Below are 64,907 nucleotides of genomic sequence, written 5' to 3'. Positions count from 1 at the left end.
GCTCTAAATGGGCCAGGACAGCCTGGCCTCCACTGCCTGTGTTCCTGAAAGGCAGCAGCCAGGGAATTAATTGCTCACCAAAGTGTCTTGACAGCTGGGGTTGAAACAGCTGCTTTATTCCTACATGCCTATACAATGACATTGAGCCCACCCCATGCTCTTTAAGGGTGGGTGATGGCTGGTCCTGAGCTTGTTGATGTTGCATCTACCCACCACAGCTGACTGGTGCACCCAGAAACTAAAAAACAACTGCTACAGCATGGTGCAGGGCCCTGCTAACCAGCTCAGCCTCATCCTGTCACACAGCACCATCACCCTACCCCTAACACATCTGCTTCCAGAAATCTGCTGGTTTCCATTTTTAGAGACCCATGTCCCACAGTGTGGCCCTACTCCAAGTCAACCTGCCTTACCTACCCACTGAGGACAGATTCCAGGAGCCAAGACACGCACCCATGTTGGACCTTAGCCAGTCTGTCCTGGCTGCAGCTTCCTCGAAGTCCAATGCCATTTGTGGCAGGAGCTCCAGTTACAGGAGCCTGAAACCTTTACAGCTTAACCACTGCAAACCACTTGCACCCTAGAAAGAGAGATGACCTCAAGAAAGACTTCTCTTCAGGAAGAAACTGACTGAAGTGCAGGTTGGAATGACAGCCAGTATCATTAGGTTTTTCACACTGTTTATTTCTTGAAGAAGAAAACTTAGTTCCTCAAAAATCAAATACCCAAAACCATGTGCTGCTATGGCACAGATACTTTAAGGTTTGACACTGTGCATCCAAAGCAATTTACAGTAAAGACTACCACCAGAAAGCTCAGCATCTTAAGGGCCCCTATAATTAATGTAAAAGCTTGTGATGCCAGGAAAGCACTTCCCCTCCCCCCCCCCCCCCATAAGGAAGGATTTTTCTGGAGGCAAACATTCATCTGCTCCCCCTTCCCAAGCCTGTCTGCACTTCTGAACACAGTACATAACTTGCAGTGGCTTGGGCACTGCCCTCAGCATGGCAGTGTTCCTCCTCCATGGCTCAGCTTTGCTTTGTTCCCTCCATACATTCACAGTGTTATTTACAGAATTCAGGCTTCACCATGCAGTGACTTCACCCAGAAACAAAGCCATAAAAATAACATTCAGCATCTCCTGCACTTGTGTCCCTCGCCGGATCCAGCTTTACACAGAGAGAAACAACTGGTTTCCCAGAGGCAAACAAATTGTTTTTGGCTAGGTGAGTAAAGTCTTGGAGGTCAGTTGCTCTGCAGTGTTGTTTCTTTGGTGTAAAATGCAGAGTTTTCTGAGGCATGTAATCCCTTTTCAACTTCTTATGAAAAACTTGAGATAACCCAAAAATCAGTAACCTCTAAAACTAAGTGCCATGGATCTACCTGACATGGTAACTGCTGCAGTCTCCACGAAGAATGGAGATGTCAACAATACAGCAGAAATGAGTAGCTGTTCTTATGTCTACCTCAGATGAGAATTGTTGCACCAATCACTCACACCTATTGCTTCACATAGTGATTTAGGAACACGGGGCATATCTCTGAGTTTCTCAGTGACTTTTGCATAAACAGTTGTGTTTTTCTTACAAATCAGCATTTGATTGCCCCTCCCTCTCCAGGAGGGGACTCCTCCAAGGATGAAGCCTATTAATTTACTTCCTTCAGAGTGTCAGGAAACCTGATGGTTTGTGGATCTATAAGGAAGTAGTTAGTATTGTTTAAAAGTTCCTTATTCCTTGGGCTACTAAGGAATAAAAAAAAAATCAGAGGCAATAAAAACTGCAACAGAAAGAAAAATTAAGGGAAAGACTTTATGAGCAACTGAAGAAAAATCTAGAAAAAAGAATAAGTACAGACTCTTCTGTGTGGCTTAACTTGTTTCAGTTTCTCCTTGGTCTTTAACAGGACCATTACCATATCCCTCTTACTACTTAATTAGGAATAGGGTGCTTTATCATTGAACACATGCTAACAGTGTGCAATGTCTCCACGGGAAAACAATAAGGATTGCATTTTTAGTTTGCTCTGGTTGTAGAGCTATGGGCAATCAGCTTTTGTTAGCTGTGTAGCTCTAAGGTGCTCTGTGTCTCCATTAGCCTCAGTAGGGCCTGCAAACAAGTTGGTTGTTAGCTGTCTCAAACTTGCTTTCTGTTTGCCTTCTCAGCTCTACAATCACAGACTAACATTCACTGGTGCTTCTCCGAGCTAAGGGATCATCTGCACACGCACCTGTACCAGATGATGTAACTGTGTTGGCTTCTGTGTGGACCTCTTGTTTTAAGTGTATCTTGGAATCTGGTGTAAATTAAACTCCCTTCTAATTGTTTAAAGTAAACTGAGAGAAAGCTACTCAAACCTGCTTAGGAAAAACAATTAAAAGGCCTGAAGTCTGTCAGCCTGAAGGATCCTGGCAGCATGGGCCTCTTCTGGTTGCCTCTCGGGGCTCCTCAGAAGCCTGGCTTGCATAAAGGCAGATGTATGGTATTGAACAAAAGGTGTAGCTAGCCTAATATCCCTGCTTCTGAGATGAGGAATTAAGCAATGATTTAGGCAACATGTGCCTAAAAAGAAAAAGAAAAAAGTAAGAATGGGGTAAGCTTCAATGATACCTCCATTTGCAGCTCAGGTTTTCTGGCTCCAAAGAGGCCATAAAACCACATGGAATGGTTGGATGGAATAGTAACTAGTAATTCTCACTGGATTTCTCTTCCACAAACCTGTCTAGTTTCCCCTGGAGCCCATATAAACACTTAAGTTCTTGCAGCAGGAGATTTCCACTGGATGGTACCTCTTTGCTGGAAAAAAACCTTTGTTCTGAACTTGTTTCCTGCTAGCTTCCACTATTCTACACCCTTTCCTTGCTGGTTAAACTTTCATAATCTCAGCCATATCTCTATGGTAATTTTTTTGAGAATGAGGAGTCCTAATTCATGTAGTTGTTCATTGCTAGACTTTCTCTAAGGATTTTTTTCTCCTCTGAACCTTCAACATCAATGTCTGCATCTGAGGGGGAGAGCAGACAGTGACATCAGGCTTTTGTCAGAAGTGAACATAAGCTTATCTATTTTGATATGCACTGCAGCCACCTGCTCTCTTCTTTTGCTGGTCACATATGTTATATAAACAATTGTGACTATATGTGTGGAGAGAGAAACAGAGTTTGCTATCAAACGGTTCTTGCAGTAAACTTAAGTAGTGATGTGTGGCGTTTCGGGGTTTTTTCCCCCAGGTGGCACCAGTAAAACATATGACTGATATGAATGCAGCCACGTGGGTGCATACAAAGCAGAAACAGTTAAACTGCAAGTGGCACAAAACGCAGGCGCTGCTTAGCCCCACTGGAGAACCAGCTCATTTGTACTGGGCGTGTGCGCACTCAGCGGTGCCCGGAGAGCACTAGGAAGAAAGTTCCAGGATAATTCAGAGGGGTTGCTCTCACAGGCCTGAAGGCTTGCCTTGCCTGGTGCTCTGAGCTTCGGCAGATGCTGAGTGAAGCAAGGCACGGTTGTACGAGCGAGGGATGGGGCGCGTGAGGGTGACAAACGCCGGTGGTGGAGGCTGTCGCTGCAGAAGCCCAGGACATTAATGCAGGGGAGTTTGCGCAGCGCTGTCTGTCTCTGCTTTGTCTCACAAAGCAAGTGATTCATTGCTTTTTTTTTTCCCCCCTCAGGGCGGGGCAGTAATTACATTCCTGGGTTGCTAAAAATAAAGCCAAGCCATGACTAAAATATTAATCTTTAAAAAAAAAAAAAGGAGAAAGCTGATGTCTCATGCAAGTAACTGAACTTTCATTCAGAAAGGATTTATACTATGGGTATGAATAATAGATGCCTATCCTTAAGTAATGCACAACTTATGCCACAATCTATTTTTAATCAGACCTCTATTTATTCCTAATGTATGTTCCTGTGCACAATAAGATACACCTTTCCTTTTCCTGCTGCTACTTATTCTCTCAGCCTGTGGTTTTCCTTCTTGATTCATCAGTACGTATCCCTCTGTGGAATGCCAAGCTGTCCTATTTAAAAATACCAAAGTGAAACATATTAACCTTTTGGGTATGCTCATGTGAAAGTATCGGACTTTTTTTAATTAGTTGCCTATCTTTTGCTATAACTAGCAGGTGCTGACTGGCATTATGCTGGGCCTTGCTGCCAATCTGCTCTCTTCTTAATAACCTGGAAAATTACTGCTGAACAATGTTTTCTGGTAAATTGGTAGTGTTGGATGGCATTTTTCATACTATGCAAATATAATTTGTATTTGTAAATAATTTTTACTTTCTTGAGGAATCTTGATCGTGTCATAATCCAAGTAAGCAGGCGAGAACTATGAATCCCAGGAATGCCTGTCCTGCAGTTCCTTGACCTAGCAATTGTCTGTGTTGGTAATTTGGGGATTCCTGCTCCAGCCATGCAGGGACTGATTAACAGCCACCTGCTTTCTCCAAGAGGTCTTATTTATGGTCTGGACAGCACTACCTAAGGCAGCTTTCTGAGGGTTACTGCCGCTCTTGGCCAGAGGCACATGGTGCTCTGTTAAGAGGCCTTCTGGTGGAAGGGTAAAAATGGAGCTGGGGCAGTTGGACAGATGGTGGCACTTGTCCGAGAGGTACGAAACCTTGCTAGATGGAGTTCAAGCTGTTAGATCAGCTATGGGACACACATGTTATTGGGTATTGCTGCACATTTTTGGGTTATGGGGTAGCAACAGGAGCATGTATATCGGGTGTAATGTGTCTGGAGTTAAAGAGCTGCAGGAGACCGTGGGTAAGTATCCCTGGGGAGGTGACGGTGGGCAGCGTGCTGACGGTAACACCAGCACACTGCAAGGGCAGGCCGCTGTGGAGAAGGGGCCTCGGGGGCTGGGAGGCGCAGGGACAGCCTCCAACACATGCGGGCAGACTTCGCTAGAACCACCTTGGCCGGCTGCACGGTTGGTCTCGGTGAAGGCCTCGGTGCTCCGAGGCCGGGGCCAGCTGGGTCCCGAAGGGCAGACCAGCAGTGTGCTGGGAACGGCAGTGCCCAGAGCCGCGCTCGGCCTCCCGCCCCAGGGCGGGGAAAGCGGCTGCTCTCCCCTCTCCTCTCCTCAGGCGAGCTGAGTAATGCTCCTTGGGTGCGGCCGCCGCAGGCCCGCGGGGACCCAGTGCCTGCTGCGCCCTCCGCTCCCCTGTCCCTCTCTGCAGCTCCCCAGCTCCGCTGCGCTGCCGCAGACCAGCCCCACCAGCCACTCCCTCTGCTGCGCCCCGAGAGCCACCACCCTCCTTTCTCTCGGGCGCCCGCCACCGCCAACCCCCTCCGGGCGGCACCGCCCGCCGCCGTAGGCCCCGCCCTCCCGCAGGACCCTTCTCCGTCGCCGGGGCTGTCCACCGAGCGCCTGACAACCTGCGCTGCTCCCACCCGGTTTCTCGATCGGCGGCGCGGCGTCCCTCGCCTGCTCCCAGCTCTTGACCCCGGGCGGCAACGCCTCCCGCCGGCCGAGAGACGGCGCGGTGCGGCGGGCGGAACAGGCGGCGAGAAGGGCGGCCCCGGCTCATTGGGGTCCTGCGCGGCGGCGGCGGGCGGGCGGATCGGTGTCTCCTTCACTTCGCCCTCCAGTGCCAGCGGCTGCAGCACCGCGGCCTGCTCACGGGGAGTCCCGCCTGTTCCCTCTTTGCCTGGCTCAGCCGTTCTCCCGCGTTAGCCAGGTGCCGGCCTGGGCCGTGACCGGCCACGCGGGAGCAGGGGAAGCTGGCGGGGTTCGCGTGTCTGCTAGCGGGCGGAGGGGTGGTGAACGGGGCTGGCGGCCGCGCGGGGTCGGGGGTGGCAGCGCCGGGGGGCGTCTTCCCCAGTGCCCGGGTTAACGGCGGAGGCGGGCGGGGCGGGAGCGGCCGGGAGACGGAGGGCGAGGCGGGGTGCTTTCTCTACACGTGTTGCCCTCTGCAGCCGCCGCGCCCTCCGGGCGTGCGGGCCGGGCCGGGTTACATAAGGGGCGGCGGGCAGGGCGCGGCGGGAGGGGGTCAGGCCGGGATGCCCAAGATGGCCGCGTGGAGGAGTTCACCTTGCGGCGGCAGCGGGCGCCACTCGGCCTGGCGGCGGGCCTGGGCGCGGGAAACGTCCTGGCGCTGGGCGCCGCGGCCGGGCCGGGCCCTGTCCTGTCCCGGCAGGGTGTGCCGCCTCCCCATGCGCCCCGGCCTGGCTTTTCGCATCCCCGTTTTCGCTTTCGGTGTCCTCCTCATCTGGGGCTGAAGCCTGGCTCCCGCTTTCAGTTGCTGAGCGCGCAGTCCGCTCTCAGGTGTTCAGCTTTCCTTCAGAATCTGTAAGTTGGCCTAGCTGCGGCTGCTAGCCTGGCCTGGCCGCTCAGAGATGCGAGTGGCAGAGCTGCAGCCAGGGTCTTGAGGCCCTAGGGGCTTTTCCTTTTTTTAAAAGCTCCTGTAGCTGTGCAAGTCCGAAGGTCAGTGGTGTTTCCAGTGTATTGCGGCAAAAGTATTTTTTGAATGATACAGACTTACCTGCTGTCATTTTTACCACAGGAATACCCTTTCAGTGTAGTTATTGCCCCCTTTTATTGCAGCAGCATTTATGGTTTGGCTTTTTTGGTGTGGTTCTTTCTTGTCTTTAAATTTTAGCCTGATCTATCCTCCAGCCTGGTCTTCCAGTATCCTGAGATCTTAAAATTGTTAGAGATCTTTATAGGAGTCCTTGGCGTTCCTTTAATTATAGGGTGTGAAAAAGTTTTGAAATACTACTTCGAAGAAAAGGGGTGATGTAAAAATTCTGATAACATTGTTATGTTTTTTTATTATTGGGAAGATCTTTTTACAGAAGAAGAAAGCATGTTTGTGGTTTTTGAGTAACAGATTAATTAGAGTTTGGGTTTTTTTTTTTTATTAGGGTGGTATGAAACAAAGATCAGGGTGGAGCGCCCACATGATTCAATAAGGAATTTTTAAATGAGGAATGAGATTATCTGGTAGCTGCTTTCACAGCAAACTTCTTGTTACTAATGGTACTTGTATTTTAAACACTTTAATCTATGAATTATAAGTGAAAGGCACTTCAACATAAAGTTGAAGAAAATTACTTCTAAGAAGTTGCAAATATTGTGAACTTGCCAACATTGGAGAACACAGGAATGGTTTTTTTTTTTTGGCCCTGTTTTCATTTAATGAGCATTCTGATGATGTCACTGGCTTATCAGGTGTTTAGTGTACCCTCTTGGTTTCCACTTTGGTCCTCGTCCATCCCTGTTAGTACAGGATTGGACCAGCAGTGTCACAGTTACACACTGTTTTAACTTTTTATCACAAAGCTTCCAGAAATGTCTGACAGTTACTGGTTGGTTTTCTTGCAGTGGGAAAGATGCTTAATTAGGGTAGATAAAATCACAACATCCTTTTATTCTAGCAATCCTTTGAATTCAGATACAAATACTAGTTTGTTAACTTCTCACACCATTACTGCTTAGCATCAATCTCTTGTCTAGTCAGTTTGGAAGCATTTAAAACAAAAGTGGAAACCTGGTTTATTAACACTGTAAAAGCATGTCTGTGCTAAAAGCTAGTATAGAATTTTAAAACTAGACAGAACTAATCTTCTGAAGATGCTAGTTAGAAGTGAGACCTATTCATTAGAGGAAAAATACATAGCTAACCTTCTCTAAATTATTTTAAACTACTAATGAATTGTACAGTTGCTGTACAGCAGGAACTTACATGGGAAAGAGCAGTGTTCCCACACTTCTAACTTGGCCTAACACCTCCTTATTAAATAAATAATAGGAACCATTTATGTCTTGTCACCAGGATTATTATCTGTTCTGTTATAGAATTTTCTTAAGACTTACATTGTTTATTATGAACTTGAACTTGGGCTAGGCCTTTTTAAGCTTCAAATTATCATTTCATGTTCTTTCTTTGCTTTTTGGTGAAAGACTTTATGGAAAATCGGCTTTGATTTATGTTCTTGAGCAAGTAATGTATGTCTTGCTGTAGTGACCTAGTTGTAGAGTTTAGATTTCTACTAAATAACTGTGGAGGTTTTGCCTCTTTAGTTATAGTTGGGCTTGGGTATTGATTTGGTTTTTATTTAAACTGTGGATGTAAATACTGTTCTGAAGCTTAGGGAGGTGGACTAAAGTACTCTTGGAGACTGCATTAGAAATTGTAGAAAGATAAGTAGCAGGCTTGTGGCTTAGCATTGCTTACTGAAATAGGGTTTTTTTTAAATAGTAGCAGTTCATACAATTAGGCTGTGTATGGCAGGTGTAATAACTTTGGTTTTCATGTGGATGCCATTGTGAAACAACAGGCTATTTAGTGGAATGGTGCCCTAAAGGAAATTACTCTGAATCAGGTGTCTCAGGAGCGTTTTCTTTCCCCTTATGTTAAGGCCATGAAAATATGGAAAGAAACTTTTCTTGGGGTGGGGGAAGCTTGTCTTGATCCTGTGTTATTGAGTACATTTAAGATCTTGCAGAGGTCTGCAGAAGCTAAACAATTCTATAATGAGGTGTTGAAAATTTAAATATTGATTAAAAGTACTGTCTAAAAATGAAGTGATTCTTTTCTGCTTTCAGTTGAAAGTTAACATGTGAGAGTATTGCCCTCGTTATTTTTGAGGTCAGAAGATATTTTTTCGTTTACTTAATAAAATGCAACACAGGAGTCAGACTAACAGTCTGTTATGTTAATCTGACTTTCTCTGTAAAAACAATCAGTTTGAAAAGATAAGAAAAGATTTCTCTTTGCTTGTGTTTAGCCTTTGTGTGGTGCTTATCCAGTTAGTTTTATTTTTTGTTTCCCCCTTTCAGAGCATGGAGAGAATTGCTAACTCTTTGAAATATGCCCTGTTCTCTGCTTTTTAAAACTTTCAAGTTTGGTGCTTCTGTAACAGTGGCCTTTTGCTATTGAAATCATGGGAAAACAGTCATCGAAGAAAGTTACAGATAGTGTTATCTTCCTTTGCAGGGAGAGCACCATGCAGGCCTCACAGAGACCTTAGGCTGGTGTCTACCCATAGGGCTGGGTCACAGCTAGTCTGGAATGGCAGGTTCTTTAACAGTGCGATTGCCAGGGGCTCTGCCTCAGAAAGGGACTTTCAGAGAGCTCTTCTCACTGACCCAGCATTCCTACTACTGCTTGATTGTTTTAAGCGAAGAAGGCAATTCCCCCAGACTTACACTTGTCTCTTACAGCAGTGAAAAAATGTCATCAGACTGACTGCTGGTTAATGGCTTTAGACGTTCCTTTTTAAATTGTCTATCTGCCATTTATAATGGGGGGCAAATGATCTCACAAAGCATATGCACTCTTTGTAACTTTAAAATAAAACCTTGTAGGTCCTTTCTGGTTATTTTCGTAAGCATCTATCAAATTTGACTTTGTGGAATTTCATGAAATAAACATCTGTTGGGTTTTTTTTTTCCTTCAATTTCCGGTTTCCTGGTTTTTGGTGATAACTGCCAACTCTGGAAATGTGAGCTATTAGTTTATTTGTGCTAAAGTTGTATAGAGAAAGGTACTCGAAATAAATTACTTTTATCTGCAAGCAGATTACCTAGACCAAGAAAACATTCACTGTTCACAGTAGCCATCACTGAAAATCTAGGTTTTTCACAGAATACTGTAATTTTTTGAGCCATCTGTCTGTTAACTGCCTTTGTATAGGAATCTGCCTTAAAGAGTATCTTTAAAGAGTTGTAGCATTCTTCTGTGTGTGCAGTAGTAAAAGGTTTGCTATTAATTGGCTGTTACCTTTTAGCTCCAATGGCGATTCCTCCATCATACGTAGACCTGGGCAAATCTGCCAGAGATATCTTCAATAAAGGATATGGTAAGAATATTACCTGTTATAAAACATAGTTTTTTGTGGTGTGGCAATGAATTGTCTTTTTAACACTGTATGTAAAATTGAATGCTCTAATGCTTGTGTTTCTGCGGAAGGGGAAGGTGTGTTTTTGTATCATTACTGTCAACTGAAAGATCATTGGAGGCTTTTTGTGGGCTGTGCTGATGTGAAATCTGGTAAATATTACTCCTTTAGCCAGATAAATGTCATGGGTGTACAAATACACAGGAATGAAAGCATCATACAATTAAGAGTACACTTTGTTTACTATCTGTGCCATAACATTTGCTGATATATATACCACTGCAATGTAATAGGCTTTTAGAACAGAAAGAGGAATGGCTATAGGGATAAAGAATCCTTCAACATTTTTAAGTACTTTAATACCAGACAGTTGCATAGTTAAATTCCACTTTGTTACAGTGCTGTTTCTTTCTGGTCTTTGGGAATGTGTGTGGGGGGGCTTTTTCACCAAGGCTGTTACTCAGCTTGAATGGTAACAGTGTGAATTGACGCTCCTATAAAACCTACTTATATTACAGTTCCAATGGCTATGTGTTTCCCAGTGACTTCATTCTTCACTTTTTTTTTTTTTTACTTTGAGATATTTCTTGGTGCTGGGAGATGAATTTGATGCATTGGGATAAATGACTTTTCCAACCTTGTGATTCTGTGGCTACAAGGACAAAAAGAAAATGCATTTTGTTTTGAAAGTCATGGTTTGGTAGTTAAATATATAGTGTTCAACTGAGAAGCTACTCCCCACTTTCTGTGTGGTGATGATAGAACAGAATTCCTGGGTTTTTCTACCTGCTGTGGCCTCTAAAACTCAGTCGTGGTTGTTTTTATGTATCTATCTATGTGGTACTTTGCTGAGACTGCCTGAAAAAACAGCTTCTTGGGAAATGTGCATGGTCTTAAAGCCTACTGGTGTAACTTTGATGTCTGTTTCTTAAGGTTTTGGTTTGGTGAAACTGGATGTGAAAACAAAATCTGCAAGTGGAGTGGTGAGTTTAAAATACCTCTTACTTTATGAATATGTTCTCATTTTAACTGGAAAGGACCTCTTCCACGTGCTGTTAAGTAGTTTGTAAATTATAGGAATGATAAAGTTTTAGTGTAAAATAATTTCAAAGTCCCTAAAGATGTGACTTTATTCTGAATGTAGCGGGATATTGCTGTTTAGTAATAATTGTAAGATTAAAAAGTTTATTAAGTTGTATCGTGTCTAAAGGTCTCATAACTGGAAGCTGAAGGTATTTGGACTTCATGTAGTCCCTGTCACTTGCCAAGAAATAGACCTTACTAAAATTATGCAACTGTGTGGATGGCTTAGTGATTCACTAACATAATTCAAGTAAATTTCTTGGCCATGGTTGAATTTGAACAGCCACTGTAAAAAGAGCCATTTCATGCAGACTTACAATGTGCAGGCTTATGGACTGTGAGAATACATATGGTTAAGGACATGATTTCAAATCTGTTTCTTTCTGGGGAGGTGAGTGTGAGGAGTTGGTACAAGAATAATGCTGTGCATAGAGGAAGTTGGAGATCAATATTTTACATTTTCAAAAGTTAAAATAATAAACTTAGTGCCATATGGGCAATAGTATTTAAGTGAAAAGAGCTCCTTAACGTGTATTTGCAAACCAAACTTTTCACTTGTGCTAGATACTGCCTTCAGTTACTGAATAGCCATACACAGAAGTTACTCGTTCTGTTACTCATGAGAATCCAAATAGTGAGAGACTTTGGGGTTATTTAGTTTAATAAGGAGATGTGAGTGATACTGCTAACTTTTAAATACTTTCAAGAATCTACTGTAGAATTGGCCTGTTGGCCTGGTATCCCTGCCCATCGCAGGGTTGGAACTATATGGTCTTTAAGGTCCTTTCCAACCCAAACCAGCCTGTGATTAATTCTGAGGAAGACTCTACGAGAAGCATAAAGTCAAGATTGTTGCCTTAGCTCACAGTTCAAACATGTTCTTCCTGTGTGTCATTAAACCAAACTGTCAGGGCAATAGGAATTTTAGAGATGCCAGTAAAAACATGTATGTAATTTATCTTTGGAGGTGGTTGACTAGAATAATGATAATACACGTGTGATCCTTGAAGAATTTTACTGGAGTTGCGTTATGTGTGTGTTTATAAGTTTTCTTTGCTCTTGGTTTGATTTTTAGTTTGCTTAACTTTATATTTCAAGACATTGTTTTTGCTTTTGAGGAGAGAATTTCTGGTAACTAATGACTTACTCATGAGCTATGTTGCAAACCTACATGTTTTGTAATAGTGGCAGAAACACTGCAGTTGAGATGGGGGGTGGGGCCTCCATGTGGGCATAAAGCATCTAGGTCTTGTCTGTGTTCTCCCTTTTTCCCCTGGGAGTTGTGTGATGTTATTAAACCTGCTGCATAGGATAACAAAATCTTGCTGAAATAAGTCTCTTTTGGCACTCCAGTGCTTTCCTGGTTATGTGTATTTCCTGTGTAACACAGACTCTGTCTTTTCTAGGAATTCACAACATCTGGTTCATCGAACACAGACACTGGGAAAGTGAATGGGAGCTTGGAGACCAAATATAAGTGGGCTGAGTATGGGCTGACTTTCACAGAGAAATGGAACACAGATAACACTCTGGGAACAGAAATTGCAATTGAAGATCAGGTAATAGATTAGGAGAGTGTTTCTTTGTTTTACTTAACTAGCAGAATGGAATTTATAACTTCATCTTCTTTCCCCCTTTGATTAGATTGCCAAAGGCTTGAAGTTGACATTTGACACAACTTTCTCACCAAATACAGGGTAAGATTTGTTAACCTCATAACCTTATTTAAGGTAGTAACAACACCCACGGTCAGTGAAAGTTCATCTGGTCTGCTGTATTGACAGATGTTTGTATGGTTTGCTGTTGACCTGAATTAGCGAATCCCGGTGCTCAAGGCTTCTTCTCTTTAGCATCATCACATCTTACTCTATGGGGTTAGTGTTGGATGTTTCACAGCAGCCTGCTGCTTTTATGTTCTGGGATATAAATATTGGGAAGATGCAGGAGGCGTGAAAAAGCCTCTACGTTAATCAGAAAATGCCTGTCTGCAGTAGCCCTCTGCATTTTTAATGGGCTTTGGCCCAGTCCAGAGGATAAATGTGCATGGTATTTGGATACATTGTGCAGAGTCATGTAGCTCAAATTTGGCAGTTTGTTGGCGAAGATCAAGCCTTGTCTTAAGATAATTGTTTCTCTGTTTCAGAAAGAAAAGTGGTAAAATTAAGTCAGCTTATAAACGTGAATGCCTAAACCTAGGTTGTGATGTTGACTTCGATTTTGCTGGACCTGCAATCCATGGTTCAGCTGTTTTTGGTTATGAAGGCTGGCTTGCAGGTTATCAGATGACCTTTGATAGTGCCAAATCAAAGTTGACAAGAAATAACTTCTCCGTGGGTTACAAGACTGGAGACTTTCAACTGCACACTAATGTGTAAGTACTGAAAACTGTCCAGATTGACAGAAGCAGCTTTTTCTCTACCTTGCCTTCTAGTCAGAATAAAAATGCTTTAAATATCAAGAGATGCTTGTAAGGCCATTGAGTCCATTTTTCAGTATGAAATCAACTAAATGATAAATGTTACTTTGTATCACTCTTCAAAACAGTAAATACCCATGGCTTTTTAGCATTTAGAGTATAATTAATGCTACAGCTTATCAAATACTGAAGATTGGAAATGTAGCTGATTGTAATGTGTTTTCTAGCTTTCCCATTACACAGAATTATGTCTGATTAAACTAAGGACAAGATATTTGTTAGAGGCCAGAATTAGCAGGTTTTAAGTAGGCCAATAATAGTTTCCAGAGCTTTTCTTTCTGGTTTCTTGAGTAGGTTCATCTTATTGCTTGTCTGGGATGAAGACTATGTGAAAAGCTTTGCTATCTTACACTAGTTACATTATTGTTTCAGAATTGTCTCTAGACTTGTTGCCTTAGATAGAAAACCAGTAGGTATCTGTATAGGTTTATGAAAGTTGAGGGGTATGGGAGGAAGCTACAGAACAATTCATAGTCTGGTCTGTAAGAATGCCATTTCAGTGTAATAATGTCATTGTGACGGTTTTAAAAAGAGATCATCAGATCGTCTAATTCTTTAGCGATATTGTATGTATTTGTTAATCAGAATTCAGAATGCCAGTTTCCTAACTATTAATAGTTTTGTAAGGATGTGATCTGCAATTACGTTCAAGTACTTAGTTCAACATTAGCATGAGAAGTAGCTGTAACACTCTGAAATACCTTTTTCCCTCATAAATGATTGTGGTTTAATTTTTCCCTGAAGCCTTTATTCATTCTCCCCCCCCCTATTGAAAAATGTGAAACAAACTTTCAGGCTTCTTACTTGAATAAAAATTTGAAGTGGTTTTTAAAAATATGTAATACTGAGATTACGTAAATATAGAAAACTAACACTTTTTTCTTAATTTGTTTAGCAATGATGGCTCAGAATTTGGAGGGTCAATTTACCAGAAAGTGAGTGACAATCTTGAAACTGCTGTAAACCTGGCTTGGACAGCAGGTAGCAACAGCACTCGCTTTGGCATTGCAGCTAAATACAAGTTGGATTCCACTGCTTCTATCTCTGTGAGTATGGCTCTACACTTCAACAGGGTTATGCTCAGTGCAGTGTAGTTTCAGTTCTGTGATCTGTGTTGTTAGTACAAAAGATGTTGATGGTTTAGGAACCCTTGTAGAATTACTCTTACGCTCTAGGCAGCTATAGTTAAACCAGCCATATTTAAACTCTGTTATGTTGCATACAGCAAAGTCTCTATTAGAATCTATCAAATGTAGTGATAATCTAGAGTATTTCATGTATTTATTTTAAAAAAAAATTCATGTTGAGTTCTGTAAATATACAGGTTATTTTTAAAAACCTGGTTTTGGGAAACCTTGTCACGTTGTTGTCATAGCTCTGGTGATACTGGCTAACGAGGCAGCATGCAGAAAATTTTTCTATGTGTTTATAAAATTAGAATTGATCAGTTACAGCACTTCAATTGCTGTTGTTGTGTTTTGGGTTTTTTTTCAGGCAAAAGTGAACAATTCTAGTCTAGTTGGAGTGGGTTACACCCAGACCCTGAGGCCAGGTAAGGGTTATCATGTGAATTTCATCACATGCATGTTTTTTATGTATCACGCACATAAAATATGAGATTTATGCATTTACGTGCAACTGTTTCCTTTCAGAATATTTTTGTGTTGAAGGTGAAGTAGATGTTTTACAATAGTTTGTTGCACATCAAACCTTGATCTGAACAAGACAAATGTTATTATATCTAATGGTATTTCTGCATCATATTCCTCATTTGTGTAGGAGTGGAACGTGTTGTGTTTGATAGCTTAGCTTCAGGCTGTGCTAAGCAGTCTCTTAGCATTGCTTTCTTCAGCAGGTCTTCAAATAGTGATTAACTGTCAAAAACATGCTTCCTTAATATTTAGTAATAAAACCTGCAGAACTTAGTTTGTACCGCTTAAAGATGAGTTAATGTTGTATTGCCATTGGTTAGTTCCTTACTTGAAAACCAATTAATATTAGTTTCATTCCTTACCTTCCTTGGTAGAAGTGTCTGTCTATGCATAACTTTTTTTTTCCTTCTTTACACACCTTAATGTAGAAAAGGAGAGCTCTTGTGTAGTTGTCAGTTAGAGACCTTGTATAGCTGCTCTAACACAATATTTACAGAAAGCACCTATCTTGATTTACATGACTTACTTTCACTAGATTTCATGAGTAAACAGATTTCTTCTGTAGAAATCTTTTAGAGGAAAGTAGTGAAATAGAGACCCACAATGGGAACTTGTGATGACTGAGGTTGAGTTGCATGAAAGTTACTCTGCTTGTATGGTGAAAATATGCTATTTAAAAATCTTACAGGTGTGAAGCTTACACTGTCTGCCCTGATAGATGGAAAGAGCATCAATGCTGGTGGCCATAAACTTGGTCTTGGCCTGGAATTGGAGGCTTAAAAAGGTGAAGAAACTGCTGCAGAGAAGGGATATCAGAAGAATTTGGCCTTAAAATGTATTTCCAATGTGACCAGCAGGCTTTTTTTCCCAAGAAGGATGACCTAGAACAAGAGCTGTATTTGAAGCATTAGACAGTTACTTGTTAGCTGGTTTCTAGTTGAATTGGTTACCCATCTAGTTAAAATTCTGCATTAGTGCAGTCACTGAAACATTATTTAAATGTATTTAACTGTTTAATGCGCTACCCACAAACGATGGATTAGACATTTATGAAAACTGTACAATCGTGTGCATGTTTGTTTTTATGTTCCTTTTAACATTCAATATTGACATTGAATTAAAAATGGATCAGTGGATGTTTTGAAAAGAGGTCAACAATTTTGTTAAATCACCTGAAGTAGAAATACATTTGGTATCCCAAGACAAATTCTGAATAAAACAAGTATGTACACATATTTGTGCCTCATATTTTAAAGAGTTAAGATATGAGGGTAGTGCTCAGTTAAGTTTTAACTTAAAAGAGTCTGAGAAGTAGCACCCTATACCTTTGTGCAATTAAGGACCTCCACCCATGACAGCACTGAATATAGAAGGTTTTCACTGAACAGTTGGACTCCTAGAGCAACTTGAATGTGCTTTACTGTCAGGTAAGGATTGTCATGACACAACGGTTTAATTCCCCCCGTGTTCCATGGGCAAGACTTCCTGTGTTACTAGTTGGCCTCCTGATGCAAAGAGTGCAGAATGATATACTTGGCACACTGAGACACTTAAAAACTGCTCCTTGATGCTTTTTTGCCCAAGGGTGAAAAACCTCACCACAAACACACCTGTTGCTTATATTTGTATGAAGTGAGACGTATCTCTGCAACTGAATGTAACAGTGTAATGGTGTAACAGCCTGCTTATCCCAACTGCTGTGAGAGGTTTCTGCTTAAAATGACTGAAATAAAGGCTTAATTTCAAATGGAGACAGAAGAAAATGCATCCAATCTTGCTTTCCCTTTGACTAATAAATCTTTGCAGATAATCTATTTGAAGTCTGGAAACATGCAGAATAATTAAAAACTCTCATGTTTTTCCAGGATAGAATTGAGATGAGTATGAGGGATATTTGGTCTGTGAATATAACATCCCTTAAGGTCAAACATGACTAGCTGTGACTGCTTTCAATGTGGAATAAATTACATTGTGTAGTTACAGTGCTTGCATTTAAGAATGAGGATTTATTTTTGAGTTCTGGGAAGTGTCTTGTGCCTACTTCTTACAGTCTCATGGCTGAGAAGGGTATCTTGATACTTAATCTTGCCATCTATAGTTCGCAGCAGCTTCCTTACAGGGCAGGTGGCTAGCTTATGAATCAGGAAGCTTGATCTCTGGTTTGCAAGCTGTGTTTGGTTCATGCTGGGTTAGACTTCACCCCCACAAAAGTCCTAGTGATTTGCTCAAAGTCTTGTTCCTAAGAGAAGTAGTGTCAGCATTTCTGCTTTGGGGTACTTTACTGCTGTTGTCACCAAGTGCCCTCTGCTGAGGAGCACTCTCACCACTCGGTGATGGAAGAAGCATGTAATAGCTGCAGTTTGCTCTGCTCTTATTGCATGTTAGCATCCATTAACTGTATTTAGTTTGAAGTGTTTTTATGTGCTAGACTACTTAAAGCTAGAGACCGTGCGGCCAGAAGTTTGAATTTTAGTGTGGGTTCTCTATCTAGTACACCATCTCTGGGGCCTCACAGGGTGTGTCCAGGCTTTTTATGAGGAAAAAATAAAAAGTGTGTGCATTGTCCAGCTGTGGCACCAGGGCAAGTAAAGGACTTTTGCACGTGAACAATGACTTGTTTGCATTCTTAAACCAGCATAGTTGCTGTGATAGTTCTCAGGGGTGTTTTGGAAGCTTTTGATAGGGTTGTAGTCGTCTGGCACCTTTTTGGTGGTGATATTTGGGTTTTTTAGAAACAACTACTCAAACACTTCTCTTCACTATCTGCTCATCTCTAGATGTCCTTCCTGAAGTCACAACATAGGCAAGTGAAATAAGCAGATATTGCAGTTTCTCTTCAAGTCTTCATACAAATCAGTAATTGAGAACTTGAACCTTTTTTTACTCTGCTTTCATGTGCATTGCTTTACCTAGTCCTCAGCCTTGAAACCTTAAGTAGTTTCATTTGGTTTAATGCTGATAGGGACTGGAGAAATAAAAGGGCTCTGCAGTAGTTAATACAAGTGTGAAAATGTGACGTTTTCCTTAAATACTCATTTAATCCCTACTTTAAGCATGAAAAGGAAGTTTGGTGTCGTATCTCCTGACATTTCTCAAGTGAGGCTTATAAAAATGGCCTTCAAACTTTCAACTGTGCTATAGAAAATATGATGGTGTAATTGGAACGTTGTGGTAAAAGGGATATTGGTAGTTTAAATAGCTCCATTTTGTTAGAACAGTTTCAGTGCTAGCCAGGCTTTCCTCAGGTGTCATTCTGAATAAAATAAAGCCACTTGAGATAGCCAGTGACCTGAGCACAGCTGTGCATCTTGTTTGTGTGAACTGTAGCATTGCACTCCTGCCTGGTTGGGTTGGAGTAGGGGGTGTCTGCGTTCGTGCTGTGAGGAAACCTAATCACACTTTTATAAATAAAAACAGTCACATGAGACGGAGACCCTGGATTTTGCAAGTTACTGAAGCAGTGACTCAAATGTTCTTTCTGTGCTGTAGAAATTATCTGGGTTGTTTCAATAACCTTGCACTCCTCACGTGGTTCAGTGCGGTGTGGTACGTTCTTAAATCTGCCTCTGGCACAGGGCAGCTGTTCAAAATCAGGAAATTAGTTTGGAACTGTTTTGGCATGGAAACCTTTCGCCCGCAGGCATGGGGACACAGGTGTTTACCTTTGCCCGGGCTGTCGCTGGGACAAAGGCAGGTGCTGACAGTGTGCCTGCTGCCCTCTAATGTCCTTCTCGGCGGCAGGCTGGCCTCGGCCGGGCACAAAGGCGCATTTAAACGTGCTGTGACTGCCCCACTATGGGAAGTGGAGCCGAACAAACAGAATACAGCTCGCACAGGCGTGACTCAGCCCTGCTTATGTCAAAGGTCCACCCTTATCACCCCAGCTGGCAGAGGGGGAAGCAATTCCATGGAAGGTAAGTGACTAGTGATGACAAATACTGGGTCACGCCTCTGGCAGCAGTGTTCAGTGGCAGGTATGAATGCTTCCTGGGAAGGGGCAGAAAGGGGAACCTAACCTGGTTGGGTTATTAGGTGGCATGAAAGGGCTATGCTTGCTGCAAGTGGCTTTACTGTGTCAGCTTCCCCTTTGCTATGGATTATTTTTGTTGCTGATCTGGAATAGAAATAAAAGCACTGATATGAATTACAGTAGTGTGCACTGCATTATGGTGATGTTTCCCTTCTCATGATTGTTTCTGGGCTTGCCTTTTAGTTGCTCGTTGTGTCCATCTTTCCATATGCTGCTAGGTCAAGTGGAAGGAATAAACAACAGGTTTTGTGACCCCAATGTGCAGCGTCTTCTGCTTTAGCTGAGTTGGATACTGATGCTTATGTAGGAAGAGGCTTTTTTTCACAGCAATTTCTGAAAAATGATGCAATTAGAATGTAGGGTGTTAACACACTGAGATTTGGTTCCTATCCATTCATATTTATCAACTGGCCTTGCGAAGAGCACTGAAAGACCTTTCACAGGGGCAAGCAGTCAGGCTGTGTCAGCTCCAAACGCTTGACCTTTACTGCAGTGTGTTTTTAAATGAGAATTTTCTGCTGAAGCGGATGCTGTGGAAATACTTGGCGCACAATTACTGCTGGTTCATGCAGCACACACCAGAAAGCTTGCAAGGGTTTGTGTGTGTTTCCAGGGAATGATCTTCCCCCGGGACCCACGGGGGAAGATGTTCTTCATGCTAGCGTTAAGTCACGCCTGGGTTTGCCTTGTTAGCAACTCGGTACCTTTTCTGTTTGCTTTGCCTGTTCTCCTGTGAACACGGAAGCACGAAATGGGGGTACAGAGATCTCACCACCCTCGCGTGCTGTGTGTGCTTCACGGAGGCAGCTGGGCTGCGCTAAGCACGAGCCACGGCCCAAGCGCTCTGCCTGAAGCCCAGCCCGGCTCAGGTGCCTGAGCTGCGGTTGTAGCTCACAAGCAGCTATGCAGGGAGCTTTGTCCTTGGCTCTTTTATGGATCCTCGGTGGCGTTACTGAAAACGTAACCGCCTCTCCCTTAGGCGCACGTCCCTAATGCGCTCCGCTGCCAGCCGCTGCGGGGCAGGGGCCTCGGCGGGGCGTTCCTGCCGCAGAGAGGCGCCCGAGCCCTGTCCCCCCGCGGCTGCCGTAACTTGCTGCGCGCAGCCGCACGGGCTGTGCGCGCTTCCGCACGCCGGCCGTGCCGCGAGCGGGGCGGCGGCGCCATCTGGCGGCCGCTGGTGTCCCCGCCCCGGGAGCGGCCTGTAACGGGCCCGGCGGGGGCCGCGGCCGGGGTGTCCCTCGGGCGGCCGCCCCGCGCCCGGCGGCTGTAGCGCGCCTAAGCCGGATTGCGAGCTGGAGAACGGGGATTCGAGGAGCAGAGCCCCTGCGCGCGCTGGCACTCGGGTGTCAGAGAACCCGGCAGCACCTGCGGACTCTGCAGGGGCAGCGGGGTCCTGGGCGCATCCCCGCCCCTATCTGAGCAGCGTTTAACTGGGGCAGCCGGTTCTCTCTCGACTGCCGCGCTGCTCCTGACCCGACAGTGCTGTTCTCGAATCCTCTGAAAGGCTCCTCTGGCTTCCAGACCGTTGTTCTGAGGAGAAGCGCTTGCTGGCAGAAGGACAGGACGCCCCAGCTGCTACATGCCAGAAGATGAAGGCGAAGGATTGCGAACGTTCCCCTGTCTGGTGGCACCAGGTGGCACCAGGTGCCACGGCAGGGCTGGACCGGCCCTGCGGTGGCTGTGCCAGCAGTCCGGGCCTGCTGCTGCAGCTCAGGGCCCTCGCACAGCCGCAGTGTGGGTAGCGCACAAACTCTTCCCTCGTCCTGGCAATTAATTTGAGTTGGTATCAAGCAATTAGAGCACGGGGAGGGGGAAGAGAGCCCAGCCAGTGTGCTCAGGGTCTGTCCCATGGGAATGCCGTTTTTCTTGCTTCAGAGGCGGGTGCTGTGGGGCAGTGGCCCTCAAGAAACAGTTGCAGCGTGATCAGAGCTGCTGTGAGGGGTGACTGCTCCACCTTCCCTTTCACATGTTGTGCAGAGGGTGGGGCGTGAAGACAACTTTTGTCGAGGCTGTTTTGTTCAGCAGCTTGCAACATTTGGTTTTCCTGGACCAAACCAGAAGTTCAGCACACCCATGGGGCTGGACAGAGATCTGTGCAGATGGCACTGCTTCCCCAGGGCACCCCGCTGCATGTTCCTGGGGTGTGCCTCACATCACCCTGCCCCCCCTCTTTCAGGACCCTCACTGGTCTTTGAGGCCTTGTTTCTGTGCCCAAGCAGAGCATGCAAGCAGCACGCCAGGTGCCTTGAGCCTGGCTGCGGATGGGGACTGTGGGGAGGAGCACTCAGGAAGAGGGGGGGTTAGCCAGCACCCAGCCCAAATTTACAATTACAGTGCATTTCTTCCTCGTTACCTTGAGTGGATTGTGTGGGTTACAACTGATTATGAGGGTCATCTGGTATAATTTCCACTTCTTTAATTGTCAGCATGTGCTTTGGGGAGCAGGGCAGGGAGTACTTTGGCCTTTCCTGTTTGGTGGTGATGCTCCACATTTATCCTGTAGCCCAGACAAATATCTGCCTGTAGCAAAGGAGGGTGTAGTAATGTTTGCTATTTGGATGCGGGCTACTCACTGTTGTACCTGAGAGGTTCATTGGTTGGGTTGTACAGAAATAGCTCTGATGGACATCCCCATGGATGTGGCACCCAGAGGTGGTGGCCCTCCACCCTGCCAGCTGGATCTGGTAGAGTTGGCACTAGGTGAGCGCGAATGGGTGTCTCTGGTGTTGAATCAATCTTTTATGAAATATTTTTAAGTCAGCTACAACTCACAAATAGTTCTTTAGAGTACTATAATTCAGCATGGTTGCAGGCTTCTGTTGCAGCCTCTGTAACAGAATGGCTGATTTGCTTCCACTGTGTTTGAGGAGACATTTTATTTTTGTTTTACTTTTTTGAAGTTCCTTGGGCAATCTGGTACAGTGTTCAGTCTTGGTGCAAGGCTAGTAGGCTTTCAGGTGAGACTTAACGCTTTGTCCTCTCTGCATTTAGGGTACATCAGTATGCCTTTGAAATTGTTTACAGCCTGGTCATGTAGCTTGAAGCTCACCAGATTTATCTTTATTGTGCCCATCATAAGGCAAGTTTATGACTGCTGCACAAATAGTAGTCATGGTAGGTTTCCCTGTCAAGCCAGCACAGCCCAACTAACCCACCTTTTGCTTCAAAATATTTCCTTCTCATAAGCTGTCTAAAAGTCACATTTCTTACCACTTCATTTTCTTTATGGGAAGCTGTAGCAGATAAGCATACCACGCAGTCCCATGCAGTCATTTACAGCAGCCTCTCCCCAAGGCACAGCTCCTCCTAACTCACAGCACACCCCCATCCCAAGAGAAGTACCAGGGAGTTAAGTGGTTACTCTTGTTCCCCCAGTTTGGCAAAGCATCTCTCACTACCTAGCACACAGAGTCATTCTCTGCAGGAAGCAGGAGCCTGCTGTCTTGCAAGGCTTTTGTGTTTGACTAATCCAGTTTCTTCTTCCTGAAATGAGATTGCTCTCATATTTCTGCCTGGGACTTCTGAATTAAAAACATGGCCTGTCATTGTAAAGTGTGCTTAGTTTGGTGGGGCTAGGGCACGCCTTCCCCCTGTCTGTGCTGCAATGTGGCTGTGTTGGTGTTCTTTGCAAGTGGGTGCCTGTCTGGCTTGGGTGCATGAGCAGAGCTGCCTGCCCAGCAGCAAATGGGTACCTGAGAGGCAGTTTCAGGCACAAAGACCTCCGCCTGGTTAGCAGCAGGGGAGACAAGGAAAGTGGAGGACACATGCAGAATGTATACTATCCTGGAAAAGAAAGGCTTTAAGTTTAATATTTTCCTTCAGAGGATAACTTTCCTGTTGCAAAGGAAAAACCATTCTTACCCCTCTGTTTTTATTCCAGGGAGTTAGCTGAAATGATTTGGTGGAGTTGTTACAGTCCAATTTTCTTTTATGGAGATAAAGTAAGATAAACATAAAGCAGAAAGGAAAAAAATAATTAAACAGAGAAAAGGCAGTTATAATTTCTGCTGGTGATTCCCTAACTTACTCCACCTCTTCTGCTGGAGAAATGTGACCATGGCACAAGACTGCCTGGCCCTTCTGAGATCTGGAATCCTCTACTGGCACGGGCTGCCTAAAGCCAGCTATTTTCCTGCTTATAGGCTCTCAGTTTGTTAGCCTGGAGGCAAAACAAGTGAAATGAGACCTAATAAGGTCAGGAAGGAGAACATAAGAGGTAGAATGCAGAAATTCTTGATCATAAAATTAAAATCTGTACAATGATGCTTATATATACACCATAGAATATTCTGAGTTGGAAGGGATCCATAAGGATCAGCAATTCCAGCTCCTGGCTCCACACAGGGCCAGCCAAGTCAGAATGTAATTCCAAGTCATGTAATAGGGATGGCCAAAATTAAGATTGCTTGTACAAATTTAATTAGTCTTTTGTAACCTTCTGAGTGCTTAGATTTGCAGCCTTAATCCCATGCCTATAATGTAGTTTGTGGAGGTGACCATAAATGCTTTCTAAGGTCAACAGGTTTAGCAGCAGGTTTGAAGTTTTCATTAAGGATTTACTGTAGACTATGTCTGGAAGTTTAAACACACACTTGCAGTTAAGCTTGAGCTAATGGGTATCACTCACTATCTGATATGTGACTAAGTTGAAAATGGAGAAAGGAAAACTTGGCAGTACCCATTTAGGTAACTGGAGCTGCCTGAGAGAGGGATGCTTAATTGGCTTCATGGCACCTGAGACCCCTTCTGTAACACCAGAAGGAATTTTGGGGCCCCAAATCTCTGGGTGTTGATTATATGCATCTGTCCTTTTGCCTCTTTCAAGTTAGTTTTCAGTGCTAACTTAGATCTGTCTCAGATTGTGAGGATGGGTCTGATCTCATGCAGTAATCCTTGATGGGGGCCAAGGGCACTTGGTACTGTGTGGCCCAGGCCCTCAGCAGGACACCTGACTGGCTTCATCTTAATTGTCTGTCCAACCTGAGGAGAGGTAAGACTGCCTGTTTGTGGGAATAGTTCCCAGGAAATGACTGTGCCCAAAACTCACAATAACTGTGGGAAGACCCAGAGGTGATGTAGAAGCTGACTCTATGTATTTGTGAGGAAACTGCAGCTCTTCGTACAGGAACCGTTTTGTCAGGAGTTTGACCCAGTGGGTATTGTTCTGTAATTGCACTTTGATAGTGAATTAATGCTCCTCTGCACTGGGAATGTCTTGGAGGTTCACTGGAATATAATCTAGCACTGCTGTTCAAAGGAAACCAAGGAGGCCCCTGCAATTTCTTTCAGGTTGTATTAATCTCTTTGATATAATACATGACGGCACAGTAGTTGCACAATTAACTGTGGCTTTTTGCTTTGGAACAACCTCACTAATTACTCTACATTGAAATGATGGATTAAGTGTCTTGGGAGACCGTTTTATAGCAGCTGACATTTAGATGGCTGGAGGACATTGAAGGTGACGCTGCGGAAATGGCACACCAATACCCTGCTGATGCGCCCGGGAGGCTGGGTAGACATCAGTAGCTGGGTGGAAGCTTTGGGTGGAGGGACCCTTTCTCACCTCTGCCCATGGGGCTGGCCCTGGCCAGGTGCAGATGTGGGTCCCTCTACACAACACTGTGTAGAGGACTCGTGGCTCCCTCCCTGCCTGGATTCAAAGGTCTCCGTCGCTGTCTGATGAAACTTCCGCTGGTTGCAGCTGTTATTGCTCCTTCTGCCTTCCAGGTTTTGACCTGTGGCAGACCTCAGCAATGTTAACTTGCAGTAGGTAAATGCAAAAATATGTACCTTTTAAAGAAATGAAGTAAGCATTGAGCACTGTGAGCCATTGCTTGTGTCAGTTTAGCTGTTAGGGGCAAAGGGGTAGGACCTGCAGGGTAAAGTATAATGCCTAGAAATCAGCATTTTTGATCTTTATGTATATTGTCTACGTTCTGTAATTTTTCTTTTTTACAGGCTTCTTCACACATGTTTTAAAATGCATTGGGGTTTTTTTTTGGGGGGGATGGGGCGGGGAAGGGGGTGGTGGCATTGTGATTTGGTTGGTCTGTGTGTTTGTTTTTCTCATGCTGGTAGAAAACCCCCTTTCTGTTGTTGGGGTTGTGTTACAGGCCAGTAACATCAGGGCCAAAAGTATGCACTCCTATGGCCGGGCAACGTGACGACACATAGATTCTCCAGGTCCTGAAAACCAGTCCTTCCCTGAGAGAGGACTTCTTCTGTTGATGTTTTGCATTGGTGGATTTGATTCAAATCCTTGACGTTGTGAATCTACAGCCCTGCTTTATCCTGGGTAATGAACACTGTTGTCATGTATGTATTCAGTATTTAGGTATTGCATTTACTTGTGACAGCACTAATAACACTTTCTCATTAGCTATCTTCTGCAAATCTAATTTCACAATGTCAGAAAGTACTTTCAGCTCACTAACATAACCCAAGTCCCTGCCCCAGCATAACTCAAAAAGGTTGCTGTAAAAATGCATAGTCTCTTGTTTTTTCAGTAGGTGAACTGGAATAAAATTATGAGCCTTTAAACTAAATAATAATTTTTTCCTTGTAGCTTGAGATCTGTTCAATCAATAATCTTTCTGCTAACTCTGGGGAGAATTTTAGTTGCCTCCATAAAATGTTTTAATTATTTAAAATCATAAAATATAAGTAGGCACAATTTGCTTGGAACTCATTAGGGAAATATATGAATAAGAAGAAAAGATAATGTTTGCTTCTGCATTAATTTAAAGCAGTCTCTAAAATATGAAATCTAATCCTGGAAAGCAGTGACTTATCAGCAATGTTTACTTTTCCTATAATAGGAATAAATATTAAAGCAGCTAGTTATGTGCTTATCCCTACAATATTGCACTGAGCCAAAAAGGAAGATAAATAACTTGTCTGAAATCCCACATTAATTTCCCTCTTTTACAGGTTTTATGTTTGTTCATTTCCTTTTTCAAAACATTGCTTTTAAAATTATTATTATAAAACAGGTGACTTAGAAATCACAAGTAGCTGCAAATGCATGAGACCAATTTGTGTGTGATTAGAATTATGCAGAGCTAATGCTTTATACTAGCGCAGTCTTTCATCCCAGTGCAGATCAGAAGGCACAATGTGCAGCAGCAGTGAAACGCTGCTGCTCTGGGGCAGGGCTTGTCAGACAGACAGCGGAGCAACTGAAGGGTGAGGAAACAAAAAATCTTATTACTTTAAGTTTATCTGAAGAACCTTCAGTGCTCACTGTGGCAGGAAATGCTCATTTGCAGCTCTTTGGTGTGCAGAGAGCAAAGAATCAGTTTTGTGTTCCCTGCACAGAACGTCTTCTTTGGAACCTCATCAGAAATCCCTCCCCCCAAAAAAAGCCTTTTCATTTTATTTACAGCTTTCCACATTTTTATGCAGGGAAGGACTGTGTGATACTATTGCCACTCCTGTGGAAATGAAATGAACAGTAAAATCAAACATGCTGCAAACCACCCAGAGATGGGGCCAGATCGCTTGTGTGTGTGGAGCTTCTAGGTTATCCAAATGTGTTGGTGTACCTGTTGTTCAGAAGAACAGATGAAGCCACAGCATGGTCATGATCCTTGTGGCCGTGCAAGGGTAGTGGCAGGGAAGAGTTAGATAAAACCAAGCTCAACTAGTAGGGAATGGTCTCTTAAAACAGAACTTACTTCTTAGCTTATTTACCCATGTTGTGGCCATTTAGGATGGATTTCTTCAAAGGATAAAGAGAACACAAGTAAGGATGCAGCTAACTGCATCAAAAAGGAGCCAGCTGCAAGGTACGACGCTTGGTGCTGTTACCTGAGTAATGTCAAGACTGCAGTGCCTGAGACATGCAGTGCCTTAGATCTGAGCTCACGGGTTTTAGGGGGTGTGGGGGGAGCAGCTCATGCTTCAAAGGCAGGGGATTTGAATGAGGTTTATATTGTGTCCTAAGGGCTTTCTCACAAAAACCTTGTGCACTGTCTTTCATGAGTAGCAGTTCACAGAAAGCACTGTCCATGGGTAACGTGGCTAAATTCAAACAGGTTAAAAACACTTCATGAGCTCATTAAAAGAAGGAGGGATGGCAGTGCCAGAGGTTCAAATAAATGCCTCCAAGTTACACTACACCCAGCAGCTCAGTCTTCTAGGCCTGTAGCAATTGTAAGACACCAGTGATGCTCCCTGCTTCGTCCCCTGCATGTTCCATCTGGATCAAAAGCTGCAGTATTGAAAATGCAGAGGTGAGTCTTGGGCATTCAGGAATCCCTGTGTCTCTCCTTTGACAGTTGTTTCTTTTGGGGGGGCAGCCCTTTCTAGATTTCTGAGCACCGAGTCTGAGTCCTGAGTGTTTTCCACACTGTTGGTAACTCCAAGCTCTTACCTTCCCTCTGGGTATATCAGAAAAGGCCAACACTGCTAAGCCTGCTCATTTAACTGGATAACAGAGATGCAAAGTCTGATCTGAAAGAGTATTCTGATCCTTTCCCAGTCACCTATCCCAGTATGACACCTTAGCATTTCAAATGTGACATATTTGAAGCAGGGAGTGAGATACCCGACCAACAGCTAGAATTACCTGCTTTCATTCTCATGGTGGCTTCTGGGAGGTTGTTTTTTTTTTTTTTTTGTTTGGTGTGGGTTGTTTTTGTTGTTGGTTTTTTTTTTAATGCACTGTCCTTCAGCACAGTTTGCTTCTGTGCATGTCCCAACTCTATATTTCTCACCTGTGCTGGACTCTCTGGGGTCAACTCTTAGAACTAGAAGTTATGCCTGTGTTGCATGAATGGCTGGGTGGTAGGCTTTGGGCAATGGCTGTGTCCCCAGCTCAGCTCCTCTTTAGGGGTGGAAAATCCTGACCCTCTTCAGTGTGAGCTGATGTGTCAGCAGATGTGTCACCTGGAGGGGTGAGCAGACCTGGAAGGTCCCATACATGATCTTGTCATTAGAGAGAGACAAAGACTTGTGCTGCATTATCATGTGGTCCACTCTCACCACCCAATGAAAGCCTAAATTCCCATTGTCCCCACAAACTCCCTGAAGCTGATTCACTGCTTGAATTAAACCATAATTATATATTATCAGCAGTCACTTTATAGTAAAGTTGAAGGATTAAATGCAGTTAGTGGTGATGAATTCCAGACGTGCAGGACAGAAGCCTGAAGAGAAGACCAGCTTCTGAGTAACTGCAAGATAGAGTGTAATGTATTCTAAATATTTGATTCAATTAAGCTGCCTTCTGCTCTTTGTTTCAGTGTACAGATGGCTCATCAATCTATAGTTTAGGGACACATTGCTATTCTTTCTAATGGTAATTACGTGATCAGGATGGAGACAATTTTGATTAAATGCTCACACTATGTGCTGCATATTTAAAACAGAACAGAGTCCAAAGCAGAGCTGCACATGGCTTCAGCCTCAGGCTCTCGATAGGTCTTCCTCTAGCATGGGTAATCGGAGACTTTGCCAGTTCCCACCATTCAAGGAGCAGGAGTTTTTGAATTCAGGAACTGATTGTTTGCATCTGGTTTTGCATGCTGCTAAACTGTTACTTGACAGGGTCTTGCAAAAATCATCATTGTGCTTTCCCCTTTTTGGGTCAACATTACTGAAAGGATTCTTGCAACTTGGAAATGAGAAGCAAACCTGTCTTCTTCCACTGATTTCTATGTGTTTGGGAGATACTTTTAGGCCAGGGTATGTATTAACTAACAGCTTGTAGCTTGCTTGTGATTATCAGCCTACAGCAGAAATATTTGAGAGGATGCCTCAGCTGTTAGTGTCCCATTTTGTGTTTGTAACCCTACTTAAAAACTAAAATTGTAATGTAGAACATGGCCAGAAGATTTACATGCAAATGTGTAATGATCTTGTATATTCCTTTAGCCACTCCTATCTGAGAGCTATTATAGTCATTAAGACTTTGGTAAATTGTAATTTCTTTTACACATGTAAGAAAATTTGAGTCACTCAGAGGTTTGAAGCTCAGAGTAAAATTGTACCCAGAGGAAGAAACTGGGCAAGCTTTATGCCCTATTTAAAATCTCATTTAATGGCCATATGCACCTTGCCCTGGCCTTCTCCCAGGCATGGATTTTACTTTGCAGCAGGCTTTCCTCTATTCAGCAAAGTACTTAAGCACAACCTCACATGCTCTGCTGAATCAGGGTTTTAAGTGGAAGTGACAGAAATAGAATTGAGATCTCCTCACTCATAGCCCTACTCCGAAACCATCAGGCAACACTTCCTTTCTTCATCACTCTCCCACTGCAATCTATTATCACAAGTGTCTGAGACAGGCAAGACCTGTGCCCTGAAAGTCTGGCCCTTATCAGAACCCGAGCCACTCAGTTGAGATTTCAAAAATATGAGCTGAGTAGCTGGTTCTAGCAATATTGAGACTTGAAATCTTTGTCCCTGAGTACCTCAAGTCATTCTAGTGCCTTATTTAAGCAAATGGAAGTATTCTCTTAGCTTTGATACAGCTTCTGTACAGGAGGCCAATGAATCTAGGTGACCTTAAATATATATAAAAATACATATTTATCTCATACCTTTCCAGTGTGTTAGTCCCCCAAAACAGCTGGTGGAGGTTTTAGCTGTAAAATGCTAGTTTTGGTTTCTTGTTAAATTAGGTTTTCTCTCTAATAGGACTTTCAGGATGAAATAGAAAGCCTTAAAAGTTAGTTATTGCTATTTGTAAATCATCCTGAAAAGAAGTCATTAGCTTGATTGTTGTTCTGTAACTCAAACAGCATACTCCTCCTGCCTGCTTAACTCTCTTTCATTGGTCCCAGGTAAGATGAGCTTTTTCAACTACTATTTCTTGATCAAAAAAATGTATAGAATGTATCAGGATGAAATGACTAATGGGTGACAACAGCAAATGAAATTAAGTAGGGATTTACAATACTGTAAGAGAGATACTTTACTAGAGTGTGGAAAAAGCATCATTTTGTTACATGCTGCCTAGGGAAGAGAATCTCCGCAGTAATTATTTGGAATAGCCAGTTAACAGCTGCATCATACAATCATCATTTTTCTTCTGTAGACTTGCCACCAATTCTCTGTGCTTGCTACTGTGTAGGAAACAAGAACCTAGCAAGCTTCTTTGGCATGCAGGTGGGAGAGAGAGAGTAAGGAGGAAGAATTCTTTTGGTTTTCTTCTTGCAAGTTTGGTCTTCCTCATTCTGACTTCAAAAAAATCTGTCTGCACTGTTTCCTAGGTTAAAGAAACCCAGTCCTTGTATGCAAAGTGTTTAGGGAGTGCTCTGTACTGGGAATCTTGCTAGTCCTTTGACACGTGTTTAAAGTGGGTGGTTTTTTTGGTGGTGGGTTTTTTGTTTGTTTGGTGCGTGTCCCCCCATGGCATATATTTGAGACTTAACTAGTACCCTTCAAGGACTAGCAGTGACTTTCAGTATCCTCGGTTTAAGAAGGCTAGCAATCTCCTTGATATCATGTACATTTCATTAACAATTCACTTTTCTATTGTGGCTTTTTACATTTGTAAACTTCACTTCTTTCCTTTTCATGGTAGGACTGATTATTTGGCTACTCAATAGCCTCTTTTAGGACAGAAAATGACTCGCTTGGAATTCAGTCATTCTACAGAGGAATATCTTTTCTTACAAGGATAACTTCACAGAAGTTTACTTGCTTTATTACAATTAAAATAAGAAACCATATTACATCTCAAAATAAGTCTCTCCTCTCAACTTAGTTGCTCTTAGGATCCTTCTGCACCTAAAGTCTACCTTCCCAGGCTATGCTATCCAGTGGAAATACAGGTTAAATAACCATTTCTAATACTGTTTTGCCTGCATTTTTCCTGATGATTTGATGCTGCTTGTCACTTCCCATCTGCTGGACTTTCTCCACTTACAACTTAAATGCTAATGTGACGCCATCCCCCATTGGAAGCATGCTGATATTGACTCGTGCATCTCTGAGAAGCTTCTCGTTGAGGTGGTGGATGCTCTGGGTTGCCAAGTCACCCTTTCTTGGTTTTAGCACCCTTCCACTCCAAAGGACCTATTGAAAAAAGAAATATCATATGCCTCATTTTTTCCAGTATATGTTCCTTGGACCACAAAGGAAACTTTGGAAAAGGTCCTGCGTTTTTTCTATAAACATCATTTAGTATTTCAGATTTCTAGTGGTCTCTGATGTAGAGCTCTCATAAGCAAGTGGGATTGGAAGTCTGCAGAATTGGCTAACTTCTGCTGCAAATCAGAAGCCAAAATAGAGATAGGACTAAACATAGGTATTTTAAAAAGACCCAGTTCAGCTGCATCCTGAAGGTGCCTGAAGTTTAATATCATTCTTTGTTTCTAGTAAAAGGTATTAATTGATAACTTATTAATAGTTACTGATTACAAGTGCTACCTTTGATCTTGCGTAAGCAGTGTACACAGCAGAAAGCACACTACATGATAAATCAGAATAATACAGGGCATTCTCTGTGATGAATCATAAGTTTCTGTTATCACAGGTTGCTTACTGACATAAATTTAACACAGTTGTTCTTACTTCTATAGAGCTTTACCCCTTCCCTATATTAGTGCTCCATACAGCTTCCTTTAGGAATATATGTTGCATTTTGAAAGCATCCTTTGTATAACGTGGAACAAACATGTTACAACTGGCAATCAAATTGCAGGTCAGAAATCACATTACTACAATTGCACTGTGATTTCTGCCCCCCTCCTGAGGCAAGAGCAGTAACTCCCTGTCCTACTACCACAACTGCAGTACTTACATTATCAATAGCTATTATTCCCCCTTTCTTTATGAGGCGCAGACATTTTTCATAGTACTCATTGCAGCTTTCTTTATCTGCATCAATGAATGCAAAGTCAAAGGTTTCCGCTTCTCCATTGGCCAACAGTTCATCTAGATGAGCAACAGAGAGAATCGTTACACCCTTGTTAATGATGTGTGGGAGGAAGGCATCCATTTCTGTCAAAATTCTCATTAAATAATGTTTTTGGTGCCTATTCCTCTACAGCTAGAAAAAAAGCTTATCCCACAGAAACCAATCTAGACATGAAGTATGCCATAAAACACTCAAGTTACTGAGTTCTGCTACTTGGAGTAGTTCTAAACCTGCAGGATACAGCTGGGACTGCTGAAAGGTGCAGTAAAAACAAGTCAAGCAGTTTGAAACTGGACATGCTCTACATCTTTGGCTATTTTTTGAGCTGACTGAGAAGAACTGATTTCATAAATGGATTAGGAATTTTCTCACATTTATTAACAGGTCCTAAATGCTAATCTCTCATTGATGATTGATCAAGTGTCATGATACAGGTCATGAACAAATCCCGACGGAGATCTTTATAACAAGCCAAAAATTGCTGTAAGTATTCCCTCTCTGGGCCAAGGCAAGTGGAATTCAGGTTTGAGTTTCTCTAACTGGACTTCTTGCCCAGGAACCCCAAACTGCCAGTTGCAGAGGGACTGAATGCTGCCTTCCTATGGTTCTCTCAGCCACCCCTCTCAGCTTCCCTTATCCTCTGTCAAAAGGGGATCTTTTCATCTGAAGCATTGCCTACACAAAGCTGTCCATCAGACTTCAAGGACAATGCATCCTAGCAGACTGTTAATATTTGCTTCTTTAGAAAGGATGGACAAATTTGGAAGTAATACAAGGTGATCTGTGGATCCATCAAATACCTTTGCTGGAAACCTTCTGCCCTCTCCATTCCTAGCAAATTTCTTGCATTTTCAGAGTATTTATTAATATCCCTTCTTCCCCGCATCTCTCTCCTTGAATGAGAAAAGTCACTGCCTTTCTAATGGCCTTGCATGCTTTTTGACACATTCTAAATTTGAACTCCTCTGAACACAATTCAACTGTTATATCCTAAGTTTTATATTGGATTCTATATTTTTTTCTGCACTTCAGCCCCTTCAGAAAACTTTTACTGTCTATAACAAAGAAATACTTGCTTAGAATGGCCAATGGATAAGAGAAATTGGGCTTTGTCTAATTAATCTTTTCTAATCAGCTTTCCCAGAAGCAGCTGACAATAGTACTTCATGGATTAAACAAGGCAATGGACAGGACAGGTGAGTGACCAGTACAACCCACTACATAGGACAAATGTTTTCTTCCTCTCTGCTAGCGTGTAGGAAAAGTGTGAACTTAGCAGTTGTGAAGTTCTCAGATTTTTTTTTCCAAATCTAAGAGAAGCTGTCTCACTGTTAGCAAGGGGATCATATCCACAAGCATATTTAGTCTTAGATTTCATCAGCATTATATTCAACTATGTTTCTAGTGACTGGAAAAGAGGGGAAGGCTGTGAATGTAGTCTACCTGGACTTCAGCAAAGCTTTTGACACGGTTTCTCACAGCATTATGACTGAGAAACTGGCTGCCACTGGCCTGGACAGGTGGACCCTCCGCTCGGTTAAAAACTGGCTGGATGGCCGGGCCCAAAGGGTGGTGGTGAATGGAACAAAATCCAGCTGGAGGCCGGTCACGAGTGGCGTCCCCCAGGGCTCAGTCCTGGGTCCAGTCTTATTCAACATCTTTATCAATGACCTCAATGAAGGGATTGAATGCTCCCTCAGTAAGTTTGCAGGTGACATTAAGCTGGGAGGAAGTGTTGATCTGCCTGAGGGTAGGGAGGCTCTTCAGAGGGATCTGAACAGACTGGGCCAATGGGCTGAGACCAACGGGATGAAGTTTAACATGGCCAAGTGTAGAGTGCTGCACATGGGACATAACAACCCCATCCAGCGCTACAGTCTTGGGGAAGACTGGCTGGAGAGCTGTCAGGAAGAGAAGGACCTGGGGGTGTTGGTTGACTGCAGGCTGAATATGAGCCAGCAGTGTGCCCAGGCGGCCAAGAAGGCCAATGGCATCTTGGCTTGTATCAAAAACAGTGTGGCCAGTAGGTCTGGGGAGGTGATTGTGCCCCTGCACTCGGCCTTGGTGAGGACACACCTTGAGTACTGTGTGCAGTTCTGGGCTCCTCACCATAAGAAGGACATTATGGTCCTCAAGTGAGTCCAGAGAAGGGCAACCAGGCTGGTGAAGGGGCTGGAGGGCAAATCCTATGAGGAGCGGATGAGGGAGCTGAGAATGTTTAGCTTGGAGAAGAGGAGGCTGAGAGGAGACCTTATCACCAACTACATGAAAGGAGGTTGTAGAGAGGTGGGTGATGGTCTCTTCAGCCAGGTGACAGAAAATAGGACAAGGGGAAATGGCATGAAGCTGTGCCAGGGCAGGTTTAGATTAGATATTAGAAAAATATTTTTTACTGAAAGAGTTGTCAGGGCCTGGAACAGGCTGCCCAGGGAGGTGGTTGAGTCACCTTCCCTGGATGTGTTTAAAAAAAGGGTAGATGAGGTACTTAGGGATATGGTTTAGCATAGGATGGGAATGGTTGGACTTGATGATCTTTAAAGGTCTCTTCCAACCTTGTGATTCTGTGATTTGAGGTTACTTACCAAGTGTTTGAATAGCTGGCTTAATCCGCAGATCAATTTTGTGCTCTACTCCTGCCTAGAATGAAAAAGAATGAAGAATTGGTAACAGTGGTCAAGAAAGAACCTGTTAATAGCTTGCACTTAGGTAGTGACTGGTGTTCAGATGTTCATCCTATTAGTTTTAGGTTCCACACAGCACTTATTTATCTTTCCTAATGGAACTATCTCAGCCTCCTTTAATGATAGGAATGCCTCTGTACAAACGTGCAAATCTGACACCAAAATCCTTTGACATGCAAATGTAGCTGTTCCAAATATATAACAGAAGAAATGCTACTTACTTCTTTCCACAGTGGCTTTCCAATTTTGACATAGTCTTCATTTATATCACAGGCAATAACTCTGCCATTATCTGGCAGGACAAGTGCCATATTCAAGGTATTATAACCTGTGAAAACACCTAGAAAAATAAGAGTTGTTAACACTTACCATGTGAAAAAAAAAGAGGGGGTGGGGTGGGAAATACTGAAGTACAAGGCTCTCTTCAGGAATAAGAATCCCAGTGAGGATGGCAATTTGGTAATGGACACAAAAGCTTTTCCCTTCCATTTTAATGTAATGGTGAGTTGGGAGGAATTTTTACTTCTTTTTTTTTTAAATTTAAAATCAATCTTTTAGCAAAAAATGTTGGCTTTTCCCAGAATTCTCCTGGACAGACAGGGCAGAGTGTTGCCCTGCATCTCTGAGAAACATCCTGATTTACAAGGATGTTATCTAAATCCTGAGCTAAAGGGACTAGACCAACAGCAAAATACATCATAACAATGACATCGTAACAGCCAGGCCAAGCATGAAGATGGTGGGAGCCCATATTTAATTGCTCAGTATCAGTCTGGCTTTGGGACATCTTGCTAACGAAGGTATAAGTAGGAAAGTGGATTGCATGCAGGTCCTGTGCAGCAAAACATTTCCTTCTGGCAAGAAACATAGGAAGGAAAGAATACACCCTGGCCTGCAATTGCTGCCTGACATTGGAAACCTGAGTGATCTGTTGATGTTATTTTTTCAGATTGCCTTCAAGTTGATGAGACATCAATGCTGATGCCAGAATGACTAAATGGGCAGACAAGTAAGTGCAAATCACACACTACTTCTCAGACTGTAGTTTGCCCACCTGTTTGCCAAGGGACGCAATGCCTTGCTATGTTATGTGAGGGTGGCTGTATTTGGAGAAGCACAGACAGGAGTTTTATCTTACTACAGAGAGGACAAAGTGACACTCTTACCTATTTCAATAACTTTCTTGGCTTTAATGAGTTTGACCAAATTTGCCATAAGCTGAGCTTGGTCACAGGACACCATCATTTTACCCCAGGGATGGTCAGCAGTGAGCTAGAAAGGAACAAAAAATAACACATCACAACAAACAAACAAACCCCAAAGCTTTTGAAACTATATCCCTGGGTGAGGGGGTTGGAGGGGGGGATGCGGAATAGAGAAATCCCAGGGGAACAAAAAGATGCTCCTGCCTTTCTCATTTTAAATGGTTTTGTGCTTCATCTATGAGCCAGAAATTCCTTTGAATTTAACAGTAACTAAGGATGGTAGAGTGTGTATCATAAGCAGTGGCTAATCATTCAAAGCAGGTAATATGCCCCAAAGTTACCAGGATTGTGGCAAACTCAGCAGTAGTTATAACTGACAAAGACTGTAGAGGAACCTTGTCTGTGAAAGTCCTTTATATCTCTGTATTTGCACAAACAGATGCACTTTCACTTTTTTTTTAATATAAATTATAACCTTTGTACTTATGCCCTTATTCCTCCAAGACATGTAGGATGTTTTTATGAATTGTTAGGTTAAAGTCTGTTGCTGAAGGTCAGATCATGTTGTTCTAGCTACACAGCAGAGCTGGGGAAGCTGTGCCTATGTCATGGTGAGAAGGCCCCGGCACTGAGCAGGGGGCAGCAGGAGAAGCAGGGCTGTGCAGGGGCAGTTTAGAGGAAAGGACTGTCCTCCCATTTTCTTTTGTCCTCTAGGACTCATTCCAACTAACCAGCTCCAGTGTTCAACATTTAATTGCTTTTATCCAGGAGTAGTCTGTCCCTTGAAATGGCTCAGTCCTGAGTCAGGAGGTGTGCTCTGAGCTCTGACACTGCAGCCTGCTGGAGGACATTACCTCTCTGAGATACAGTTTCCTTATATGCCAACTAAAATGAAGTTCTCTGATCAAGTTAAAATAAAGTGCAGCCCAAACACATGGCCTTAGGAGCCATGGATAAGAAGACATGTCTACAACATATGCCAGTACTATTAAATACTCATTTGAGTAGCCATGAATATTGGAAAGTCTTGAGTGCTACCAGTTTAAAAGAGTCATGTGTATGTGTTAGGATTTAACAGATCAGACAACTTTGCATTACTTCTCTCATGTAGGAAGTGCATCCAAGGCAAGTGGGTTAGATCAGGATTTCGTCTGGACCAGATATCATCAAGTATAAATATGCATACAGAGTGGTCTCTAAGGACTGGAAGTTGCAGAAAGCACAAGGAGTAGGGAAAAGACTTAAGCCATCTTTCCATGTTCATCAAATACTGATCTTCAATAGTAGTAAGATGTTTGCTGTTTCCTCAAGGTTCTGGATTACAGAAATAGCAGACAAACCTTAAGGAACTGGGCTATTGTACATCTCCATAAGGAGCACAGTGATACAACTGAGGCTTCCTGCAATCCTTCCTGAATGATCTAGTAATTTTGTGGGCTGTTGCCTATAGATCCATAAGTGTGCGAATAAGTTGGAGGAAGGAATATAACAGAATCCAGCAGCTCAGGATGAGGCCTGGCTAATACTAAAAGGGCCTAGTGGAACACTGAACAGAACATTCATGTTGAGGGATAAAATACTGACCAGTCGCAGCTTCTTCAGAATTGGGTGTTCCCGCAAAGAGTGATCCAGTATGTATTGCCAGAGAGGACTGCTTTTCCCAATAATACTTTTGGAGGATTTGGGTGTCCCAAAAACTAAATTAGGGTATCTTTTGCCTAACAAAAAAAAAAAAAAAAAAAAAAGCAAAAAAGCAAAAAACCCAAAACCAAACCAGGCAACAAACCAAACCAAAAAAGAATAAGAACATCTATCTCTGTCAGTTATCGCCTGCTTAAATAAAGCAAGCAGCTAAGTATTACCAAAGGCTCAAGTGTTCCTTACTCTGTAAAATCCAGTGAAAAAGGAAAATGCAACATGGACTATAATTTCTCCCCTCCCCTTCTCTTTAACCTCTGTGATGCCCATCCAGCCCCAAGTCTGCAAAGGCTGATAAGGAAAGGCTTGGGTACCATGCTGTTCAGTGCCCTATATGAAGGTTACAAGCTGTCATATTGTTACAGGACAAGCAATCACATCAGAAGTCAAAGTGTAAACATAAGGAGAGAAGTATGAATGAGGCACACTATTTCCTTCATGTGGGGACCTTTATTTTTGCAGATGGATAGAGGTTGCTGATCTTTAGGGCTGTCAGCTGACACATCTTCTCAAACCCCGTGTTTTCCTAATGACAGTATCCTGCCCTCCAGCCAGGGGAAATCTGGCATTGCTTGATGGCTTGTTTAGCAAGAAAACTGTGCAAAAAAAGTAGGTCCTGCTGCAGGCTAACTTTTTACGACCGTTGCTTGTCTACTTAAATACAGAACCGATGTCAGTTTTGCCCAACGATTCTTTTACCAAATGGGGCAAGTATTTTAAAGAAATAACAAGAAATAACAGCTCCCCACCACCCCAACCAACCAAAAACCTGCTTGTTTGCTATTAAAGACCGCCTTTATTTCAAGGTTTCTGTCTTCTGTTAGTGGCTGTATTTTAAAGACGATCACACTGAGGGTGTAGATTATTTCCCCAACATGCCGAGGTCGAAGGGTAAGTGAGCACGCGGCTGCGTTACAAACCCAACACCAGCCTCCTTCCCCAGCCTGACCGTGGGCTCGCATTTCCTCTCTGCTGCGGAGCGAAACTGCTACCAGCAGAGAAAACTGCACCCAGGACGCCACCACGGTGTTTTTTGGCTGCCCAAATAAACGCAAGCGGGGGCCGGCCTGGGAGCGCGTCCTCGCTTTCGCTGGGACCTTGGCCCCGACCCCGCCGGCTCCCCGGCCCCACGCCGCAGTAGCTGGATTACAGGGAGCGGCTTGGGCTCTAAGAGCATCAGTGTATTTACCGCCGCAGCTCAGCGAAATCCCGGCCCGCATGGCAGCCCCATTCAGGGCAGCGCCGAGACGGACGCACCCCTGACTGCCGCCCGTACCCGGGGGTCCTGCCTGCTCCCGAGGGGCACCTGCCGCGGTCCCCGCGCACTTCCCGGTGGGGACAAGTGGAGGGCGCAGTTCCCGCCTTCCGTGACGGCATGCGCGGGAGAGGCACCGCTTACCTGCGAGCATCCCCGTGGCAAAGGCCACCCCCAGCATCGCCGTCCCGACGGCCACTTCTTTGGGCACGCTGAAAAGGGGCATTTCGGGCCCGGGAGGGGAGGGGAGCGGCGCGGCGGGTGAGAGCGGCGCGGGCCGGGCCGGTCACACGCGGGGCAGGACGGCGGGGCGGTGCCGTGCGGCTCAGGGCGGTCCCGGCCGGCCGCCGCCTCCCGGGAGGGCGGTGCGGTGCGCGGGTGTCCTCTGGGGGCCGGCACTTGGGCTGCTTTTGGTAACTGTTACGCTACCCACGCCCCGAGGTGGTTGATGGCGGGGGGCATCCCGCGGGAGATGCGCGTCTTCCCCTCGAGTGACACACTCCGCTGCGGTGCGTAAAGCGAGCGGAGCAGCACCTGGGGTTTATGCCGCCACCTCCGCAGAGGCTGGCTCTGGCGTGACTTCGCTGAACTCTCCGTTTTAAAACCCAACCGCATCTTGCAGGAGTTGGCAATGGGCTAATGCTGGAGGAGCTTTTCACAGAAATGCCCTGGTGAGAGAGGCTTGGTCCTTCCAGCTAGCCCAGGAAACGCGCTCTCTCCTTCCCCTAGCACAGGCAGCTTCTGCAGCTGGGGTGCGAACAGATTCCTTATCAAAGAACATGTAAGATTGTGACCAAAAGAACTGCAAATTCCTAGGTGAAACAGACGAAGAAAAATCTTCCATGAGATGCCTGGTTTTCCACTGCTGCTGTTTCAGCCCCCTTCTGCAGCGCTTTCCAAAGGAGGTGCAGCAGGGCCCTTGCCACAGTTTGACAGCCTGGTTGTTCAGGGATCTCCTTGCTGGCCTGATCCGTCACCGAGGTAATTGATGTATAAACCAACAGTGACTGTGCCATCTTCTCTTAGAAACCAGGCTAAAAAAAAGTTCTCTATGCTTTTGTTTTGTTACATAGCGATGTGATGAAAGGACCCCGCAGTGCCTTTTGGAGATGGGATGGGAATTTGGGTTTCATTTTGTTAAGTGTTGGCAGGATCTCAAATTTGCAAAACCCAAAGAAGATGAGAAGAACTATAGCTTTGTCACTCGAAAGGAGATAAGTTAGTAACGTTGCATGCAAACCAGGAATACACAGGCATGGAGATGGTTACAACTTGGCCTCAACAGATAAAAGTAGGTAAAAAATTCTTTTTAGCACATAGTTACTTTCTAGAAAGCCAAACGAATTTTGTGCCAGTGGATTAGGATGATAATTTTTCAACTATGTTCCTATGCTCTCAAATCTCTGTAGTGTCAATGCAGTTAGCAGTGAAAGATTCTTTTGTAAATACTTCTCAAGTGCAGGATTAAGTATGTCACTAGGGCATTTATGTGAAATGGGTTTGCCTATAAGCACATTTTCAGTGTGTGCTAGACCTTATTCACAAAGGCTTGAGCTCAGGGATTTTGTATTTCTTTTGCAGTACCTAATCCAAGCACTAAGGACTCTGCTGTATTCTCTGACTTGCAGAACAAAGCACTACATCTGATCTCTTGGCAGGTAAAATATCTTTCAGTTCACTTTTAAAATTTGCTTCATCAGAAAGCTGTGAGTGGTGTTGGTTTCTTGTGGGTTGTTCCTTTTTTGGGTGGGACTGTGTGTGTGTCATTCTCTAATCACTTTATCTGTGTATATTTTGCTTTTGTAAATGAAAACATGTCACCCCATCTTTCAGAGGATGACCTATCAGGAAGCACTGGAGCATGTCAGTTTTAGGCCAAACAGAGCTGCAGGAGACAACTCTTCTAGCGCCCATAAATCAGATTTGTGACGGTGCAGCTCCATCTAGCGATTCTTCTTTTCAACTGCAACAGGAGGGAGAGAACTGTGGGATATGCTATTTAAAGAAACTTTTTACAAGGATGTGTAGTGATAGGACAAGGGGCGATGCCTTAAAACTAAAAGATTAGTTAGATTTAGGTTAGATATCAGAAAGAAATTCTTTACTGTGAGAGTCGTGGGGTACTGGAACAGGTTGCCACTGGAACAGAGAAGATGTGAATCCCTGCTCCCTGGCAGTATTCAAGGCCAGGTTGGCTGGGGCTTTGGGAAGCCTGGTCTATGGGGATTAGAACTAGATGATCTTTAAGGTTTCTTCAAACGTAAACTATTCTAGGATTCTACGACACGCTCTAAATTTGTAAGCTTCCCTTGTTGTGTTGACCTTTTGATGCTCACGTTGATGAGCTGCTTCACTGTTTCAGCTCTCTGGTTTCAGTTTCTGAAACATTCAAGACAACTGGTGAAAGTAATTGCTAATGTGCTTAAATATATGTTTGAACCTCCCACTCCTCCTTCCCCCTGCCACGTTCTTATGCAGTAATAGCTTACCCGTGGTGGCTGTGTTAGAAGGTGTTACACTATGTTAGTGTATTGGACAATGTATTCTTTCCCCTAGATAAGGAAATTGATTTGCAGGTATCTAAGTCAAGACAAAACACTTTCTTAGAGTGGCGAAAGAGTTAGTCTTCCAACTAAATAGAAAGGAGCCAGCTGCTTTTCTCTGAGCCATTTAAGTTTTCTTTTTATATAGCACTGTGACGTATTACAGAACAGGAAACTTTGATTAATCAGATTAATTAAATACATGCTTGCAGTGTGCTGTGATTACTTGAGCATTTAAACATTTTGGTAGATTTTTGCCTACTTCTTGCGCAGAGTAAGGTGAAGAGATAAAAACTGAAGTGGTGAAGTGGGTGAAGGTGAAGTGGGCTTGGATACAAACCCCACAGATGCATTTCATTGACCTATTGGCAACACGAGTACTAAACCCTAGTTGCAACTAGAATGTTTTTACTAGTCCAGGCTGGGTATTGATGACCCTCTTAAAAGTCATATTTACTCTGTGGTGGAAAATCATTGTATACCACAGATACCCTGAAGGAAGTGTGTATAGGCATGTTTGATCACCACAACTCACTGAAAATTATCCCTGTATATTTGTTGAAGCTGTATGGGCCTATCACATTGTAAATAATCTAGTGGAGTGGTATATCGTGTCTGTTTCATCCAGGCTGCAATGTTGCTGGTGTCACTTCAAGTGTAATTTAAATGGTGCTTTTTCTAGATCTTTTTTACCCCCCACACTGTTCTCCTCTGCTTACAATGAGGATAGCACTCACACAGTCCTTTAAAACATGGCAGCATTCACATAAAATGTTGAGAAGCAAGTTTAAATACTACATACATTAGTTTGGTGAGTAAAGTAGAAATGTATCTGGAGCTTATGTACAACTGAAAGAAGAGGAGACAGTGGTCTTTGCCACCAAAAGCTTGCAATATGACTGTAAAAAATGGTAGTGGGCAGAAACTGTAAGAAGGAGTAGGATTCTATTGATCAGTGTGTTTGGCTGCAGCCTGGTTGTCAAGTCTCTCAGGAGAAATCAGAGCAGATAAGTTTTAAGGAGAGTTCAGGAGGAAGAAAAATAAGAGTTGGAGCTGCTTAAAAGGAGTTCACCTCAGATGTGAGTGCAGAATGAATAGAAGCCCAAATACAAGGAGGAACCAAAGAAGAATGCACTCACATGCTCAGACTAATTGCTGAAAATACTGATTGGGATGGTATTCTGGATAGATGGGATTTAAATGAGGTTGAAGCTGGGAAAAGAAGTTTTAGTAATCAAGGTGATGAGAGCTTGGACAATAGCTTTTAGCTGAGAAGATGAATATGCAGAAATTATATATGAAATACGTCAAAATCTTTCTGATTGGTTTTACAGGTGAATGTGAGAGCCTGGAGAGAAATTAGAGTTAAAAATTAAGAGTTGTGAGTTGACTGATAGGCAAAATGGTAATTTTTATCTATATTGATGGAGAAGAAAGGTTGGAGAGCTGAGGCTGACCTGATCTTAGCAGTCCTCAGAGAGGTGTTTGAAACAGATTGGGATTTTAATAAGTCTCTAAGGAGACAGGAGTGAAAAGGCAGATCTGCAAGTTGGCACATCAGTATTATGGGTGAGTGTGTGTATAAATGGGGCCGGTTCCTTATAAAAAACAGGAAGATGTGAATGCCCATACCTTTTAAGCTATCCACAGATAAACAAACCCATAAGCATTTATTTAATTTTAATTGGTTTTCATAATTCATATATCTCTTTTAGGTCTCGACCTTAGAGATACTCATTCCATGTGTATCTGTTGTAGCAATTTTTTTGCCATGAATGTTCATATGTTTTCCCAACTGAAAGAACTTGCAGTTCTAAGAATCTTTTTAAAAAATCTCTGATAAATGGAATTGCTCTCCAAAATTTTCTTCTGATAGTTGAATTCAGTAATTTGAAATAAGACTAATAGTTTCCCAAATACTCATCGTGACTTCTAAAGTCATCTGGATTTTTTATCAGACAAACTGTAAGTATCAAAGCTTCCTTTAATATGATTCATTGTCCAGCTGGAGGCTGATCACTAAAATGGAACGCAGACATGAACAATGACTTTAACTAAGTTGGTTCAGTTACTTTCATCCTGCTCGGCTACTTCTATCACATTCAGTCTTCTGTGGGAGCTTTTAAAGTATGTCCTTCGATAACAGCTTGTAAAGGCTGTGGTACCTTCACATCTATTTCAAGGCTAAGGTATCAACATTTCAAATGCTGCTGCTAAGAAAGCTGGTGATTCATGAGCCCATAAGCCTTAAGCCATTAAACTTGCAAACAGCGAATGGTTTAGAAATGGTTTTCAGCTAGAAGCATTTTGACATATTGGTAAATATTTTCAGGCCTTACTGGCTTACAGGCCAACATTCTGAATATATATGACTACTTTTTGCCATCTCATTACAAGACTAGGTTCAACTTTGGACGTGTAGGTATGGTGAGGAGAGATAGCCCCTGCCAAGCAGCATAATTCCCAGTGCAAAGTAAGTTAACAGCTTCTATGAAAATATCCCACAAGTAGCAAGGACTGTAAAACTCAAATTGAGCTTGACTGGGTGAGACCCACTGTAATAGCTCGTTTAGTTGCTCAGCTTGACAGGTCCAATGATAGAAGCAGTTACCCTGACAAAGAGAGTTTGTTGTTGAAGGATATGGTTTGGAGGCATGTTGCATTTCTCAAAAGAGGTGACAGACTGTTCTGAATGATCTCCTTTCAGGTTGTGGCCCAGCCTCACACTTGGAACAACTGCATGGACAGTGGTGCAATGGGTACTTTCTAGTGAGGGATAAAGCTTGGTGTTAATTTGCTCCTGCAGACAGTCCCCATGTCACGGAAACAGGCACAACTTGAATGGAACATTCTTCTTTACTCAGAAAGCCTGCTGTAAGTCTCAAGATTCTGCTTCACATAAACCTTAAACTGTATAGTGCCTAAACTCTTTATCAATCTGGTACCTGTAATAAAATTAAAGAAGTGGTGAACAAATCAACCATACCTCATTAACCAGGCTCTCTCATGCTATTATCTTTTGCCCTTTTTTTTTTTTTTAATGTCTGAAGAAATCTGTGTCAAAGGCCAACAGACTGGATTTGTTTCATATCAGCTGTGTGAATGAACTCCAAAAATGAAGGCTAGTTTTGGAAACCCAGTGGTTTTCCTTTTTCCTTAAGAGCACTTGTCCTAGAGTTTCCAGCACACAAAATCACCAGTAGCAGCGGTGCAGGACTGTGATGTTCTTAGATAGTCTTCCCCAAGCATATTAAAGAATGATGAATGATCATTCACTAAATCCGGTTTCTAGAGAGCTCTGTCACATTGCCATTTCACAAGTAAGGATTTGTCACAAGCATGTGAAAACTATCAGTCTTGGGACTTTGGGATTTAAAGTCAAGAATTCCTAGTACATTGCTAGTCTGTTGGGAAGAACAGAGAAGGGACTATCTACAATAGTCAACTGTGGTTTGGTAATATGATGCAGTTGTGAAGAAGACAGTACTTGATTTAGCAGGTAACAGGTCTGCTGGAGAGAGAGAGACCAATTAGCTGAAGCTCCATGTATAGTACATTAGCTCCCTCAGCTTGAAAAGATGCATAGCTGGGGGAGTGGTGTAGGGAGTAGTAGCTGATGTTGTAAAGAGCAGATTGCTTGTGGGAGGAAACAGAGGGAAGGTAGGAAAGAATTTTTTAGTTGTATGGAATATTCTATTTCCCTATTTATCTGGGTTTTTTTTAGTTGAAGATGAGCTCTTTGTAATTGTTACTTTTTTTCTTTACATATGTTCTTAAGCTGGTTGTTATAATTTGATATAACTTTGGTTTTTAGCACTGATTGTTTTTTTTACTGTTGTGTTTCTTTGAGTTTGAATGTTAATGAAGTGATATATGAAGTTTTAAAACTTGTGTTCTGGATTAATTTTATTATATTTTGAATAGTCTCACCTCTCTTTAATATAAAAAATTGGAACACTTTTTTTGTTAAATTTGGTAAAAATATTTTAAAAGAAACCCTAATAGGCGAACTTTTAAATGTTTCCGTGTCAAACATCCCTTTAGTAAGAATAAGGGTTTCTTAATATAGTATTCTAAAGTTATGTTTTTACTACTTTTTGATCCTTCCACTTTAATATACTTGAATCATATTTTCCCTTTGTAATCAAGCTCTCTATCCATTTTGTTTTTAGGAAGTCCCTTTCTTTCTATTCCTTTGTAGCCTGAACTTGACTTCATAAGAATCTCTAACTGAACCATAAACTACCTTTATAAATATCATTTTTCCTTGAAAGCTATATCTTATTGCAATGACCAAAGTTTTGTCATGTGTTAGATTAAGATGTCTGCCTAAAATCAATAATGCTGAGGTAACAACATTGGTTTCTGCTAGGCTCTCAATTACTTTCTCAGTTGTTTGTCATAGGAAGAATATATGATCAGTTGTTTCCCCTGCAGGCTATAAAACCAGCCTGTTCTCCTTTGATCACTTCTGCATACTTCACTTTTACTCTCCTAAGTGTAACACAGATTTTTAGAGCCTTGGACCGGTGAAGTAGCAAAATGATTCTTCTCTAGTCCATTTCAAGGGATAATAGCCTCCCTGTATAAAGCATCATAAATATCTCTGGACAACAGTTGGCTCTTTCAGGTTACATTGCGCAGTCACTATGGAATCCATTCCTGAATTTGCCATGCTCTTTGAAGAAATGTCGGGGAGAAATTTACTTCACAATCTTTCCTTTGTACCTCACATTTCTCTTTTGCAGGTACCCCCTTATTCTTTGTATTTGTTTGGGTAATAAGTACACAGCTGTAGAACTGTTAGTCCTTTCTTTACTTTCCCTTTTTCCTTCCTCTTCCCTCTCTATCTTTGTGTTTTTTAAGATGGTTTCTAGCACCATTTTGTTCTTGAAGTTGCTGCATTTTGCCACAGAGGGGAAACACAATCATGCTGTGCTCTTCCCTGGGAGCTTTACTTTTGGTCTCTCTTGATCTCCTTTATCTGAAATAAATTGCTCTGTACTTGCACAATGTCAGTAAAGACTCTGCTGGGCAAGGAATACTTGAAAGAGTATAGTCTCTTGTGAAAATGGGAGCCGCTATAACAGTGCAATTGAGTCAGCAGTTGCTTGTTATTTTAAGTGCTCTTCCCTTAAAAAGAGGCAAGTGAGTTTTCTGAATGAGGCTTCAGAGGTAACAGGAGAAGGTAAACTGGAGTTTTGGTCCCATCATATCACTGAAGAGAAGCTGCCCTTATTTGCCTCTGGATTTTCATGCGTCCTGTGCATGACAGAAAGTAATGATGCAGAACATTGAACACACTATTTTGATATGATTTTAAAAAAAAATACAGAAAGTTAGAAATTAATCTAGTCACCTTCAATTTCCCATCCAGGGAGCGTATGCGAGAGGCTAGTCGGACTTGGTGGCACGAACACTTGGATTTCAAGGACACGCAGAATATTTAATGGTGCTGTACTCTGGCGAAGCTCTGCTGACATATTTCACAGTACAGAGCAGCTCTGCAGTTAGAGAGCTGTTATGTTTCCTAACAGGGTATTTGTAGCATGTTGTAAACAGTAACTGTTGTAACTGAATCCTAGGCTGTGGTCTTTAAAACCTGAAATGCTACCCAACTGGCAGAAGCCTTAATGCAGTTTGCCTTTGTCTTCTGTCTAATTCGTGTAGGCAACAGTGGAAAATGCCAGAGTGCTTGGGAGCTAGGCCAGGAGGAGGATAGGTATGCAGCTGGTCGTCTGCCTCACTGCTTTTGAGAATATAGGTAATAACTGTGTGCCATACACCTCCCTGATGAAATGCCTTTTGGAAAATCAAAGCTGTTTGTCTGGTTCCAAGGCAGAGACAGTTTCTCTGACCAAATGGGGTTCAGTAACTCTTCCAGCCTAGCTGCAGTGCCTTTCATGGACTGTTTAGCTTCTTGACGATTATGCACCCACAGAGTTGTTGTATACCTAAAATGAGGCATGAAATGTGGACTTGGTGTTTATTGTGCAGCCACCTCAGACTTGAAAAGGGTGAGCAACATAACGGACTGAGTGTTGCATAACAATCCTAGGAAACCTGAGGCTGACTGATTCTTCCCAATTCTGTACTTTTTCTATGGGTTTCTGTATTGGTGTGTCCATAGAAGTATGTCTTCTGGTGCTAAAATAAAATTGCAGCCCCCAATATTCACTATGCTTGAAAGCCTGCTTCCTATGTCCTGTCTTAAAGCAAAGGTGATAACTGGTCTGTTCTTCATGGGCAGATGAAGTAAAGTAAGAAGAACAGTCTAGATGCTTTGGGAGAAGTTTTATGTTTTCTTCTGAGGCTATGAGTGTAAGGTGAAGGACAAAACAAGGCCGTAAGGTGTTGGAGGACTCTTCTTGTCATCGAGCAAACTGTGATGGAATGTGGAAATTCAGGAGTACCTGGGGATTCTCTGGAGACTTGGGACCTTTGCCTCCTCTTGGAGGATGCCAAGAGCTTCTGTTAGGCATTAATATACGCAAAACACTATCTAAATGGATGTTGGATATTCCTGAGTCCCTGGCAAAGATTATTACTTGCTGGTATTGCAGGATGATGGTGTATATTGTTCTATTCTTTAGTGAGCATCAAACTCAAACAAAGCTGCTCCTTTCCAGTGTTTGATAATTCTATAGTAAGTCATCCTTCACATCTGTTTTCCTTAGGGTAATGTATTTTTAGAGCTTTTAACCCATGACTTAGCAAATTAATTCATTAAGGATCTTTTCTAAAAGTTTCTCTGAATGAAGTATTGTAACTATCCCCAGCACAAACCAGAACCTGAGCAATACAATGGTAATGGCAGGAAGACTAAAGAGAAAGATCTTGCTTCCTCTTGATACTTTGTGCCATTATAAAGGAATTTCATTGTCTGTTATGTCATTGCACAGCATCAGCATTATTCAGTTCCTCCTATTCTGTTTGTAAAAGCAAAATGTTAACTTTTGTCATTAGTTGGTTATGAATGTTTGCATTTGGTCCATTGGTTGTAGAGATTGCGTCTCCCTTCCTCCTTTCCCCCCTTCCTTCTGAGACTGCAAAAGTGACTTAGACTATGGAGCTTGGTTCCCTTGCTGTCTATTCTAATGTAACAGTAGGTGGTAAGGAAGAATAATCATGGACCTGATACAGAATGGCCAGAAATGATTTGTGAGAGACTCTCTCAGGTGAAGAAAAAAAAAGCTACTGGTTTTTCCAGCCTGCACTGCGGGAACAGATACTGAACAAGTGAACTGTGTTTGATCCGCAGGATCCTCCTGCATGGCAGCAGGGTTAGAACTAGATGAACTATCCAACCCAAACCATTCTATGATCAAACTCAATCAGAGGAGGGCCTGAAAAGGAGGTCTGGAGACTTGACTTGTTCATGGAAAATTCAGGAAAACTTGTGTGTGCAGGATGACAAAGGGATGTCCTTGTCTTTGCCCAAAGACCATGCAACTGTGAGAAGTAAAATGATTTGAGAAATTAGTGTGGGATGACTTAATGTTATTTGCAGGCGTACTTCTGGTACCAGCTAAGTTGTTATTAATGTTTCTGAAGAAGTGCTTGGTAAACCTGCATTTAAGGGGGTTCAATTTAAGATCTTCAGGCACCTGCATCTGAGCAGGTTGTCTAGACAGGCTTCTGATCATGATTGGTGGAGAAAAACATATTTCTGGGGACACAACTCATATCAAAACAGATGTCAATAGATCTCCAAAGCTGAGTGAATTGTGTTCTGTAAATGCCTTTTTCTATCTGACTCTGTATTACTAGGTCAGGTTAGGTGTCAGGGTTGTAAAGGCTTCATGCTGCATGGGGTTAATGACTGCAGCATTCGCAAATTTTGAATGCCTGGAGAAAGGATAGGTATTAGTTGCTAAGGTATCATTATAAGCGACTGAGTTTCAGGAACTGGGACTTTTTTTAATTCTTCTACATCTGTATAGAGACAACAGATAGAAGAACTACTTGCAGAAGAGATGGAAGGCTGTGAATCTTCAGCTATTATGGGACAAAGACATTCTCTGGGATCGATGTAAAACCTCATATTTTATCTCCTGCTTGTTTTGCATGTGTGTAATGTATAACTACAACACATTATCACTTTGTATCTCCCTAGGCTGGAAAGGGAAATGGAATATAGTAAGACTACTGTTAATTCACTTCAGAAGTACTTGGGAAGTCTTGTAGTAGACATTTATATGGAGGTGATTGAACACAATAACAGTATAGTCATTGAGAAACCTAGTCTGTACCAAGACAGATGATTCCAGGTGCCTCCTGGCATTTTCAGCCTGGAGGTGTTGGTGGTGTCCTTATAGATGGAAGTGTGTTCTGTGTATAAAGATGTTTCCATCTAATCATTATTAGTGTGTCATAGCATAGCTAAGGTTAAATTCCACCATTCTCTGTCAGTACTTTCTGTGTTAGTCAAGTGGATGTACCAGGATAACAAAAGAACTTGTCCCTGAGTTTATTTTTGTTTTAAAAAAGGGAGTTGTGACCAAGTGGAGCATGTTGCTAAAGTTGTTATTCTGATTAGATAGAACAGGTTAAAACATCTGTCATTCCTCTTAATATTTTTGAATATCCCTCTTAGAACCTGACAGTTTAATAATGGGAAGCAGGTCCCTGAAAATTACTGTGAACAGGGAAGAAGAGGTGTTCTCTAGGAAGGCTATGTATTACTGTATTAAGATAGAAATCTGCTTGGGTTAACTGTTCTAATAAGCCCATAAAATTTGCATATATTTTATTAAATAAGCCATTAAGGACAGGTCTGTAAATAAGCCCCACAACTTTGGTGTCCCAGTGGCTTTGAAGGCAGTTCCTGGTTTGAAATTGCAATGTCTGATTAAATTTTTAAATCTTTAGAAGTTTTATAATATGGCAGGATTGGGAAGATATTTTATGGTTGTGTTAAGCAGCCAGATCACGTTTTTTTCTTGTATTGTTATCTAGAGAAATCTCACTTAAGGGTAGAATTGTTGCATACAGATTTCTCTGTACCTGTTTGTACCCTATTTTTCCCCAGCACTGAATCAAGTAGAGGCACAAAGTGAAGCTACTTGTTTCTTGTAGTCGTCTTCAGAATTTATTCATGGTACTCTTCCTCCATGCTGCATGGCCAGGTGGAACAATTTCCCTCCCTGGTATTTAAAAGACCACTGAATTAAAAAAAAAAACAATCCTCCAGATTTGGAATACACCATTACAAAGCTTCAACATGCAATGAGTAAGCAGGGTATTTGTAAGAGGAATTTGAGAGATTTCATTTGGGCTAACAGTTCTGTGGTGTCTCAGTTCTATATATTTGGTGTTCCTACATGCTGGTCAGCACTCCTCTTAATCCTGTTTGCACAAACTGTCCTTGCTGCTATTGATAACTGTCTTGTTGGTTTGTCTACAGCTCCCTGGAGTTTCTTATGCACGAGAGAAATATTTTGTAATTGTATTTTCTTGACAAATTTTAGTGGAATATATGATGTGGGAATAGTGCCCAAACCCCCAGAAGTTGAGAAAATTGGTTATTTTGCTCACCTCTGTTATTTCCTTCTCTGGAGCTGCTTTTGCTGTCCTTGAGGAGGTCAGAGAAGGGAAAGGATGCCCATTTCACATCTGCTGTACTGACAAGCAACCAAATGTACATTTTGGCTAGTGGCTGGCATTTTGGCAGCACAAAGCTCCCAACTCCCATTCTTCTACAATCAGATGGGATGAATAGCAGAGCTGTGCTGTATTGCTTGTTGGCATACAGGTTAAGTACATGGGCTGCATATGAGTCTATTCATCTGAAGTTATCCTTTCAGATCACTGCCCAGTTTTTTAGCATAATCTTCTTGGAAAAGAGCTTGGCATGTGCATCTCCTTTTCTCTTGGCACATGGGTGGCATTTTTTTATTTTAAAAACCTTCTAGTAATTTCGTGTGCAGCAGTCATCCTAAGCAGCAGCACTGGTATCTGAAAATGAATGGGCATATTGCAATCTGGAGGAAATGTCATGCCCTTCTGGTGTCGATTTTGAGTGATACAAGCTGTTGAGGGGTGTGTGTAGTGGGCATGCTGTAAATTAAACATTGTCTTTGATAAGTAGAGGGGTACTCCCACACTTTCTCTTTCTCTTGGCCTTTTAAGGCATCTGAGAATGGCATAAGTCAGTCATAAAAAGCAGGGCCAGGTCAGGGTAGATAAGTACCTTCACCTGTCATAAAACTCAGAGCAGCATTTAAATGCCTGCCTCCCCTAACACTTCTCTAGAGAATCACCCTATCACTTGTAAATGCTTGCTTGAAAGTGTATTGGAACAGCTGACTTCCCTGGATTACAGTAACTTTATGCTATATTTCTGCCCTCTTCCGAACCAAAAAAAGCCTCAAACCCCAGTTCGTGGTTTCAGTCTTTATGGTGTGTTATAAGCAGCTGAACTATGTGAAAAACAGGATGGAAGTAAAGACATTCAATGAAAACATCTGTTTATGTAATAGCTTTTCTATCCTCTTACCTTGCCCTCTGTATTTGGTTCATGGCCCTTCTTTTAAATTAAGACCACTTCTGGGGACGAGATCACTCTTATCATGCACATCCTGCATTTGGCATCATGGAGTTCTTTTCTGGTTAGGGCTATTAGTTACCATAGTAGTATGAACATGGATATGCTTGGAGAGAAGGGAAAATGCCTTCTTCAAAGTGGGGAAGTATGTGAAGTTATGTGGCTTCAGCAGTGTTTTGGAATGCAGGAGCACACGGTTGGTGCTAATGGAGTAACCAAGAAGCTTATAGTTCCCTTCAGTACTTCCTTTGTCTCTGCCCTGGATCATCCATGATGATGGCAATTAAGTTCCAGCTGGATGAAAACAAACAAAAGCACACCACCAAAACTTGGGGTTTGAGATCTTGTCTAGAACTCTGCTGAAGGCTCAGGAGAAGTGAAGTTCAGGAGAGGGACAACTGCTGGATTGCCTGATTTGGATGTATTTTATAGGTCCAGTTTTCACCTATGCTGCACAATTCTGTACAGATAATGGAATTGGTTCAGGTTCTGGGAGCAACTTAGGAGCATTAGTATGTCTCATGGTTTAGTCATGTCTGGCAGCCAAGCACCTTGTTAATTTCTCCCCTGGTGGGATGGGGGAGAGAATCAGAAGAGTTAAAGTGAGAAAACTCATGGTAGAAATAAAGACTGTTTAATAGGGAAAGCAAAAGCTGTGCAAGCAAAGCACAACAGGGAATTTGTTCACCACTTCCCATGGGCAGGGAGGTGTTCAGCCATCCTCAGGAAGGCAGGGCTCCATCATGTGTAACGGTTACTTGGGAAGACAAACTCCACTCCAAACACCGCTGCCCTCTCCTCCCAAACCATCCTTCCTTTTTCCTAACCCCTTTAGAAGCTGAGCATGGTGAATATGGAATATCCCTTTGGTCAGTTTGGGTCAGCTGTCCTCTGTGTGCCCCCTCCGAACATCTTGTGCACCCCTACCATCCTACTGGAGGAGCAGAGTGAGAAGCAGAAAAGGCCTTGACTCTGTGTAAGCACTGCTTGACAGTAACAAAAAAACCCCTCTATATTACAAAAATATTTCTATATTGAAGACACTGTTTCCAAAGCAAATTGAAAACACGGCCCCATACTAGCTACTATGAAGAAAATTAACTTTATCTCAGCTGAAACCAGAACTTCATGGAAGCTTGAATTGCTATTTTGACAAATGGAGTTTCAAGGCTTGCCCATTGGATTTCCTTTTTAAAGACTCCTTTTGGATTGCTGGAGCTCATGCACTCAAATTGCCCCTTATTTCTTGGTTTGGTGTTGATCAGTAGCAGAAGAGAGGAGAGAAAAATCCTGATTTTCCTATTGTGACATTAGTTTTGTCGAGTGCTCCCTGAGTAAATGGGTTGTAGAAGCAGAAATACTGTTGCCTGACTCCTGTACTGGGACTTTACACTGAGATAGTCTTACTGTGTATAGGTACCGTATGTGTAACAGATCTGACTGAGGCCTTCTGTAATACAAATAACAGTAGAGACTATGGAGTCATCTCTTTGTTCCTTCACTTCATTTTTTACCAATGGCTAAATCAGCTGTGGCAGCTATTGCTTTGGCTGCAGGCTTTTCCATTTCGTACTGAAGGGTGACATGCATGTGGTGAAGTTGCTCATCTGTTGAAGGGTGGGTGGGTGAGAAGACAAGGCAATTTCTCAGCAAATGGTGATGTGCATGCGGGACTGACAGCTTTGATGTGTTTCCCTGTGGGGTAGAGTGCTGCCATGGAGGATGAAAGTCTTCTTTCTTTGGCATTTGGCTGAGAGCAGTGCAGCTCAAGGGTATGCAAAAGAACAAGAGGAAAGAGCAGAGAGGCATTCTCCGTGGACTATTGTCTTGTTCCGAAAGCAGCTGGAATGTGAAGGCAGTATGTAAATGTAATAGCCTGCATATTTCATATTGGTGGGGACTGTGAAAAGGTGCCCTTGGTACAGAGTGAGGATGCAGTCTGATGGAGTATTAACAGCACCTAGTGACTGCCTATAGCAGTCTTGTCTCTTGTCTTGGCAGTCTGGAGCCTCCCTGTAACTCCCTCCTAAAAGCTCCACTTGGGTTGTGGCTGACAAGATCTTGAGGATGCTTGGGTGAGCACTTGGATGCAGAAACCTTGGATTCTGCAGCAGGATGTGGGATTGTGGTTTAATAGGTGATTAATTTTGTTTGTTTCTGGGTGTGGGCTGTTATTGGGTTGGGTGTTTTCTTTTTTTTCGAACTGGTGGCATCCTAGGTGTCTCAGCCATGTGTGGCTCACAGTAAGTTTCTAAGGCATGGACTACAGTCAGATGTGGCTGTTAACAAATGGCATTACTTCTGATCACTGCTTGCAGCCAGGGTAATCTCTGGCTATTTTCCAGCTATAGACTGTTTTGCCAGTTTCCTTTGGACTAGATGAAATGGAGAGGTAAATTTTTGCTGTAAAATCTTTTCAGTGTTTTGATCCGGTGGAGACTGCATTTCAGTGGCGAAGGAAATGGTTCTTGTGCTTGGTTTGTCTGTCAGCTCAAAGCTGTGAGGGCTTGTTTCAGTGCTGTGTCATGGCTCTCCATGATAGGCATGATGGCTCCCTTGACAGAGGTGCTAACTTTGCAGTGTGAATTATTTTTACTGCCTGCCCACCCAGCCAGGCTGGGCAGGTAATGTACAATGACACTGTTTTCATCAGTTCCTTTTTCTTTTTGTGCGTGTAGGCTCTTGGCTTCCTTTATATGAAGCATCTGCTATGATCTCTGAATGTGTAGCACCCCTGGGTCAATTTCCTGCTCTCCCATGCCTACTGTGGGACTATATACCAAGCTGTGACACCTGTGGCTGAAACACTGCTACCTTCTTGGTGGTGTTTTTCCACATCACTCCCAAGTTGATATTTTTTTTTTCTATCATATCTCAGGTCTTTGTTTTACATTAACTTATGATGATACCCTGCCTAAAATCACATGGTACTTCAGCAACAAAGCTGTTGCATAGCTCTTTGGTAAGAGGAAGTGCTGATGCAATTAACAATAAGGATGGCTTTTGGAGATGGAAACAGTTTACGTGACGCTGGTCTTAGCAGGTGAAAGAGCTGTTAGCCATAACCCAACAGTTTGTTCTGAAGCATCTGGCATCTCGTTTGACATGGTCCTACTTAGTACACGTTGTGCTTCACTGCCAGTATAAGCAGCGCTTAAGGGACCTGTGGTCTCAATGAGTTATACTGCTGACCTTGGTCAGTGTTGAGTGCTTTGGAAGTCTCACCTAGGCAACTGCACTCTCCAAATGACTGGTGAAGCAGAGTTAATATTAGTCACTGCAGACTAAACTACTGTGTATTTAATATTGATCTACATGCACCTGCAGAAGCAATAGCTCAAGCCTTTGCTGACAAAGCATTTCAGGGCAGGGAGCAGGAAGATGGATGCAACACAGGGGCTGTGGCTGACTTGTAAGTGCTGATTTATTGAGTTACATGCATACTAGAGATTCGTAAAGTGCAAAACACAATGTGTACATTACTGGATGAGAAGCTAGCCTGAATTTGGGTGGGGGCCGGGAATCTCAGTATGTAGTGTCTTAAACACTTGTGTATGTATCTGTGTAAATTAGTATGTTGCCTTGTCAGCCACACTGTATTGGCCTTTGTATGAGGAATGAGGCAACGAGTCAATTTGCTTTAAACTTGTAAACTAGGCATCCTAGTTACTCTGTACGTTATTTGTGAAGTGTTGAGAAATTGTAAAGACTGACCAACTGAAGCAAATACTAACACTTTGGCAGAAATGTATTAAAGTTGAAATGAACTAGAGTGGCATATAGTCATCCTGTGGACCCTGGAGGGGATGTAGAGAGGTGCCAGGTGTGGAGATAGGTAAAGATTTGAAGTATTTGACTAGGATATTAAATCACATGATGTAATAAGCGTCCTTAAATGTACCATGGGGAATTTATGGCAAAGATAATAATATATAATTATGCTTCCTTGGTTTACATCCTAAAACACCCTGTCCTGTCAAAAAGAAATGGTTTGTGCTGGTGTGACTTGTCTTCAGGTTTTCTGATTCAGCCACATGTTCTTGGTGAGTCTTGCAAGCCATAACAGAGATCTAATTTTTGGTGCCATATGAACACAAGTCATTACTAACATTCTGATATCAGGATCACTACTCCTGCTAGAGATGGAATAGCTAATTTGAATTTAACTTGCATATTGAATATAAAACCCAGAGAGGGATCAAGATTTCTGAAAGTGGAACAAGCTACTAGACTAGCTCTTTCTCCATGTGAAGCACTGGAATGATAGTTTTCTATTGTCCTTGTATATATGCCAAGAAATTAAACTTAACATTACCTGTACAAGGCAATTTTCATTGGGCAGCTCTTGTTACTTGGAGTAAAGATGTTCAGAGAGCAGAAATAACTTGACAACAAACCTGGAGCTCTCCTGAAGCTTTCTTCTGCATTGTGAAAAAAACCTTTATTTTTCTTGTAAGAAACTAAGAGAGAAATACTTACTGTAGCGTGTGATGAGGTTTATAAGCTGTAATGTAGCATCTGTGTTCTAATATCTTGGTCTCCTTACCTGCTTAAAGCTTTCCATAGATTTGTCTTGTTTGTCTGTAGTTTGTGCCAGGCCTTTCTCTTCTTAGGGATCTCAGGTAAAAGGTGAACAAGCTAATAAGAAGAAAGTGAATGTTCTTTAAGTAAGAAAGCAACAGACAGGCAAATCCCAGTTGTAGAAAGCATGCTTAACCCTTGCCAGAAATATTGCAGTCTCTAATTGAGAAGCAGCTAGTCTGCAGCCAAGCTGGCTCTGGAGGAAAGACAAAAGTGTTTGATCTCAGCTGTGTTACTACCTGTGTCGTGCCAGGGAAGTTAAATGCACTGAAAGAGCTCCGCCTACCATTGATTTTTATTTCTCCAAGTGAAGAATATGTTGATAAATGGCTGATGAAATGAGGTAGCAGTGGGTAAATGGGCACCCTACAATAATCCCTTTTTTCTGTCTGGAGCCACCAACCCTGGCACCATTAAAAGAGATGCTGCTTTGCAGTAATGGCAATGCTATGAAACTAAGTGGTGGGCCAGTTCCTGCCATTTGAGGTAATGTGATGAAAATCTGAGCTACAATAAAATCGTTTAGAACCAGGAGAAAAATGCATTGCTTTAAGAGCTTGAGGACTTGCTATTACATTCCTTCTCTCCCCCATGCCAGTATTAATTTCCAAGGGGCCTCCTTAGCTAGAAATGGTTTAGAATGGATAATACAGTTGTGTGGCCCTGGTACAGTAAAGGGGGAACAATCCCTGTACGTATAGACCTCTGTGAAAAAGGGGATGCCTAGTGCCTCCAGGCTTCTGGAAGTAGCTTGAAAAAGCATCAAAATGCCAAAAGGGAGAGGCTCAAGAGCAGACCTCTTCATCTGTATCACCTGTCACTGATCAAGGAGACAATTTTCCAATGTGTCATTTAAACAAGGCTCTGTGTCCTGGTGTGCTGTTTATTCACTGCCTAGAGTCTTGGGAATGCCTTGCAGTGTAGCTGTTCTCATTGAAACTGCAGCACTTGATTCAAAGGGTGATTAAGTGGAGCCTGCTTTAATGGAGAAACTTGGCTTTATTGAACATTGCTGCTCTTGAGTTGATTCCCTGAGGTCTTTGACTGCAAACACCGTATAGAGTTACCTGATCCATGGAAGTGGGTTGAAAAGAGAACTGGAAAGACAGAAACCCAGCTAACCTAGCATGTGGAAATTAAGAGCTTGAAATAATGAATGAGTGGCATTGAATTAAATGCAGTTAATCAGATTAGGCTGTTCAATTGGATATTAAAATCTACAAGAATCGATAACCTCAGAACTGTTGTGTATCAGTTTAGATGATGTATGCTGATCGACTGGTTCATGTAATCTTTCATTTTCTAAGATGGCTGGCATGAAGATAAAAGGATATAAACAGAATGTTAAATGAGAGGAATAATGTATCAAAGTCCTTAACTGCAAAATGAGACATACCTGGCAAAAACTCAATTGTGTCCCAGCTATGTGGCCCATCAGGATCTCTATGGGCAACAGTGTGCACAGATGGCTAAAGTGGCTTCTCTGGGTGATTTGGGAGGACCAGGAAAAGTCTAGGAACAGGCTGGTTAAAAATATAATATCAATGCAATGCTATGCCAGAGAAGGGGTTTCTCAATTAAATGTAGTTCTCAATTAAAAATGTAATTGTGAAATACCATACCATTCAGTGGAAAGTCCTCTGTGGGAGAGGTGGGTAAGGGAGAGAGGGGCAAAATGAGGACAGGATGACTCTTAAATGACTCTGAAAAGCAGTAAGTGTGTAATACTAAACAAGACCCTTCCTATAGCTTATATATCACACTATTATAAATTCTGCTAGAATCTAGATTTTGTAGAGACCTTTTATTTTTTTATTCCAGGCATGTTAGATTGTTATTTCTGAGGAGAACTGCAGGTATTAAGCATCCAGCTCTTACGAATTTAATTCCTTTGGACTTTTCAGAAATCCCAGACTAGGCCTTTAGTTGGCTTCTGCTCTTTCCTTGCAGGCATCTTAAAGATATTTGAGTTATTTTGATGACATGGACCCAGAGAGGTTAAGTAGAAAGGTTAGTAATTACTGTTATTTTGCCTGAATAATTCTGGAGTGACCATGTTTAATTTTTACCATAGTTTCAGTTCAGATTGAATTGGTTTGGATGGAGTGATGAATGATGCCTTGGCTAGTACAGGCCACTTGCTGTGCACGATAGTGTTTTGTTTTACACATCTATCAAAGAAATAACTGGGGTGTTGGAAATGACACATGGATTTCTCACTGGCAATAAAGGACCTGACTGGCTGTGTTATATTATAGTGATGGTTGCAGTATAACAACAGTGATAGATAAAACAGTAGCTAACCTTTGAGCTAGGACGTTTAGGTCACCTGTTCAAAATTGGAGACCATCCATATCAGCTTACACTTCTATCCTTGTCATCTAGCACTCAGCTTTTGTTGTTCTGTGTGCTGAATTTCCACGTTATGGAAGTTGTGTTGCCTATTTACTGTACAAATGGCATGGTATTTTCTCCGATTTGCCACATCGGCTTTGTACTTTTACTCGCACTCATCTTCTCCTCTGAGAGTCCATATTTAACATTCTTAACTGCAGTGTAGATCAAATTCATCTCTGTGAAGATGAGCATTTGAACTTGATGGTGAGTGAATGATTGACAAGGTGCAAGTATTTTTATGTCAAGGCTGTGACATGTCATTTGTTGAAAAAGCTATTCAGCTGAATGCTGTACTCATCTGAAAGCTGGGAGAGTGAAGAATATGCCAGATCCTCAAAAGGATGCTGCTTGATGTCTAGTGGCACCAATAGTGACATTTTGATGCTAATGAAGAAGGGAGCACTTTCTGCTCTGGAAATTACGCTTTTTAAGGTTAGAAGAGGATGCTTTATGAAGTCTGTGCTACACTGTTACAATCCATGTAAACGTCTAGTTTTGCCGTAGATAATTAAGTTACAGTTTATGGATTGCTGTGGTCTATAGAGAGTGTTTGCTGATCATATGGTGTTGAAAACTGTGTGAAAGACAGCTGAAACAGTTTAAATGCCTCTCTGCTAGTGCCTCACTCTGCAGGCAATTGCTTGAGGTGCCACAGGGATGTTAGAGGTTTGTTAATGGGAGAAGAGGAAGATGTAGGGAAGGTTATGTCTCTATTAAATTGTGTTCTGCAATGTGATGGAAGTCTTAAGGATTGCAGATAGCTTGACCTGAATTAATGCTGTATTCCCTAGTGTGAAAAACTAAAATGTTGCCAATATTGGGTAGAACTACTCGGCTCTCAGAAGCACTACTGTTAATTAGCAGCTGTTTCCCTGTTGTGAGAATATAGACTGAAAATGAGCAAGTCCTGTTTTAAGAGCTGTGTCAACATGAAGCTACTAATCTAAAACTGCAGCTTCCTGATGCATAGAGCATCTCGTGGATTTTGCTTCTGAATGAATCGGGTCAATTGACACTTCACCACCATGTTGCTTTAGCTAATCAGGAGAAGTGTGGAAGATGAAAAACACTTCCTCCTGTATGAATAGTAAGCTTTTTTTCCATCTAAGTCTAATATGGGCTTAAGTATTAAGTGGGTCTTCCCTTCAGACTTGTGCTTCTTCATATAGGAGTGACCACAGAAGTCCTAAGAAAATTTTAAGAAAATACAAATTTTGTGATGTCTTCCAGATCATTCTGCAAGGAACAGTGTTTTTTCTTCATGTGATAATATTTTTTTTTCCTAACACCTAATAGAATTTCTGAAAAAGAAATTAATTCTGCTTAGATAGAGGAGAGGTGGAAAGGTCCTCTGGACACCAGTATGTGCTGGGATTTGAAGTTTGCTGCATTGTGGCTCTGACTGTAGATGTCATCATATGTGTTTCTTATGGTTACTGATGAGTTGCTGTATTTCTCCCTCTGATATTCTGGAGCCACAAGTGGTCTGAACTAACAATAGTAAAACTGCCTGCAAGATCAGTGGGCTGAGCATGCACAGACATGGCTATTGCTGTTTCATGTGATAAACGCACCATATGTTGGTTGCTTTGCTTTGAATTTTGGTGGGTTTGGGGGGAAGGGAGGGTGGGGGGAGGGCTGTGGTTGGTGTGCTTTGGTGGGTTTTTTGGTTTTTTGTAACAAAATTCCTAAAAATCTTTTCAATTGCTCTCTTCTGAGACAAGGCTGGGGAGAGCGGTAGAGGAGCACCCTCGCACTAAACTGACTCCACAAAGCTGCTGCTGCAAATGCTGTCGTGGCTGCTGGTAACAGTGTCAGAAATGGCAGCAGCCTTCTGCAAAAGTGGTTTAAAAATAGCCCTGTTTGGTCATGCTTGTTCCCTTAAAGGGACACTGTCAGTTTGATTTAGTCGCAGGATTTTAACTTGGTAGCTGTCAGCTATGCCGGCTCTTCTGAGTTGCCAGCCAATTTGGACAGTTCTGCAATGGGTTTGGTATTCTTTTACGTACAGGCAAATATGCTTTGAACATAGTGCAATAAAGGTTTATTAAACCTAGTAAACTGCTAATACTCTTTTCTTGTGGGGTCTTTCAAGTGCTCCTTTGTCAGCATTGTCACCTTTGCAGCTGAAGTCCTTGTGCTGTCAGGTTACTGACATTATGTACACTTATCCTTGTACTTTCAAAACACAACTCTCTTTTGTTCTTCACCACACTTTCTCATAGCTCAGGATTCTGCTCTTTTTCTGAGCCAGAAATTTCTGTCCTTCCTTTCTCCTCTTCCCAGACAATTAATTTAGGCAATGTAGTAGGGTGAGATTGGAAATACGCAGCCCTCATCTCCAGTGTGTCTTCTATACCTCTAAAGTCCTAGGTTGCTTTTAAAAGCGAGAGTGGTTCTTTGAAAATAAAATGTTTCTTGGGTTTTTGCCTTTTCTGACTTCCCCTCCTCAGAACAACACAACTTCACACTGCTTGTGTCAGGAGGTGAATAACAAACTTGACCTGCAAGTCTGCCAACAAGACTTTTGTCATCTATCACTTGTCAGAGCCAAATGTCCTGGCTCTGCCCAAAGTCACCACAGGCTGTATTGTAGCCTCTGAGAGCAGAGCAGTTACAGTTCCATGACTGCAATGAGTGGTAAGGAGAACCAGGTTTTGGTCCTGGAAGTTCCCTGTTTCATTTTCTCACTGCCTGGAATATTTGTTCCCCTCTGTGCTATGGTATAGAGCTTGACAGAACTAAAGGCTGGGAAAACTGGCTGAAGAAGTCTGAGAGGGGATCGTGGAAATAGGATTTCATTCAGCTACATCTGGCTTTGCAACAGTACTGTCAATTTAATTTCTTCCTCTTTCACCACCTTCTCCATGTTAACTGCTTCTTTCTCCTCTGCTGCCTTCCTGCCCTTCTGCAATGCCTCTGTTACTGTTTGACATGTCCCCCTCTCTTACATCAACTATCGCTTCCATGTAGGCCCTCTAGCTGCTTCTTACCCTGGTTTCCACTTGTCTAATCTTTTTTTCATTAGGACTTAGATTTTGCTGACATCTCTAAGCTTCCCTATCTCTTGACTTTGAGAGTTCAGCATTGATTTCAATTAGGGTCCATGCCTGGAAGGCTTGAGCAAACAGGTGTCTCTTCTCATGGTAATGAGTTGCTGTTACCACCCTCCCAAATGTGCACACTTGTGCTCAATTCTTACATTTGTTCTGATTTGCAGTCTCAAACTGTGCAGGACAGCATTGAAGGGTTCTCTCCCTGCTTCTGCTGGATAGGAAGTTCAGGGGGCATTTGCACAGGGTGTCTCTCTGAAGAATCATATGAAGAAGGGAGACTTGAAATGTTATTGTAGTAATTGATGTCCCTGAAAGTGTGCTAGATTGGGCATTTTCTCTTGTCTTTTTCAATGCTTGCTTTTGGTTTAGTTGTGCTTTAGTGAAATGCTTGATGGGCATCCTGTGCCAGGTAAGTAGGTGCTGGGGCCAACTTGCGCTGTGCATCCATAAGCAGTTTTTAAAATGTTGGCATGTCTAGCTCTTTGGGTCACTGATATTCATTCCTGGATCTGTGGGGAGGTTCCAGAGCCCTGGAAGGAATCTAATATTGTGCCAACATAAAAAAAGGGTAAACAAGACAAACCCTGTAATTATAGACCATTCAACTTGATATTGTTCCTCGGCAAAATAATGAAATACCTGATAAAGGGGTTTGAGTAGCAAAGAGTTAAAAAGAGAAATATAATTCATGTCAGTTAAGATGGTTTATTGAAAATATGTACTGTCGAACTAACTTGATACCTCCTTTTTTTGGATAAATTTAGTTGCTTAAAAACGTGAACTGTTGGCATCTCTAAAGCAGTTAACTTTCTATCACAGGACACTTTGGGGGAAAAAAGTGATACAGAATTAGCAAGACACTACTAGCTGGCCAGCTGTGACAGGTCTCTAAACGTGATGGGTAACAAGGGGTCACTGTCGAACAGGTGTGTTTCTGGGAAGGTCCTGCAGCATTTTGTTCCTAGCTTTATGTTACTTAAAAAGCAATATTAATAGGTGAATGCAAAAGACAATCCCAGATCACTAGTTCATTAAAGTCTGCAGATAGGGTCACTCCAATCTTGTGTCAACAAGGAATATGATGTTCTGCGATACCAGGTTTCAAAGCCAGTAGTACCAACATAGAAATGTAAGCAAGCAAATGTGGAGCCTCCTAATAAGTCCAAAAGCTAAATTTGGCAACTAGGAGCTAAAGAGGTCGTGTTTCCAGAGTGGGAGACCTATTGGGGAAAAAGAGGATTTTGTGAGGGACTTGGGGCGCTTGCAGAATAATCTGTTCCTGAGTTAGCACAAGGATTAGTGAGATCTTTGGCTGTGAAAATGAGGGATTGTTAAATGAGAGTCAGATGGTAATGCCTTTGTCACTGGTGCAATTGCTTTTGTGATAGTATGCCTGGGTCTCGTTTCAACAGTGCTAGAAGGATGCTGATAAATTAGCTGAGGATCAGAGGCAATCTGTCAGAATGATTAAAAGGTCTAAAAAACATGTCCTTCAGTGACATGCTCTGAGTGCACAATCTGTTTTAGCTTATTGAGCAGAAGTTTAAAGGTGGCTTGACCAGTCTATAAGTACCTATGTAAGGACCAGAAATGTTCTTCCATCTAGCTGACAAGTGGATTGTGATTGTTGCTGGCTGGAAGTTGCAGCTGGACAAATTTAGGCTTGAAGAAAGAGCTGTTTTTGAAAAGAATGAGGGTAATTAACTACTAGAGTGTTTTACCAAGGGTTGTCATGGATTCTTCTTTGCTGGCAATTTCATCCTGCCTTGACAGTGTGCTCTAGATGAAGCAGGGAATTCACTTAGGGAATTGTATGATCTGTGTTTTACAGGAGGTCAGAGAGGACGATCAGTTTAGTGTCTTCTAGTGGTAGGATTTTTGCATGTATTACTTCAGTTCTTGGCAATGCTGGCTAGTTTGCCCTGTCCAGGATCGTTCCCATGCATTAATATTTCAGGCAGAGAATCTCTCTTGTTTTAACTTGTGTAAAATGGATGCCATTTAAGAAAATTAGGCATTAGTTCACATAATGAATAACCTTGATTTGATCAATTTGCAGCTCTATTTTCTGCAATTTGACAAGTTTAAATGACATTCAAGTAGCTTTTCATGTAAGGTGTCACTCTGTTTCCTTACTAATGCTTGAACAAGTACCTTGCCTATTGTCAGATCGTTAATTCTCTGTTATTAAGTACTTGGGTGCTTCTTCATTGAAAGGACTGTCAGTTACCATGTGGAATCATTTAGATTAAGAAGCTGGCCTGTCAGAGGCTCCTCTGCTTCTTCAGACTAGCATCTGACAGCATGAGAATGTCTTCCTTCTGGAACTTTGTCTTTTCTTTTTAATATTCCCTCTCCTCCAGAAAAAACTACAAGCAATTGCTGGAAAGGAATCCACATCCCACTTGAGCGTGCACAACACATACAGACACGTATGTGCACACAGGCCCTTCCTGCTGCATTTTCTAGTGATGTAGAGGGAGGAAACTGCTTGTCTTTGAGTTCAGATTTTGCTACTGTTCTGATTATTGTATTAGCTGTGTAGTTTGGAGCTCAGCAGGGTTCAGTTCTTGCTTGACTTCATCTCTCGGAAGAGAAACACTGCTTTAGGACTTGGGAGACTCATGTTTTTTATCTTGGTTTCCTGTACTCAGGAATGTGAATACTATTAGTAGTTTCCCCAAAATAATGCTTGTTTTGCCTTGGTACATATGAGGACTTTGTGGCAGGGAAGGTTTTCTTGGCTTTTCCTGAGGGCCTCTATGTATAGCACATCAGAAGGACTTGAGAAGCTCGTCCTCTCCACTTCTCAGCTCACAAAGCACCCTGTAATTGGCTACTGAACGCATATGGGGTCTGGGTACTTTCAGAGCTGCCTGAGGGCCAGGCTGAGTGAGAGTGTTTTGTGTAATGTAGGTATATACAGTTATCTCAGAAGAGCTTTCTGGAGCCTAGACCCTTTGTGAAATCCCTCAGCCCTCT

The 64,907-nt window shown here is 42.6% G+C and overlaps 2 protein-coding genes across 2 annotated transcripts; one reads left to right on the top strand and one right to left on the bottom strand.

Annotated features, from left to right (window-relative positions):
* Window positions 1-5,571: 5,571 nt before the first annotated feature.
* Window positions 5,572-16,297, top strand: VDAC2 (voltage dependent anion channel 2). The gene is made up of 9 exons (XM_084265057.1): window positions 5,572-5,686; window positions 9,741-9,812; window positions 10,785-10,834; window positions 12,341-12,493; window positions 12,579-12,631; window positions 13,078-13,305; window positions 14,306-14,456; window positions 14,905-14,962; window positions 15,751-16,297. Exons 2-9 carry the CDS (start codon window positions 9,746-9,748, stop codon window positions 15,840-15,842), a joined length of 852 nt encoding a protein of 283 aa, XP_084121183.1. The 5' UTR covers window positions 5,572-5,686; window positions 9,741-9,745; the 3' UTR covers window positions 15,843-16,297.
* Window positions 16,298-30,339: 14,042 nt separating this feature from the next.
* COMTD1 (catechol-O-methyltransferase domain containing 1) lies at window positions 30,340-39,028 on the bottom strand (the record flags this gene model as incomplete). Its single annotated transcript, XM_084265052.1, has 7 exons — window positions 30,340-31,119; window positions 31,847-31,980; window positions 34,546-34,600; window positions 34,866-34,984; window positions 35,811-35,916; window positions 37,434-37,567; window positions 38,947-39,028. The coding sequence occupies 7 exons, from the start codon at window positions 39,026-39,028 to the stop codon at window positions 30,967-30,969; spliced, it is 783 nt and encodes a 260-aa protein (XP_084121178.1). The 3' UTR covers window positions 30,340-30,966.
* Window positions 39,029-64,907: the final 25,879 nt, after the last annotated feature.

This window comes from Gallinula chloropus, assembly GCF_964237585.1.
Source record: "Gallinula chloropus genome assembly, chromosome: 5".
NCBI classification, from domain to species: domain Eukaryota; kingdom Metazoa; phylum Chordata; class Aves; order Gruiformes; family Rallidae; genus Gallinula; species Gallinula chloropus.
Note: the sequence above shows the minus strand (reverse complement) of the source record. Positions and strands in the feature narration are given on the sequence as shown.

What these genes read in the sequence shown, in the direction of transcription:
- VDAC2 (XM_084265057.1), top strand. Translation starts at nt 9,746, where the DNA reads ATGGCGATTCCTCCATCATACGTAGACCTGGGCAAATCTGCCAGAGAT. An exon ending in ACTTTCTCACCAAATACAGG is followed by an intron (nt 12,632 to 13,077) that starts GTAAGATTTGTT and finishes TCTCTGTTTCAG; the next exon opens with AAAGAAAAGTGGTAAAATTA. An exon ending in ATTCCACTGCTTCTATCTCT is followed by an intron (nt 14,457 to 14,904) that starts GTGAGTATGGCT and finishes GTTTTTTTTCAG; the next exon opens with GCAAAAGTGAACAATTCTAG.